At 37.3% G+C, this 72089-nt stretch overlaps 1 protein-coding gene and 1 non-coding gene across 2 annotated transcripts in view; both read left to right on the plus strand.

Annotated features, from left to right (window-relative positions):
- The first annotated feature begins 33367 nt into the window (after positions 1-33367).
- Positions 33368-33474, plus strand: LOC126015109 (U6 spliceosomal RNA). The gene has a single exon (XR_007498004.1). It is a non-coding gene; the product is annotated as a U6 spliceosomal RNA (small nuclear RNA).
- Positions 33475-71803: 38329 nt separating this feature from the next.
- The window catches only part of DNAH14 (dynein axonemal heavy chain 14), a 367193-nt gene continuing 366907 nt past the window's right edge, over positions 71804-72089 (plus strand). The window contains exon 1 of the mRNA XM_049777552.1: positions 71804-71996. Coding sequence (XP_049633509.1) covers positions 71804-71996 — 193 coding nt within the window. The remainder of the gene's footprint in view (positions 71997-72089) is intronic.

Consider the following 72089-nt stretch of genomic DNA (forward strand, 5'->3'; position numbering starts at 1 on the left):
GAATATATAATATAATAAAAATTACAGCATAGGGACCAGAGAGATAATACAGTGGATATGGTAATTTTCTTGCACTTGACTAGATTCAGTTCAGTCCCTTACATCACACATGGTCCCCTGAATACAACCAGAAGTTTCCTTGAGCTAGAAGCTATCCCTGAGAATCACCAGGTATGACCGAAAATAAACAAACAAAAAGTTACAGAAGAAATCACTAATATAGAAACAAAGCAAAAGAAAACAAAATGCAAAGAAACATACAAAATAGCAATGGAACAAAGATCTAGTTATTAAGAAGATACTAAATTTTTTTTTTATCAAACTCAGTGTATCAGAGATATCTATATGCCTAGGTTGATTGTTGAATAATTTTTAGTAGCCAGGATTTGAAAACAACTTATGAGTCTGTAGATAGGTAAATAAATAAATGTGAGATAGGTAAATGAATAAATGTAAGATAAATATATCACATAGACTTATAACATATCAAATATATTACATGTATATAAATAATATGAAATATTATTTAGCCTTATACATAACCTGCCATTTACAACATAAATAAACCTAAAAAAGTTATACTAAATAAAATAAACTGAAGAAAGACAAACATATAAACTCATCTATCTGTATAATTTGAAAACATTATAATTAGTAACAGAGTAGAACAGTGGTTAATCCCTAGATATAGGTTGAAAGGTTAAAATGACAAACTTTCAATTATAAGGTAAGCTATTTTTGAAGACATAGAGTGGCCTTGTCAGAAGAGTTAATAATATAGCATATTTTAAAACATTATTATTTTATTTGAGGCACTGTAATTTATAATATTATTCATGATAGAGTTTTTTTGTGTGCAACATTCCAACGTCACCCCCTTCCACAGAATGTCTGCTTCTTTCCCTGATTATCGAAGTGCCCTCCCACTCTACCTCGCATCCCCCACCATGGTAAACTCAGTTCTGTAGACCATATATCATATCTCATGTTCTATTGCCTCTAGCCAAAATTTGTTATTCCCTTACTACTTGTCTTTCTTTTATACTCCCTTCCTTTGTGAAAAGGTCATTCTGCATCTGTTCCTCTGCTCTGGCTAACACTGAAATGTTAACACTGAGAATGTTTATCTCATGTGTTTTCTGTATGCACAATAAGTTGTAGCATAGAAGTTGATAGAGATGTCTATCAGATCATGGTTATCATTTCACAAGATCATACAGTTCACATTAAATATAGAAACTATTTAGCTGGTCAGAAATAAATGCTTAAGTATTTTTAAAGTGCAATTAAATTTGGAATAAAATTTTCTGGTTTTGATTTTGTTACTTTTCTTTTTTTCCTTTTATTATTTCAACCAGTTGAATCATGAGCACTTTTTTCTTTAACTAGCAAATAATTAAACTAGCAAAGTCACTTCGATTGACCGCTGCACTGGGAAATAGATTTGCTTTATTATGAGACCAAGATTAGTAAGAGGAGGAAAGAAAGAACAAGTTCATACATTCTGTAGCCAAACACTAAATGCTTTGATTTAAACCTCAAAACTCTGACATAAATATTTCATCTTTATGTTTAGATGAGTGAACTGGAATATTTGAGAGTATGAATAATAGTTATAGTTATACTACTAGTAGAACTAAATCAGATATTAAATCCATTTTTCTCTCACTTAAAAATTTTATTTTACTGTTTCATGTTGCAGTAAGAGAAAGATAGTAAATAATGTGGAGGCGACAATAATATAGGCAATATTCAGGCCAGAAAATATTTACGACATCACCTAATATGCAGAAAACTTTAAATGTTTCCTCACTGCTCTAGCATGGCAGATGAGGTAATTTAATTCAGAGTTGCTTCAGGACCAGCAAACATTGCTTTTTAAAAAAAGCAATTAGGGTCAGAAATAAAAATAGCAAGGACAATGGTGATGTACTTGATGAAGTCTCAGTAGTTGAAATAAAATATCTATTTAAAGAAAGTAACTGAAAAAGTAGTAATCTCTGGGACAGAGAGATAGTACCAGGGTTTAGGCATTTGCCTTGCTTCCATGTAGCCCACCATGACTTGATCACTTTTGTGGCATATACCTGATGGCTCCGGGATCTCTATGCAAAGGTAGAAGCAAGCATTGAATCCACTAGATATGGCCTCCAAATACAAAAAGGTAGTAAACTCATTAATAAGTCAGGTCAAGGAAAATGACTGAGTTGTGTACAACTGGCTGCAGATACAAACTGAAAACTCACTGAGACGTCGATAAGGGACCAAAATTAGAGAGCTGGCTAGATTGAAGGAATGGCTGCAGACAGTGACAGAAGAACCACTCCAGTCCTCTTTAGGGATTTTACAAATGCCTTTGCTAAATTTATTTTACTAACTCTAAGAATATTACAAAAGTTATCTTATTTTTTTTTCTCAACTCATATTTTGTCCTCTTCAAGAATAGCTTTTAGGTTTTCTTGGAAAAAGGTATTGAATTGAGTCCAGTGAAAGTTAAAGTACAATGTCATCCTCACAGAACAGTGTTTTTCTTTCTATTTCAGTGAATTAACCTTTGCTTGAATACATGTTCTAGGCAATGTGACTTGAAAGGTCATGATTTATTGGAAATGTCTTTCCATACATTTCTTCAAACTGTTACCTTTCATCTGCAATTTCATCGCTCCATAAAATACCAATTTTTATATTTTATCTTTAAAATCTTGACCATCTTTTAAGACCCATGTGGTGACCTATCCCTTCAACTCTGACCACGGAGATTTCATTTTCCTTGAAATGACCTTTCTGCTCACCCAATGAGCTAATTAGGCACACTAAAGGTTTCTTCTGCCTTTCAATGCATATTAAAAATTAGACTTTCAGTTTCTCTGGAAAAAAATTCCAAGATATCCAACCCAAGAATGCCTGCCTCTTGAATTTGCTTTGTTTCTGAACGTAGGTAGGGCTTTGCTAATACTGAGTTTGGTTTAATGTAGATTGTAGAGAGAGTAGGAGTTCTTTTGGTAGAGAGTGTCTATTTATACCATTTTTTTTTCTTATTTGATGATGACAACCCCAAGTTGAAAGGGCACAGATAGAGCTTGGTCTTTGTTGACTATGAGGATCAGGAACGTTTAAGGAACCAGTATCAAGGCAGCTTTGGCCTACTTCTGCTTTTTATACCTCATGTCAGCTAAATTGTTGTATCCCTTAGTCTAACATTTTTGTCTCATCACCTCAAAGAAATGTTTTTTGCTATAATTTAAAATGATTTACAAGTAAAACCTACAACTTTTATTTAAGGCCTCTTCTAAATTTCCCCCCACCCCATGTCTTTCATCTCAGTAAAATTAGTTTGATTCATAACCTGTACCAGTTTAAAAAATTGCATTCCTCTGTTCATTAATTTTATATCCTTATATTGCACAACAAAGTTTTTATACCACACTTATTTTTTGTTGTTGTTTTAATTGATTTGTTTTATATTTTTGGATTTTGGGCCACATCTGCTGATGCTCAGAGATCACTCTTAACTCTGTGCTCAGGGATCACTCCTGGCAGGGATCATTTCTGGCAGAAGCATATGGGAGACTGGTGATCAAATTGGGTCTGCTGCACATAGTCTGCCCTACCAGCTGTACTTTTGCTCTGGCCCCTGCACTTATTTTTCTTTCTAACTTACCCACTCTTCTCCCTCTACTTAAGATTCTTCCATTTTGATAACAAGAAAAGTTTCATTTTATAGTTGAATATTATTTTATTTTATGAATATACTGTATCTTTACCCAATTACCTATTGATAGACTTTGAATGCTTCCATATGTTAGATATTGTACAATACACAGTGTGGTAGATATGATCTTATGTGTCAACATTTTTTCTAATCCCTGCATAGATACACAAAAGTGTGCCTATAGAATCATGGGATCATTCCAGTTTAACTTCTTGACATATTTCCTAATTTTTTCCATAATATTAGTACTAATTAGTATTCTTACCAGGGTTCTTTTTTTTTTGGTTTTTGGGCCACACCCTGTGACGCTCAGGGGTTACTCCTAGCTATGCGCTCAGAAGTTGCTCCTGGCTTCTTGGGGGACCATATGGGACGCCGGGGGATCGAACCGCGGTCCATCCTAGGCTAGCGCAGGCAAGGCAGGCACCTTACCTCCAGCGCCACCGCCCGGCCCCAGGGTTCTTTTTTTTTTTTTACCAGATTTTCTCCAACACCAGTTTCTGCTGATCATTTATTTGATTGATTGATTTTTGTTTCTATAGGTTCTTTTGATGCAAATTATTTTTGTAAATGTGAGGTATTATTTTACTATGGTTTTAATTTTTATTAATCTTTACCTATGTGATCATGGACACCTATATGTCACCTATGTGATTGATGTGTTCTCTGGAGAAATGTTTATTCAATTCTTCTGCCCTGTTAATTAATTGATTAATTAAATTTATTTTGGTTTTGGAACCACATCTGGCTTTGCTTAGAGCTTATTCTTGGCTTGTATTTAGGGATCACTAATGAAGGGATCAAGGAGACCATATTATGGTGCCAGAGATCAAACCTTGTTACATGCAAGGTCTTACCTACTGTACTATATCTCCATCCCTGCATATTTTTATTGCATTGTCATTGATGGCTCCTTTTTTGTGTATGAGTTCTTTATATAATTAGAATATTAATTTCATCTCAGATATGTGATGAATATATTATATATCAGTAAGCTGTCTTTTTCATTTTGACTATATTTTCTTTGGCTATACAAAAGATTTTCAATTTAAGAGAATCTTAAATGTTTACTTTCATTTTGTGTGTTGTTGTGGATGTCACTGAAACAAAGCAAGCAAGTGTGGTCACTATAAAATTTCCATTTGTTAAAGAGAGCATAGGATGTAGAAAATGGGGCTTCATTCAACCAAAAAACACACACATAAGGAAATTGAAATAAGCGGTCCACTCATAGGCCCTAAGAAAAGAAGTCTATCATTTACCGTAAGAGGTTGGCAGAGAGAGCATGGAAGGAATCAGAGAGTGAAGACACCAGGGCATGGGACAGAGACTTTCATCAGGATGGGGACAAAGAGAGCTGGAGTGCTTTGGAGAGGTGAGCCAAGGCAAGCACTTCAGTTAAAGAAGTACTGAGACCAACTGTTGTAAACATCCTAGACTGATAGGCAAATCCCAACTGCCCCTTAACTAAAAATGTGCAATCATCATTGCTAGGTGTGTGTGCAAGCCCCAGTCATTATAACAACATCAATAAAAACAACGAAGGAAATAAAAAACTGTTTAAAAATTATATAAAATTTAAAAATAGAACTACCATAGAATTTCCACCTAAGTGCCTATCCTAAGAACACAAAACACTAATTTGAAAAGATATGTGCACAATTGGGCTCACTATAGCCCCATGATAATAACCCAGATCTAAAAACAAGCCCAGTGCTTAGAAACAGATAAATGAACAATGATGGCATTGTATACATACATCATGGTTATCTCTCAGATGTAAAAATGAAATTTTGCCTCTTGTTACGACATGGAGGGAACTAGAGGAATTCATGCTAAGTGATATAAGTCAGAAGGAGAAAGGATGCTCTTATTCATATGTGATAGATACAGAAACAAAGTATGCAAATGACTTTCTTGAGACAATAAAAATATTAGACATGTTTATGAGACCTGAGAAAAACCCTTAGATTTATTACAGATTACCAAAAATAGTTTGGGGAGACTATGTGAGAGAGCCATTGAAATAGGTGGAGGGATAGTGATACTGTAGTGGTAGGTGTATTTCCCAACATACAAAAGCAATTAAACTTTAAGACAATGCCATCTCTAAAAAATTAAATTAGGAAACACATTAACACTGGATAAGATAGAGTAAGGAGTATTTATACCTTGCATGTGGATGACCACATAGTCAGTCCCCTGAGCTCTGCTAGAAGTGACCCCCAATCAACACTGGCTGACACACACACAAAAATATTGATCACAGTGAGTAACCAAAATAAGTAATTATAAAACATAATAATTATAATAATGTGATCGAATAAAAGTTGTGCAAATTCTCTCAGAATATTTGTGGCTGATCAAATAAAGGACAGTGGGTAGGGTGCTTGCCTTGCACATAGTTGACCCAGTTCAATGCGCAAGCACTGCCAGGAGTAATCCCTGAGCATCATTGGGTATGCCCCCCCCCAATAAAAAACTCTTATTATACATACAATTTTTCAGACTATGATGGTGGACAACTAGAATTGTGGAAAGAAAAACCATAGATAAGGTTTTTACCCCTATTATGGTAACACAGGTCCAAATAGTGATTTTTTTTAATTCTAAATTACTTTATTTAAAGAATTTGTTTTACATAGTTGCTCATAATACATCTGGTTCTGCTTCTCTATGTTCCAACACCAGTCCCACCACTGATGTAAAATTTCCTCCACTATTGTTCCTGAATTTTCAATATTAGCCAGCCTCTTGGCAGCCATAAAATAATATATTTTATATTGGTAATAAAATTATTTTTAAAACTACAGCAACAAGAAAATTGTGAAAATTATTGTATCTTGCAATGAGGTCACTAAGTGCTTGTTAGAATATTTATTAAACTGTTTGTTGTTAGTTGATCTTTTTGGGTTTTGTTTTGTTTCTGAGCATTAGGTGGCTTCAAATATGTGTTGACTTCTAAATTGGTGTGTTCCTATTGAGATGACAGTGTTGAAAATTTGGAGCTGTGGCCATCAGCTTAGGAATTAAAGCTCTGTGGCTGTGTGTTAGTGGGAGCAGATAGTGCTTTTTATTTTAGAATCAGATGAAAGGAAACCAAGATCAGTGTAGTCTTCTTTGGGCCTAGACATACCCAGCTCAGCCCAGTGCACACACAGCCAGCTCCTTTGCCCCAAACCTGAGCTCTAGATACTTAGGGAAGAGAGAAATCTTTGTTGTATTTGCTGTGAAGATATATTGTGATATGCATATTGTTGATGCAATGGAAGCTAACAACTACAGAAGTGGATCTCTAAGAATAAGTTACTTCCATAATGAAAACTAATAATATGGCTTTGGTTTTAAGAAATAGTGGGGCTATTAAGGTTCACAGAGCATTTTCCAAAAATATGCTTTACTGTAAGTATATTGACTCTGGGTGTAGAGATTTCCAGGTAGAATATTCAAGTATTGGTTGTTATTAACTGTATTTGATAAAGCACTGCCAGGGGTCCTCAAACTTTTTAAACAGGGGGCCAGTTCATTGTCCCTCAGACCATTGGAGGGTCTGACTATAGTAAAAACAAAACTTATGAACAAATTCTTATGCACACTGCATATATCTTATTTTGCAATGAAGAAACAAAACAGATACAAATACAATATGTGGCCCGCAGGTCATAGTTTGAGGACCACTGCGAGAGAGAGGTCAAAGATATAGCACAGCAAGTAAGGTGGTTGCCTAGCATACCGCCCACCCAGGTTTGGTTGCCAACATCACAGCATCCTACTAGAACTAATAATTTTAACACCCTTAGATACACACATACACAACTCACAAACACACATACTGTAGACTTCTTTCTCTAGAAAGTCATATTAAAGGATCAAGTGTATATAGCATTTGAGTCTACTTCTTTCACTTGGTCTATGAATTTAAAATATATCCAGGCTCTTACCTGTATCAGCAATTTAGTCCTTTCCATTTCTAAGTATTATTTCACTGCAGTTATAGAGTTATAGCACAGTTTATCTGATTACCTGTCAACATTTCTAATCTTGGACAGTTAAACCACTACAAGTTTATATATAAATATATAAAGACTGTTGGATTTTATAACAAATGTTTAACTTGTTAAGGAACTTCCAAAGTGTTTTTTAAAACGGTTGTACATTTTGTATTTCTATCACTAACAGGTGAGCTTCAGTTGTTCTATGTTCATTCCAGTATTGTATTTTTAATTTTAGGTATCTCATTAAGTAAGAAGTGGTATCACAATGTGATCTAAGTGTGTATTACTATAATAACTACATATGTTGAACATCTTTTATGTATTTATTTGCCAATCATGTATTTTTAGTGACATGTCAGTTAAAACATCTTAAGATATGCTGAAAAAGGTTAATGGAAAAGACAGAGAATCTCTCTCAGAGGGCAAACACACACACACACACACACACACACACATACACACACACACGAGACAGGCAGACAGACAGATACAGACACACAGACATACAGAAAAAGAGAGAGATTCACTTGGCAGAGGGGGCTAGAGGAGGCCAGTAGATCTGGGTTTGAGAAAGAAACATAGATGATAGATACAAAGCAGACAGCATCTAACTGATGCTTTTTCTCCAACCCAGCCTCCTCCACCTACAGACAGCAGGCTAAAAGGATACTTGATTTCTGCTTCTCTCTTCTCTCATCTCTCTTCCTTCTGGGCCACCTAGGTACCCGGTGGCTACAAATTGGCATCCCTGGGTGGGCATGAGTCCCCACCTGGCAGCTGGGCCCCACGGGTCCCTGTAGAGCCTTGCAGCACTTGGCCTTGGGGTGGGGTGGGGGCGTGGTGCAGATAAAGCATTGGCCAGATGCTGCCTGCTGTGTATCTATCCCTCTATTTCTCTTTCTTGAATATAGATCTATGGGCCTCCCCCTTAGGACCACCTCTGGCTTATGACTTTATCCCCCCCCCCAACTCTCTCCCTATCTCCCTTCCTCCCTGAAATCCCAGGGTGGCAGCAGCAGGCTAAAAGAATACTTGGTTTCTGCTTCTCTCCTTTCTGGATCACCCAGGCTACAGAATAACTTCTAGAAATCAGAATCAGGGCTCAATAAAGGGATATATGTTATCCTGATTAAAGCCTTTAAGATAAATAGTTAAAACTATGCATCTTGTGCATATATGAAATGAGTATGTGAGTATGTTTTAAATGTGTTATTGACCTCTTTACTAATAAAACAGTCAGACACATAATATAAAATATTCTCCAAGAAGCATCCAAAGAGCAGAAACATTTATAGATTGGGATTGTGAAAATGAAGGAAAACTTGCTTATACTAGTGGGAAAGAGGTCAGTAAATTTCTGTGTAACCCAAATTTCTGCATGTCAGTAGTAGACAGCATTATTTTTGCATTGCTGCACATTTCCTATAACTTAAACTAGGTCTAAAACAATGAAAAACATAGAAACCCCTATGGACTCAAAGTCTGATAATGTAGAACAATATGTTCTAAATTAATATTTTTTTGTTGAAGCACATTTCCCCCCCTACAGTTTCAAAGGTTTTCCCAGCACTATTTCAGAATTGCTATGGCCTAGTAACTAGGCTATTGTGTTCTCCTTTTCAACAGAGAGTACTTATTCTACCATTACAAAATAGATATATGGGGGTCAAATAAAATCTCTTTTTAGTTCATGGGTCTCCTTTGACTTAAGAGGAACTGCATCTGAACTTAATGTAGGTCATAAGGTTCTGACCTTCCAACCTGATGCCTGATTGTATATTGGGAAGAAAATGAACAGATTTTGTTTGTGGAGGCAAGTATTTATGTACAAAAGAATAGACTCCAGCAGACTCCATTATTTTATTTGTAACACATTTGAACAGATCATTTGAAGCAGTTTTAGTGGTTTAATTCTGTATCTCTATTTTCTATTCTGCATCACAGAATGATATGCTCCAAATAGTGATTAACTTCTCAATTTAGGTCACTAAATGGAAAGACACATGTAATCTATCTGAACTAACTAGATCTCAGTCAAGCAAGCCCAGTCAAGCAGCCTAGCAGAGCTAAATTGTAATAATAGATTAGCATAAATAAGAAATAAATATTTGACGTTGCAAGCCACTGAAATTTGGGGAGTTGTTTGCTACAGTGGGAAAAATATGTATTTGCTTATAATTGTACTTTATAGGTTTTAGGCATGTATCACATTAAATTTTATTAGATTGCAAAGCTATTCTATGAAATAGTTTCTGTATAAAATTTCCAAACTTGTCAATATTTGAAAATTCATATATTTATATTTTAGTGGTTTAATTCAACACTTTTATCATCTAAAACAAGCATCATTGAATTAAAAAATAATTTTGAACTTCAGATGGAGGGAAGCTAACTTTGATGTTAAGTCTAAGGAATAATCATAGTGTAAAGGTAGGAAATTGGAAACAGAGGGAGAATCTAGAATTTGTCAGAGGTGTGCATGTCTAGAGGCTGTATAGAAAGAGAAAGTACAGAAAATAAAAGCTAGTGGGGATAGGATGCTAAAGTCAAGATACATTTTATCCAAGGCTCTCTCCACTCTAATAGGACTCTGAATACCTATCAAATATAGAAGATAAACTGGCTTAGGAGTATGTTGCTTTAATCTAAATTTTTTGCTCAGTCTTCTACACTACCAGATTATTGTGGATGAATAGAATTCTCAACAAACGATTGTTTTCTGAAGCCATCGTTGAAGACAATGTTGAAGATAAATCCTTACTAACAAACTTTGGTCCTAAACTTATAAGTGATGTCTATAAAAACTAAAGTTGAGTTACTTGTCCTCCAAGCTTTTTCTCAACCATTAAGTATGGTTTCACAATTCAATTAATTAAGTCCTCTAGTCTATAATTTCAAGACCTTAGTGCAGTAATTTACACATATTCATAAGTAAAACATTTTTATCTTATTTACCTGCATTTCTTTTATCTTGCTTAATTACTTTGACTATGAAGAGAAGATTTTCTTGGCTTTCTTACAAAATTATTTTACAAATTTGACTTTCTTCTACTTTAATTTTTTAGTCTGTTTGATACTCAAATTTGTGAGCAAATTTTTTCCTAAAAAATCTATTGGTACAGATTTTAAATAGAAATGTTTATAATTAATTCACTCATGGTCTTGTTTGCCAAGTCCTTGTGGACTCACCCTATAATTATAGTTGTCGGAAGCTGAACTCAAAGGTACTGTGCATGTACACCCAGCATATAGAGTGCTTGCCTTGCACTAAGCTGAGCCGGTACTACTTGGAGTGAACCCTGAGCACAGGTCCAGTAGTAAGTACTGAGAAGAGCCAAGTGTGGCCTCAAAAACAAAAAAATGAGAAAGAAAAAGGAGGAAGAAAAGGAGGAGGAGAAAGAGGAAGAAGAAGAGGAGAAGGAGGAGGTTGTGGAGGAGGAGAGAAGAAAGAAGGGGTAGGGAAGGGAAAGAGGAAGGAGAAGGAGAAGCAGAAAAAGTAGAAGAAGGAGGAGAAGGTGGAGGTGAAGGAGAAGGAAAAGGAGAAGGAAAAAGAAAGGGAGAAAAGGAGAAAAGAAGGGCCAGAGATAGCACAGCAGTAGGGCATTTGCCTTGTATGCAGCTGATTTGAACAGACAGGAGTTCGAAGCCCGATATCCCATATGGTCCCCTGAGCCTGCCAGGAGTGACTTCTGAGCACAGAGCCAGGAGTAACCCTGAGCGCTGCTGGGTGTGACCCCCCAAAAAACCCAAACAAATAAAAACAAAAACAAAATAAACAAAAAGGAGGAGAGAAGAAAAGAAAAAGAAGGCAAAAAGAGGAATAAAAGAAAAAGAAGAAATAAATAGGAGTAACATGTATTAGTAGACTATTTTTTATTGGAAGTTTTCTACATAGTATTTATTATTACCGAATGTTCTTGTTTGTGAAGTCTTTAGATACTTTCTCATTATTCCAAGCACATAGCAATAAAATAAGACTGTATTTTTTCATATATAATGTTAAAAGATAAAATTGGATGCATTTTAACATTTTTCTATTGTGCTTTGATCCAAACACATTTTCTGAAATTAAATCATAATTTAAAGATTTTAGGGTCAGAGAGATGGTACTGTGAGTAAGGTGCTTATCTTGCATACACTGACCTGGGTTTGATCCCTGACATCCTATATTGCTCCCTGAATTCACTAGGAGTGATCCTTGCATACAAAACCAGGCTAAGCCCTGAGCACAGCCAAGTGTGAGCCAAAAACAATAAAACATGCTCATGAGTTGAAGTATGGACCCCACTCCCCACTGCCCAGCTCTTATATGAGTAGGGAACTTTCTCTAGCTTCCAGAGTGCTTTGAGGTTGTAGCACAAAGAAAGATGGATTAATTTTCCTTCTCCAGAGAAGAGACTAGAAGACCATGATGTTAGACACTCAGCTAATTTTAATTTCTACCCAGTTTTAGAGTCATTAGGTTTGGTGACTTTGTGTAAATCATTGTCTTTGCTCATCGACTTGCTTACGTCATTTATTCCTTCTTCCCTTACTCTTTCATTCATTCATTCATTCATTCATTTTTTCTATCCCTCTACTTCCTTATTGCCTCTTACCCATTCTCTACTTTTCCTTTGTCAATGATACCTTCCATTTTGGAAATGTGTGTGAATGTAGGGAGCAAGATCAGATGCCCAGACATAAGTTGGATCTTATGAAAATGCAAACTACTTTTCTTTAGCTAGATTTTTTTTCATATGATTTGCAGATGTGTTATTTTTTCTACTTACAGAGCATTCAATCCTTCCAAGTCTTTTGTGATGTATTTCCAAAATTCTCATTTTGCAATAAGAAAGCCTTATTGGACTTGATGTCTCTCTCAAAATCATACATTACTGTGGCATAACTACCATCTACCATTTCATAGTCCATAAAATTGCAGTACAAAAAAACCTCATCAATGAATTAACTGGTTATTGTTAATTAGTTTTAATTTTCACAGTACTCAGTTAATTTTAGGAGTAGCATGAAGGGGGCCGGAGAGATAGCATGAAGGTAATGTGTTTGCCTTGTATGCATAAGGTCAGTGTTTTGAATCCTGGCATTCTATATGGTCCCCCAAGCCTGCCAGGGGCGATTTCTGAGCATAGAGCCAGGAGTAACTCCTGAGCAATGCTGGATGTGACCCAAAAACCAGAAAAAAAAAAAGAAGTAGCATGTAGGATAGAGAAATAGTTCATTAGATTTGAGTACATGCTTTGCATGCAGGAGGCTCAGGTTTGATTTTGGCATCATATGGTCCCCAAGCACATATAACTATTAAGTATGAATATTTATGTTTTCATATTTAATGATTTTTTTCCCTGTAGCTATTTTTCCTTTGGCAGAAATGCTCTATTGTATTCACCTTTAAATTAAATAAATGGCCAGGTTTCCTTTCGATCTCCCAGGCTGGTGATTATAAGTGACATCATCAGTTAAAAAATCACACAATTGCCAAGTATGTATGTCTAGAGAAGGGCATGCTAGTCTCAAGGTTCCTGTTCACTGTTGAGAAAGGAACAACTATTTACTTAAAATGCTTGGTCCATGGCAGCAAGAAGCCAATTTTCTGCAATAAATTGGCCTGACTCCTAGGGTCAGTTAGAAAAGTAATCCTACATGGGGCTCGTAACAGGCACGGAGACTCATGCAAGTCCAGCAAGAAAGCAGAAACCCTGCACAACTGCCATTTAGAAGAGAATGCGATGTGAGCATTTGTTCGAGGTCTATAAAAAGGGTAATTACTTTGGCAAGTAGTCCATTTTATGTCCCATAAATGCAGCTGTACATGGGTTATAAATAAATGATGGCTCATAATTCATTAAAAACAAGGGGAAGGGAATTTTTTAAGGAAGGCTAGGTTTAAAGGAAAACCTTTAAAATTCAACATACATTACAGAGGATATAAAAACTCAAGTTCCTTCCCTTACATGGCATAAAAAAAAAACCAAAAGAATGCATTTCCTTCAAAGGGCACCTACACAGCAGTCAATGTACCTGTGGAACTCGTATTGCTAGGCACTCTCCTTACAAAGTCCTCCTGTCTTACTAAGGTGTAGAAATTTGGATAGAAATGCTGGATTAGAAATTTGAAGAAGGAAATTCAGGTTAGTCGCTGCAGCCTTGGGCAGATCATTTTGTTTCTTGAGACTCAGTTTCTTTTAGTGCAAAATGGGATAGCAGCACAATTTAAAAAAATCAGTGATATATGCTGCTTGTCTTATTTGCTCAAACAATCCTAGTCCTACGATTGAAGCAGAAAATCGGTCTGGTTCAGAATGATGGAACATGCTGAGTCTCCCTTATGTTTTTTAAAGGATAAGAAAACAGAAACCTTAATTAGAAATTTTTATTTTCAGACATTTTAGAAGTATTCTCTAGGAATCAGCTGCTGAACGAATTTAGCGATCATCCTGATGACCACCAACCAGTCTTCCCTAAAGTTTCCTTTTTATAAAAACAAAAACCTCTTGTGGGCTATTGTGATAGTACAGCAGGTAGGGCGCTTGCCTTGCTTATGGCCAACCTGGGTTCTATCTCTGGCACAACATATAGCCCCCCAATCCTCATCAGGATAATTCCTGATCATGGATCCAGAAATAAACCCTGATCACTGCTAGGTATGGCCCCAAAGCCAATCCAAACAAAAACTTCCTATGACCAGGCAGCCAACATGCTTGTTTTGAGGATCTAAGTTCACCTTGTTGCCAACTAAATTCTTTCTCAGTTACTGAATTTCTTCTTTGGCCCTCAGAGAAGTGTAACCACACCTTCACAGTTATTTGATTATAGATGAATAGAGTACAAAAGGCACTGGGGAATCTCTGGAGATTTAAATATTCTGATGGGGTTTCTCACACACTACGCCATAATAGGTCAACTACAATAAGTTGAAGGGATTTTTAAAATTAAATTTATTTAGCTATATTTTCTACATATATTCCTTTTATTCCAGTGATTTTGGTGGCTGAAAAACACATACACACAGTTGTGGTGCTGGCCTGGGTTCACATACTTTCAGCAATGATGCTCTCTCTAGAGTTGCATTCCTGGCTGTGGTGCTCAACCAACCTTTTAGCCTGTGAGAAGTTGTTTCTATTCTTTGTGTTGCTCCCATTCCTGGCTGAAATGCAGTGGCTGATCACTGGAGAGCTAGAAGCCACAGTAAGCAGAGCACAGTGTGTGCACCTGGCATCACATGTGTGGCTTCAAGCTTGCAAGGCAGATGCTTTAATCACTAAACTATTTCCCAAACTCAGAGCTTAAGAAAACGGGAAGGTGAAAGAAGCCACACCGACCTGTGTTTAGTATTTACTAGGATGCTGTGAATCAAACCTAAGCCGGCTGTGTGCAATGCAAGTGTTCTACCTGCTATACTATAATTCTGACCCTGAAAGAGAAGTTTTTAAAAAATAGGAAAAACAGGAAGGTGAACCTGGACTCTCCCAGTGTAGAGAGTAAAACTGTGAAATATATCCTCCCTGTCCAGGAAGTGAGAAAACATGCGTATTACTGAAGGCAGATGTGAGGCCTAGAAATCACTGTAAACTAACACACTGTATGTGTGGGAAAAGGCTTGCACTCCTAAATGCTTTTGGTGAAAGATTTGCTTGTTAGGAAGGGGTCTGAAGTTTCCTCTGCAAAGAGGAATGATGCAAAAAGATATGCCAACAGAAAGATCCATTTCTCCCTTGCAGTTTCAGTGAGACTTTTTTCCTTACTTCTATTCGAGGGGAAAAAAGACTAAAATTTCCTATTTTATAGGCCCTTTATTTAAATAGTGTGCCTTTCCTAACTACACAGCCCCAATTCCCACTTCTCAGCTGAGATTATTTAAGGTGGTGTTTGAAGCCATGTGGCTGAATTTCTCAGTCTTAGTCTCTTCCGTGGATACAGGAGATATTTTTGGTCTTTCTCTTGTCAATCTGCCTGATGCTTACTTGAATATTTCCCAGTCCAGGAGAACCCATAGGGGTTTAACTTGATGTGCTTGTGTGTATTTGTGTGTGTGTGAGTATGTGTACCTTGGTCCTTATTAAATAAAATATTACCTTTCTAGTTCATTATTTATGGCACCTAATTCAACCCTTTTGCCAGGTCAATTCTTCACCAATGTGTTTTTTTTTTCTCTAAAAGGTAAAAAAACTTCCTGCTCTGGTCCCTTCTTTAGATTTTATTCTTTTGTAAAAGATCTGAGTAATATAAAAAGTCAATATAAGCCAAGAGATAGCACAGTAGTTCAAGCACATATCTCACTTGCACCTGGTCAGGGTTCAACTCTCAGTGCCATATGGTTCTCAGAACACCACCCCATGCATCCCTAAAGTATTCACTAAGTATGGCCCAATTTCAGGAGGTATTTTGAGACCCTCTGTTCATACTCAGATGAAATTACAGTTTATTGATTGTTTTTCCAAAGCACTCTGCTCCAACACCAGGACTTGGATAATTTACTCCCCAGTTGTAACCAATATGGTCCATTCAACTTGAAAGCCAATCAATCACAAAACTCAAGTGATGAATTGAAAAAAAATATGGACTTCATATTCTTAAATCAGCCATTTTGTGTCTGTAAAAAGGCAACATTTGTGTGTATGTTTAAATTTGGGTTTGAACCACATCTAGTAGAATTAATACTAGTGAAGGTCTCTGGTTGACTTATGTGAAGGGAGGGAGAGTGTTGGCATCCTTAAGAAAGGAATATACTACTTTATCTCTCTTTACCTCTGCTACTGTAGGGGTAGCTGGGTAGATCTTGTGCTGATAAAAGTCCACAGTGAGCCCCTTCATGGCATGGACACCAAGTCCCATCAGTCCACTAGGCAGCCATCAAGCCATACCTGATGTCCAATTGTTTTACCTGGCACAGAACTTAATCCCCACTACTTGAAAATTTTTCTTGGGAAGCTGTGGACTCAGGATAAAGCAAGTAATTGTTTTTTTGCAGGAAAAGTAAAGTCAGCCCATACTTGCTAGGTCTTGGGTCCAAATTCTTCTCTCACAGAAAATAATTTCAGGAGATGACCAATGAATTAATAACAGTGAATGAATGAATTAAGAGCAGTGATGTAACAACAGTTTTATTTAAAAATACTAAGGAAGGAGAGGATAAAAAAGAGAAAGTAAAGCACTCAACAGAGATTTCAGGCTTTTCCAGAGTTGGAGACACAACCTTGCATGAAAGTAGGAAAGTGCACATCTCATGAGAAGAGATGTGGTGGCATGCATATGTGGCACTGTGTGTATGGACTCAGGGGCACATGTGTGCACCTTCTTCATTCTAAATTGACTTTTATAGGGTTTCTCCCTACCTACATCTTGTGGGGCTTTCAACCCAGGCAAGAGACCTGTTGTTAAAATGGTTGCCCGGAGGTAGTTGAAGGTCTTTGAGATTCATATCCTGGCCGTTGTTTCTGCTGGTGCTTCTCTGGGTAGAGATCCAGTTTTCTCTGGGCCTGCAGTGGTACTAGGTGAAAGTCTTGTAAAAAAAAAAAAGAAAAAGAAAAAGAAAGAAAGAAGAAAAGAAAAGAAAGAAAGAAAGAAGAAAGAAAGAAAGAAGAAAGAAAGAGATAAAGAAGAAAGAAAGAAGAAAGAAAGAAAAAGAAAGAAAGAAAGAAAGAAAGAAAGAAAGAAGAAAGAAGAAAGAAAGAAAGAAAGAAAGAAAGAAAGAAAAGAAAGAAAGAAAAGAAAGAAAGAAAGAAAAGAAAGAAAGAAAGAAAAGAAGAAAGAAAAAAGAAAGAAAAGAAAGAAAGAAAGAAAGAGAGAGGCGGAGAGATAGCATGGAGGTAAGGCGTTTGCCTTTCATGCAGGAGGTCATCGGTTCGAATCCGGCGCCCCATATGGTCCCTGTGCCTGCCAGGAGCAATTTCTGAGCCTGGAGCAGGAATAACCCTGAGCACTGCCAGGTGTGACCCAAAAACAAAAAAAAAAAAAGAAAGAAAGAGAGAGAGAGAGAGAGAGAGAGAAAAGAAAGAAAGAAAGAAAGAAAGGAAGGAAAGAAAGAAAGAAAGAAAGAAAGAAAGAAAGAAAGAAGATAAGAAGAAAGAAAGAAAGAAAGAAAGAAAGAAAGAAGAAAGAAAGAAGGAAGAAGAAGAAAGAAAGAAAGAAAGAAAGAAAGAAAGAAAGAGAAAGAAAAAAGAAAGAAAAAGAAAGAAAGAAAGAAAGAAAAGAAAGAAAGAAAGAAAGAAAGAAAGAAAGAAAGAAGAAAAGAAAGAAAGAAAGAAAGAAAGAAAGAAAAAGAGAAAGAAAAGAAAGAAAGAAAGAAAGAAAGAAAGAAAGAAAGAAAGTAGATCCTTCAAATCCCATCTCTTGGTTGGATTTTATCCCAGGAACTTTTATCATCCCAAGAATTCATTGCCGCATAGGTCCCTTCCCTACTTGCCTTCTTCAGTATTCAAGGCTATTCCCGACCCTGTATTCAAGGATTACTCCTGACAGTTCTTGAATGTCTAGCAGTAGCAGGGCTTGAATCTGGAATCCACGTGTGAGGCACTTGCTCCATCTCATTGAGCCATTTCTCTAGCCTCTTTTTCTTTCCCTCCCTACCTACCCAATGCAAGGGACTGTGAAAGACGCAGCTTAATGATGATGGTGAATAGAATTTTGGAACTGTGCTCAGATATTTCTCTTGGCAGGCTCAGGGGACCATAGGGAGGGTACAGGGGATCAAACCTGGGTCAGCAGTGTGCAAGATAAAACACCCTACCCACTATACTATTGCCCTAGCCCAGAAGAAGCAACTTTATATGTTTCTAGAAAAGGTGGATTGCAGATAGTGAGAACCAGAATGAACAAAAAAAGGACACTTGTAGGCTGTTCTTTGAGCTATACTCTGTTTATCAGTAAACCTAAATTATATAAGGGTTAGCTTTGGAGATAAATGTAAGCTGAGACCTTATTTCAAGGGGAATATTTCTTGGGGGAAACAAGGACAAATGTCTTTGTCTAGAGGAATTTATTTTCCCTAATTTCTTCAGCCTGGTTTCACAGTGATTGCCTGGGCATAGTCCAGGTTGAGGACTAAGCTTGTCCACAAAAGGGGATGGACATGCTTTTCCCTCACCACTTAGACAAACACCACTCCATGTCCCTACAATGCCCATCTCACTTTCTCTACCTCAAACAGGCCTGAGAGTCCAGGGCACATTTAGATGGAAGATTGTAAAAGCTCTGTTTCTGATGGGTCACTTAGAAACTAGGCTACCTTTAGACAATTTTTTAGCCTCTTTGAATTAATTTTAATCAAAAAATTTCTATCAAAAACAATTTCTTTTTTTGGGGGGGCCACACCCGTTTTGACGCTCAGGGGTTACTCCTGGCTATGCGCTCAGAAATCGCCCCTGGCTTGGGGGGACCATATGGGACGCCGGGGGATTGAACTGTGGTCCGTCCTACGTTAGCGCTTGCAAGGCAGACACCTTACCTCTAGCGCCACCTTCCCGGCCCCAAAAACAATTTCTTTTATTTGTTTTTATTTGGGGGCCAACACCTGATGATGCTCAGGAATCACAACTGGCCAGGCTCAGGGAATCATATGTGTGGTTTTATGTATGGAACCTTGGTTGGCCATGTGCAAAGCAAACACTATACCCACTGTACTATCACTTGGATCCCAAAACAATTTCTTAACTTGCACATGGCTCACACAGCATATGCTTCCCCCCAAATATGCCACAAATGATCGCTGAGCTTAGAACCAAGAGTAGGTCTTGAGCACAGATGGGTGTGGCTGCAATCCCTCCCCTGTAAAACAAACAAACATTTTCTTTCTGGTAATAGTGTGGTTATGATCAAATGAGCTGCTGGTTTCAAACACTTAATTAGGTTTGATAGAAGCAGCTGGTACTGGGTATGCTATTATCATTTTCCAAATCCTAACTCTTGGGCCCTTTCATTTGTAACCTTTATCAACACCCTGGTGAATACCCAGCTGTGATTTTCTACCATTTATGTTGCAATTATGTTCTACAAACTTATCTCTGGGGACTGAGGTTTACTCTACAGCAAGGTTGTTTTTTTTCATGGCTTAGATTAGGTGATCCCTGTAGGTTTGTTATATGAATTTGACTAAGTTTTATTAATTTAACAAAGGAAAAAAACACTCAAACAAGATAGTTATAACACTAAGCCACCTTATTATTATGTTTTAAAGGTTGAAAATGATATTTTATGTGTTAAAAAGACTTTACAAATAAGTTTCCATTACTTTTATTTGTTTTTTTTTTATTTGCTTTTAGAAGTTTTTGGCCTTGGCTGGGAATATAGCATAATAGTTGAGAATATGACCGACAGAATGGGATCCTGGGTTTTACCCCTGACACCAAAATTTAAAACTAGACAAAATAAACTTTGATCTTCTTTGTAGCATTTTCTTTATGCAAATTCTATAAAATTACAGTTTAATCTTTAGAAACTTCCACTTGGAAATATAAGACATACTTTATTTACTCACTTTTTCTTGTTCATAGTAATATAGCAGTATTATTTCTGATTAGGAACTGAATTTGAGGAACAATGATGATACAGAAATAGACTAATAGAGTCTGGAGTGATAGTATGATGGCTACAGCCCCAGGTTCAATCCCTGGCATTCTATTTGGTGGCTATAACCCAATATAAGTAATTCCTGCATGCAGAACAAGGAGTTAGCCCTGAATTTCACCAGATATAATACAAGAAACAAAGGAAGAAGAAATAGAAAAAGAAAGAAGAGGAATAAGAAGAAAAAAGGAGGAAGAGAAGAAGAAAAAAGGAAGAGGTGGAAGAGAAGAAGAAAAAGGAAGAGGACGAGAAGAAAAGAAGAAGAAGGAAGAAGAAGGAGGAGGAGGAGGAGGAGGTAGAGGAGGAGGAAGAAGAGGAGGAGGAAGAAAAGAAGGAGGAAGGAATGGAGGAGAAGGAAGAGGAGGAGGTGGAAGGAGAAGAAAGGAGGAGAAGGGAGAGGGAGAGGAAGTGGTAGGAGGAGGAGAAGTACATCAGGTGGGGTGTGACAGCTGCCTCATGAAGCTGGGGGCATGCGAGCATCCATATGGAGGATTTGATAGCAGGATTTATAAATCCTAATCCACACCAAGCATTTCTGTGAGTGGCCAATGAACTAAAGTTAAAAGTGAAGCATTACTTTCTTGAGGTTACTTCCTTGCTTCCACTTCAATATTACCTGCAACTTTTGGCAAGAGAGATGGGAGTCTGGTTGTAACCAGGCTCAGCACAAACCATAGTTTTAGAATAACAGGATGAGACCAAACTGGCCAGACTGCCCAAAGCCTTGAAGTGAGGCAGCAGGTGTCATGACTGATAAAACATGAAGTCTTGATCAACAGAAAAAAATGTATATCACAATCTGGCCAAAAAAATTTGCTTCTGTATATTTGCTTTTGCTTTGTTTTAGGTAATTACTGGTATTGAAGATGGGGGTCTGAAAATGCCCATGTAAAAGGCTTCTCTCTTTGTTTGGGGCTCTAATTCTCTGACTTGTAAGCTCACAATGCTGAGCTAAATTTAATAAACCTATTCTGTGTCTTCTATTCTGCCATGGTGGTGATGGCCAACTAATATGGTGTCAGACTCATACAATTTATAAATCATCCAGGGAACCACAACTTCTTTTTGTTTGTTTGTTCTTGTTTGGGGGGCATACCTTATTGATGTTCAAGGGGTTACCTCCTAGTTCTGTGTTCAGAACTCTGTACTCCTGGAAGGCTCTGGGACCCATGTGGGAAGCTGGGGATTGAACCCATGTTGACCAAATGCTAGGGAAATGCCCTACCGACTGGACTACTGATCTTGGCCCCCAAGGGAACTCAACTCATAAGGGGTAAACTTCTCCCCATTAGCAACAGATGCCTCATTCTATTGCAGATATATTTGTCCCATTTTTCCTCACTGACTATGGAATGCACGTACTCTCTTAGATTTAATAAAAAGTACATTAAGCTACTATTTATTCTCCTACTAATCTTTCTGATATTAATTTAAAAACTTAACTAGTCAGAGCCCAGAGGGGTAAGAGGAAAAATTCCACTGTTTTCCAACAATATCTCATCTGGTCTCTAGAATTTCTTCAAAAGACAAAACAAACACATAAACAGACAAGCAAGCAAGCAAATAAAGAAAAGTCAGAAGAAAATTTAAAATTTACTGCTGACAAATCCCCCTTCTCATCCCATCTACCTTAGCAGAGTTTGAGAATGCAAAATGTGCTGCCAAGTTTTTCATATTCTTAAAACATTGGCATTACGGTTTTTAATGCCCTTCAATTTATAATTACTCTAGAATGCAAACACAAGACTTATAGTTCCAGCAGATTAGTATTTACTTACAGAACAGAACTTACAGTAATGACTGCATCAATCTCACATATCTCAATTTGTCTTTCTTCTAAGGGGATATAATAAAAGTCAGATTTGGGGTCTGTGTACAAAAAGTTTCTTGCACCATAGAGGGACTTCAAAATTATTAACTTGGCACTTTGCAGAGTACAACAAGCAGCACAGCCCAATTTTCTTTCAGAGAGTTGGAGAGGAATTTAATTTCCCTATATCTACAAACAATATGTCCTTGGGAGGGAAAGAAAAGAAGATCCTTGGGAATGTAAATAAAAGTCTCCAGGCCTCTTAAGTCCTGAGCAATAGCAGAGCAGGTAGGTAGGGCTTTTGCCAGGTTCAGTTCCTGGCATCCCTTATGGTCCCCTGAGTCTGCCAGGAGCAATTTCTGAGTGCAGGTAGGAGTAACCCCTGATCACAGCTGGGTATAGCACAAACAAACAAACAAACAAACAAACAAAAAGTCTCCAGGTCTCTGAATTTTCTCTAGGCCTGAGTTTATCCCCCTTTGAAATGAAAATGAATATCTCTACCAACTAGCATCTGATTTAATTTTCAAGATTTGTCCTTTAATCCAGATACCAGTTCAATTCCTTCAGAAATCCCTACCTGCAGAAATAGGAAAAACATTTAAATCTGATGTGACTTTGATTAGAGTTGAGATTAAGATCATACAAATGAAGCAGACAGGTAGGCTAACAGGGAAAGGGGTCCCACCATGGCAATGAGTTTTTGGAAAGTAATAAAAATCAACTAGCCCCTAACACTGCCAGGATCCATCTGTGGACACAGGAACTGAATAGATCTTTACCTGTCACCACTGCAGGCCCAGAGAAAGCTGGAGCCCCCTTCAGAGAGAAATACCAGTAGGGAAAAAAAGGCAGAAAAAGACTCTTTAAAGAACACCATCAATTGCTCTTCTCCCTAGCAATCATAATGTATACTTCTGGGCTCCCTCCACCCTAAGAAGTGAAACCCATGTTCTTCTCTATTAACTAAATATCTTAGCTCACCTCTCTCCTTACCTCTCTTTATTTCCTAATAAACTTGTTATAGTTCATCTTCTCCTGAAATTCTTTTCAGTGAGGGAGAGGTAGACCCAAAAGACCTGTGTAAGGTCTTGGAATGGCTTTCCCTTCCTGCAAAGAGCAAGCTTACAGCAACTCATGTCAGTCCTTGATCTCTCCAACAGTTCCCTAGGTGGCAGAGGTGGATAGAAGGAGTAGATTTTCTTCTCACAGCTGCTATTTTTCTCTCTTCTCCATTTCACATAAGTCACCTGAGATCCCAACCAGCATCACAAAGACCATAAAGTGCAAATAGAAAAATAATTATTTATTTAGGGAGTCAACCACCATCACTTATATTTGGAAAAGACTTGAAGGGAGTCCAGGGGAAGCTTTATAATGAGTGCAGAAAGGAAATCCATGTGTCCCTAACTGGAGGCTATTGGCATTATAGACATGCCAATATAGGCAGACTAGGGCTAGATATAAGGTATCAAATATGAGGGAAAATAATATTATAAAAACAATTACAGTCCCCAGATGGAGACACTTGCTATGTCCACCAAGACTTAATACCTAACTGAACCAAAATTGTAAACTTATTCAAGAGTGTATCATTATTGGATCAGTGTGGAAATCTCTTGGTTACTCCTGGTTGCCAGTGGGAAGTATGGGGAGACAGAGCAAGAAAATAGTGACCACAAAATATATAATGTAGTTTTCCTTTTGGTTGGCCTACCTCTACCTCACAAGTTATGTCACCAGTGAGGATTAGTACAAGTTAAAGTCTGCCATGATTGTCTGCAGTGTGGATGCTAAGATCCTGTCAGACCTATGAAGCAGCAATAGAACTCTACTTGAGACCCAATAGATCTGTGCGCATGGAAATATTCCCCTCTCATCTGATTTCTTTACAAGGCATGTCCTCAGCAGCAGTGAGGGTTTCCTTGGAGGAAAATAAAGGGCAGTCCTGATCTCAACCCAGGTTTTCTAAGTTCATTGTCTACTCTTACAAAAGACAACTTCAGGAGAAGCAAACAGTGGAGAAATCTAATCAAAAGGAGAGAGAAGAAAGGAAATGTATAAAGAGAAGATGGACTTCAATAGAGAGTGGAAAGAACTTCATGAATCTATTATATTACCCAAGCTGGTATGTGCAGGCAAGACCAGAGTGGAATGCAAGTACAAAGATGATTTTATAGGGGTTATTGGTTTATTTGTTTGCTTGTTTGGGGGACACATCCAGTGGTACTCAGGTATTACTCCTGACTCTGTGCTCAAGGATCACTCTTTTTTTTTTTAAATTTATTTAAACACCTTAATTACATACATGATTGTGTTTGGGTTTCAGTCATGTAAAGAACACCACCCATCACCAGTGCAACATTCCCATCACCAATGTCCCAATTCTCCCTTAAAAGTGGGGGAATATCAGGTTACCATATGGCGTTCAAATCCAAGTCAGTCGCATGCATCTTACCTGCTGTTTTATCTCCCTAATTCTGGTTTTATAGGGTTTTTGCAAACTGCTCTAGCATGGAGACTTTTTTTTTTATTAATGAGTTAAGGGAAAAGACCTTTCAGAGGTCTTCTTTCATGTTTTATTTTAGATCTTTGTTTTCCTGCTGAAATCTCTCTCCTCCTGAGGGACTTTGGACTTCTTTGTTCTGGTGCTGTCATCATTCAGTTCAATTGGGCCTCAATTCCTGCATCACCTGAGGAAATCCAGCCTGGAGAAATAGTTGGTGGCAGAGAAATTTCTTTTTCTTCATCATCTCTTTGTATTATTACTTTCCAACATTCTTTTTCTAAGTATCTCTTATTGACCAGTCTGCTTCACCACCAATAAGATAATCTTTTTCATTTCCCAAAGAAAAATGAGGTTATCTGCTACAAGATCTTTCCCCATTCTCCAGGTGGCTTATCTGAACCTAAAATAATTCCCTCTTCTCTTATCTTGATCTTTTCTGCTTAAAAATTTTTTTTACATTTGTTGAAGGTAGGAGAAGAGGCTTCCCCAAAGAAGTAAATGACTATGAATTCTGCAATTGTTCTGATTTCTGAGTATGTGGCCTAAAGATGACTTGGATGAAAAAAAGTGAAAGAGGAAGCTCCATTTTCCCCATGACAGTTGCTATAAACAGCTCCAGTTTAACTGTCCCTATCATACATTTTTAACATTTCTGCAAATTCCTGGGCTCTTTATGAGAACTGAAAGTTAACAATTTATGCTTTGAAGCAACAAGATCATAGATTCTATTCCATATTTCTCATTCACAAGGAAATAAGTGATAGTGAGTGAGCAATACCTACACAAATGGTCAAATGGTTAACTAAAAAGGCCCTCTCCTAGCCAGACCCACTCTCTGAAATCCTCACACTGTCTGTAACATTTTTATCATTCTAAAAGTAACGCAAAGAACCATTTTGCCTACAAAATTCCCACAGAATAAGCCATATAGAATTAATTTAATACTAAGTTTCTCCCCAATTAAGAGTGTTTTTTCTTACTTTTCAATAAACTTTTTCACCTTTCCAACTGACTCTGTGTATCTTTGTTATTCTTGAATATATTCATGGATGAACTCAGACTGTCTATCATGGCACCTGCACCAGTAACAACCTTGAGAGAAGAAGAGTGCTACTTCTTCCTGTAGACTCACCCTCATCAACAGGGTAAGTGCCCAGGGGAATTTGGATTGGTAAAGCCTGCCATGAGTTCCCCCCTGAATCCTGACATTCCTCCCCATGAGCAGTCATCAAGTCATCAAGAACCTGATTTCTTATTCATCTTCATTGAAGAAAGCTGGTTCCCACTATCCAATTCTAGGAGGAAACATGATTCAAGCTGGAGTAAGAATTTGCTCTTTGTAGGAAAAGAAAAGTTAGTCTTGACCCTGGCAAGGTTCCCAGGTTTCTCATTTACCTTCCAAGAAAATAATTTTAGAAAGTACATAAATAGGAAAGTAAAATATGAGGAGATAGACTCCATATGGTCAGATAGCGACAGTCCAATCCCGAACCCCAGACCCCAAATGTAGAACTGCTACAGCACCAGGAACCAATCTGGCCCTTAAGAATTCCTAATACCACTCTGGAATTAACTTGAGCCAATTGATACAAAATCTTGATGATGAGGAAACAGCAACAACTTGATCCAAGAATGGTAAGATTAAATCAGAAGGTATGTCATCCTTTGATCTGTGCAAAAACCAAGATCACTAATTACAGAAGACTGAGTTTGACAACTGCGACTGGACAGAATTTTTTTTGAGACCAATAAGAAAGATCCTAGCCTAGGCTTTGGCCTAGGATTTGTACAAAAACCAAGATCTCTAATTACAGAGATATGACTTTGACAATCGCAACTAAGTAGAACTTCTGGAACCATAAGGATTCTATCTGAGGCTTTGTCCTAGGATCTGTGCAAAACCAAGATCACTAATTACAGAAGACTGATTACAACAGATGTAACAGAGCAGACCTTCTAGAACCATAAAGAAATACTCTATCCTAGAGTTCGTCTTATGACCTGTGAAAATACCAAGATCTCTAGCTACAGAGGACAGATTTTGTCATTCACAACTAAGCAAAACCTTTACTGGCACCATTAAAAGACCTTGGGGTTTGATAATGAGAATGTACGGAGCATGTAGTTGTTCCCATGACTGTATGCTTCAAGGATGGAGAAACCCTGTATTTCTTAGGCCAAGGGAATTTGCTTTCTAATTTTCCCAATACTTATTGTGCCTATGCCAAAACAAAAAAAAAAATCCTAAAAAACAAAAGCCTTGACACACCAGCCCTACTTTCTTTTTTCTTTTTCCTTTTTTCTTTTTTTTTCTTGTGGTTGTTGTTTTGTTGTTGATGTTTTGTTGCTGTGTTTTTGTCATTGCTTGCTTTTTGTTTTTGTTTTTCTTCTTTTTCCCTTTCTTCTTTTAAATTGATATTTATAACCTCTAGATGGACTCCTCCCAGCTTTTTTTTTTCTTTTCTTTTTCCCAACAGAACCACAGCATTTGAATCATTCTTTTATCCCTCATAAATTGAGGAGGGGAAATGGATGGTACCAGAATCAATGTTCAGTCATATGAACATTGAGTGAAAATAAAAAATGATCAGACTTAAACACCAAACTCAAAGTCAATGACAACAGAATTGATACCCAATCTACAACAAGTTATGCACAAAGGGGACCTGTTACACTAGCAGTCCAGGAAGCAAAGTGGGGAGGTATGGGATGTATGCTGGGAACAGGGGTGTAAGGAGGACAACACTGGTGGTGGGAATGGCCCTAATTCATTCTCACTATGTATCTTAAATATTACTGTGAAAGATTTGTAATTCACTTTGATCACAATAAAAAATATTTTAAAAATATGAGGCAATAGAAAGCAGGTTTAAGAGGGAATATAAGCTGTTTCAGAGTAGACATATATTATCAAGATTTATAGCTAAGCTGTAGCCCTCCTAAATGGAGAATGCATCCTCCCAAGTTGCGAAGTGGGCAACCCCCCAAAATGACAGATGTCTGCTGCTTGCCTCTGAAAAGTTAGTTTTGTAGATTTTTTTCAAGCAGCCCCCCACTTGGGATTTTCTATCAATAAGAGTCTGTTGCTAAGGTATTGTCAAGGGGAAGAGCTTGGAACTTTTAGCGATCTTCTTTTATGTTCTTATCATAGCTTCTTGTTTCTGCCCAAGTTTCTCCTCCCCTGGGGGATCCAGCTTGTTAAGGCACCAGTTAAAATTTTTTGTTCTTTGTTTCTGCATCTCAGTGAGTTCTTGGCATACATTCTTTGGGTTGGAGACAAGGTGACATTTTTCAACCCACATCTTGGTTTTATTACTTCCTGAAAAAACTCAAATGTTAGCACTCCCAGTCAACTCCCCTGCATCAATTTTGTACAGCCTTTCAAAACATCATACTGCTTCCCAGATGGGCTGCTGCCAAATTAATTAATTGTTTAATAAAGCCAATTAAATCTTTAAAATTAATTCCGTTGGAGCCTTAGTATTTAACAGAGGTCTATATTTGACTTTTTATTTCTAGTGGCCCTAAGTTAAACATGAAGATAAAAATTAGGGAATTTGTTAGTGAGACAGAATAGGGAGACTTCAGAATACTAGTCTTGACTTAACCTTGGAGGCCATTGCTCTATATTTATCACCTTAAAAGAAAGGCTTTGAGAGAATCAATTATTACTTAAATAGTTATGAATGTGGAAACTGTGCATTCTATGGTTATCAGAAAAGGGAATTAAATGGATGACATCCAGAATAAAAAAGCTCAGCCAAAGTGAGACACTATACTGACCCCTTACTGACCCACCTTTCCTCTCATCTCTTAAATTATTTTTTGTAACTAAAGAGTTGTGATTTGCGGAGCCGTGGAGGTGGCGCTAGAGGTAAGGTGTCTGCCTTGCAAGCGCTAGCCAAGGAAGGACTGCGATTCGATCCCCCACGTCCCATATGGTCCCCCCAAGCCAGGGGCAATTTCTGAGCACTTAGCCAGGAGTAACCCCTGAGCATCAAACGGGCATGGCCTGAAAAACAAAACAAAATAAAACAAAACAAAAGAATCAGAAGAGTTGTGATTTGCAAAGATGTTCATAGTTAAGTTTTAAACACACAATATTTTAGTCCCAATCCTACCACCAATGTTACCAGAGTCTATCCATACCACCAACACCCTGGCCTGGTCTGCCATCATAACAGGTGCCTTTTTAAGTTTGGTTGTTAAGGTTTGGGTTTCATTATTTCATTCTTAATTTCATGGTTTGGATATTCTGTCCTTAACACCGCCAATGCACTCAAGTCCCCTTGAGTCCTGTTCCCCATTATTTCACATCCGTTTTACTCCTTTTTCTACTGTATTTCTCTCCATCTCCTCAGTAGACTCTAGGGTCAAGAGTGTTCTGGACAACTTCCATTTAAACCATTGCATTCCTTCATGCAGTTAAAATAAACACCACTTATAAGTTATATAATTTTGTGTTTATCCTTCTTCTGACTCACTTCATTTAGCTTGTCATCTTCCAGTTCCATCTATATTGTAGTGAATTGCATGATTGCATCATTACTTATAGCTTTGTAGTATTCCATTGTATGCATGTATCATATCTTCATGATCCACTCACCTTTTGTTGGACATCTAGGCTGATTCAAACTCTTAGCTATTATACTGAGTTCAGTAATTAATAGTGGTGTGCAAAAATTCTTTTGACTGAATATTTTACTATCCTGGGGAGAGATGCTCAAAAGTGGAATTGCTGGGTCATATGGTAGCTCTCCATACTGTTTTCCATAGGAGTTAAACCAGACAACATTCCTACCAATATTGGATGAGAGTTCTTTTTTCACTATATCTCTAACTAAACAGTTTGTTCTTAGTAATTTTGATATGTGCATCCTCACTGGCATAAGATGATATCTTATTGTCATCTTGATTAGTATGACTCTAATGATAAGTAATGATGATCATTTTTCATGTGCCTGTTGGCCACCTAGTGGTCTTCCTCAGAAAGACATCTGTTCATTTCCTCTCCTTATTTTTTGGTGAAGTTTTTAGATTTGTGGGAGTAACCTTTGCATATCTTAGATATCAACCCTTTATCTGATGCTGAGTGAAAATATCTTCTCCCACTTGGTTAAATGTCTTTTAGTTTTAGCCCAGGTTTTTTCTTTTTTTGCTTTCTCCTCATTTTAAGGCTAAATATTCACCCCAAAGATGGAGATCTGGCTTTCAAATGAAGTGTACAAAAAGCAAACGCATGCTCTGTTCACTGACTACATACCCATCTGTTGAAATTTCCCCATCCTTACATTGTCAGTAACATTCTTTCCCCTTGGTCCTTTTGAAAACTTCCTATAGCATGTGTTCAGAAAACCACTACATAGATGTTTTCCTTTTGTGTTGTCTCCTTTTATTTCCAGCATAAGCCCCCTTCCCCAATAAACGAAAAAAAAAAAAAAAGACTTTTGACCTCATTTGAATTTGTTTCATAAAAGTCAAGAGAGTCTAGATATGAATTAGTTTGAATCAACATTAGGTATGAATCAAGTCCTGACCGTGTGTGTGTGTGTGTGTGTGTGTGTGTGTGTGTGTGTGTGTGTGTGTGTGTGGTGAGGGCAGGGGCATGTCATATCTAGTGGTGTTCAGGGGGAAATTCCTAGCTCTGTATTCAGGAGTCACTCTCAGCAGTGCTTGGGGATCATATGTAGTGCTGGGAACCAAGCAGGAGTTGGCTGCATGCAAGCCAAGTGCTTTAACCCCTACATTATCTCTCTGGCCTTTTGGGGGCATTTGGACTTATTTCCAAGTCTTTTTATAGAGATAGTGGTCTGTCAAGTAAGTCAAACTTGTAGACAATAGGCTAGACCCTGGTCTAATGAATAGTCTCCTGGGCAGACTGCTGAAGACTGGGGTCAGTTATAGGAGATGTGGTCATTGTGCATTTGATACTGAGCTCTTGTGGTTTTGAGAAAATAGAAAAAATAATGCAAAGATTTCTAAGAATAGAGATCTTTGGTCAAATACCAACATCATGCTTCCTAATACATGACTGATGAAAAATCTATAATGAAAATTCCAGACATTGCTTGGATAAGAGTAACTGAAAAGTAAAGTTTTACTTAAGAAAGTAACATAATATTGCTTTTATATAGACAGCACTGAGAGAAATTGATAGGCAGCTTGGTTTTCAGTTAAGAATAGAGGAGAAAGGAAAAAATACTCAGATTCATCTAGACATAGATGTTCCTCAATTTTAGTTCAGTTCCCACTCTCCTCTGCCCTGTATAGTGCTATTTTGAAATATAGGAATTTTATTACTTTGTGGGAAGAGATTCTGAATTTAATATGTCTCATTAGGGTCATGTTTAAAAACATTAAAGGCAGAATTTAAACTCATTTTTGAAAAGTCTCATTTCATTGGCATATAAGAGTAAGTACACATAATATATATAACTATATTATGTTTTTTAAAAAAAAGAAATGTGACAGTGTAGTTTATAGAGGGATCCTAAATAAGTGCTTCAAAAATAATTTTTATTCTAGTATTTTTAGGAGTGAGCCTAGTATTTAAATTATAGTAACATTTCATTTTAAATTATCCTCTATACTAACATCATTGGTAGTATAGTGGTGAGCATAGTTGCTTTCAATTATTCTCTGAACTCTTTCAACATCAGAGATGTATTTGGAGACTCAACTCCATTGGCAACACATACCAGAGCAAGAAGAAATAAATGTGACTATGTCAAAGTAAAATGCTTCTAGAAAAGCAAATGAGCTACCACAAAGGATACTCAAAAGAGGAAAATTACACAGCTCAACAACTTCAGATAACCTGCCCAATCAAAAACAAAGGGGAAAAGAACTGAATTTACACTTTATACACATGACAAAGAATGAGGAGATAATGGAGGAAGTGGAGGAGAAGATGAAGAAGATGATGATGATGATGATGTAAAAGAAGAAGGAGGAGGACAATGACAGGTAGGAAGAGAAGAAGATGCTGCTGCTACTGCTGATGGTAACAGAGAAGGAAGAGGAGGAAGAAAAGAAGAAGGATGAGGAAGAGGAGAAGGAGAAGAATGAGAAGGATAAAGAGAAGATTATTATGATGAATGAGGAGGATAAGAGAATGGGAGGGAAGAGGAGAATATGACTATGATGAAGACTGAAGAATAATGAGAAGGAGAAAGATAATGAAAGGTAGGACCAATAGAAAGAGAAGGAGAAAGGAGGAGAAAAAGATGATGAAGAATAAGGAGAAAGAGAAGGAGGAAAATGTGAGGGAGGAGGAGGAGAATAAAAAGAGGAGGAGGAAGAAGAAAAAGAAGGAAGAGGAGGAGGAGTATCAGGAGAATGAGAAGGAGGAATAGGAGGAGGAGAAGATTATGAAGAAGAAGAAGAAGAAGAAGAAGGAAGAAGAAGAAGAAGAAGAAGAAGAAGAAGAAGAAGAAGAAGAAGAAGAAGAAGAAGAAGAAGAAGAAGAAGAAGAAGAAGAAAATGAGGAGGAAGTGGTGGAAGAGAGATTAACAACAGAGGATCTATAGACATAAAAAAGTAATCAAAATAATTGTATTATTAGAAAATTCAAATAAAAATCACAGCAGTTTATCACCTCACACCTGTGAGAATGGCCTAAATGAAAGGACTAGAAAGAAATTGTTAGAGAAAGGAAGTTGGTGCTCTGTTGGTGGCAACGTTCATTTGTGCAGCTACTATGGAAAATAGTGTAGAAATTTCTTCTCGAATATGGAAATTCTGTAAGATCTACCAAACGCACTCTTAGAATTTGTCTGAAGTATACAAAAATACTAATTTTAAAGGACATTCAAGGCAACACTATAGTCATAGTAAAATTTTCCCATGAGCGCAAACACATGATTAACCTGAATTCCTCTCAGTGGATGAGTGGATAAGACTCTATGTCCTACATACACAATGGAATGCTACTTTGCCATTGAAGAAAATAAACTGTGCCCATTGAAATAAAATAGATGCAATTTGGGCTGATTGTGATAAGCAAAGAGAAACTCATTCTTAGATGTTTTCATTCATATATAAAATGGAAATTACTAAAGTCATTGAACAGACAAGAAATAACAAATCCCTAAATTTAATGACAATTATGAAACTATCGTAGTTACCACAGGGAAAGGGAATAGGGATGGGAGAAATAAGAAGAGAGTTTTTGTGTATGCATGTGTGTGTGTATGTGTGTGTGTGCGTGTGTGTGTGTTGTGTAGTGTTTGTGGGATGGCACTGGGGCTTGGTGGTGGAAGTGGCAGCAATTATGCATACTAAACAGTATGAAGCTAAACCATGAAATTCCATAGTATTATAAATTGATGAAAATTCAATATCTCCGTACTGATAGAATACTCTTTTAGCTACTGAATTATAATAGTACTTTTATCCTTAATAGAAGAAAATTTTATTTCTACTTTGGTGGGGAGAGTGGTCTGTTAAAAATAATTGGCAAAATAAAGTCAGTGTCATAATTAAATGCATTCTTGGAATCATTTCAGATTTTGCAAGTGCTATGCAGTTTTTAAGAAATAAAACTGGCTGTTCCTAGATTTACAGTCCTCACAGTTTGTTGTTGTATACTGCTGGCATTTTTACTGAGTTGGCACACTCTGTGGAGAACATCATTTTATCTTTTAAAAACAATTACAATTAAAATTAGTATTGTTATTACTTTTTCATCCCAGCAGGGAGGCAATAATCCAGACTCCTGTTCATCAAGACGAAAAGCTGGGAGCCCAGCAGTATTGGGCCTCAAGAAGATGCTTCCTGTGCTCGCTTCGGTAGCACATATACTAAAATTGGAACGATACAGAGAAGATTAGCATGGCCCCTGTGCAAGGATGACACACAAATTCGTGAAGCGTTCCATATTAAAAAAAAAAAAAAAAAAAGAAGATGCTTTCTGTGGCCTTCATCTGAGGTTGGTTTAAAAAAACTATGGGTAAGAAAATCTTCATGAAAAATAGTAGAAGCTACCTGAAGAAATAAAGACACATGCAGAAAAGACTAAGTCAGACTGACTGATACTAATGACAGGTAGAGAAACAAAGAATTGCCAACACAAAACTTGTCTCTGGCAAAAAAAGAGGGCTAGTTGATTATGTGTTTCTGGGGCACATTTTTCTTGCATGTGCTAAGAAAAAGGTCCCTTTACAAGGTCATCTCCCCCCTGTACAGTGTAGACCTAAATGCTTTAATTTATCAGTGACGAAAAATCACTTCAGTCTACACAACTCTTCTATTTTTACTTGCTGTGTCTTTTCTTATAAACTCTCTTAACTGATATGATTGTATAGGAGACTCACCAAGGGAATATTTCTCCAGAGTTCACACTTGTAATGTTCTACTCTTCTTCGTGAGGAGAGATATTGGAGAAGAATAATACTTCCCCTTACCTTTCTAGATTAGCTATTAAATTAATATCAGGCAAATTAGTAAAAGAGAAATACAAAATTAATTTGACATGTATGAAAACTAATATTCCCATGGACTAGAAGAAATCCATACATAAGACTTTTTTTTATAAAGGATATGGCCCAAGAATGCTCCCTGCAAGTCATACTGTTAGTGGAAATAAGAAATGGTTTAGCTGCTTTGGAAAGGAGTCCAGAAGTTCTTCAAAAGTTAAATATGGATGTTATATGAGTACTAAAAGCATACATCCACATACATATAATATTTTATATATCAATGTCCATGGTAACATTATCTGTAATAGTACAGAAGGAGAAACAACCCAAATGTCAACAGATAAACATGAAATGCTTTGTAATTCAGGCATATTAACATATTAAACACCATGTATGAACCTAGAAATAATTAAACTAAAAGAAAAGATTCATTTACCAAAGATACATGGTGCTTAGTTTCATTGATAGGAAATGTTCAGAACAGAAAGGTATAGAGTGAAGGTTAGTGGTTGCCTCTGACTAAATGCATAGGAACTGGGCAGTGGCTGACAAAGTGTAGAGGGAGGCTTTTTTGATGTGTGATGAAATGTTCTAATAGTGATTGCGGTGATGGGTGTACAAATGGCTAGCCCCACTCCAAACAACTGAACTCTTTAAATGTGCAAATTGCATCTCAATAAAGATGAGAGGTCAGCATCTCATTAAAACATCTCATTAAATACCACCTCATATGACTGTTGAGAAAACCATCTAGTTAAGAAATAATACATAAAGCTTTCTGGCTTTAAGGAGAACCTATGTCTTGATTCATCATCATAGTCATATGTATTAAGGAGATTAATATTAACATATTTTGTCAGAGGGAGATATTCAGGGAATTCAGTATTACTGAACACAGGCTAGAATAATACTACGGCATGTTTGCCATGTATACAACTGACCCAGGTTCAACATTCAGCATCCCGTATGGTCCCCTGAACATTGCCAGGAATAATTCCTGAATGCAAGTCCAGGAGTAAGGCCTGAATAAGACCAGGTATGGTCCCAAAACAAAACAAAGTGAACAAAATAATATACATTTACTTAAGATTTTATAACCTACATCTATTATTTTTTATTTATGACATCAGAATTCTTTTAGATTTGGGGGAATAAATAATGACTAAATATATGCATACACTTCAGCAGTCATTCTGCCCAGATCGTTACCTTATTAGACTTATTCAGTGAGGACTATACAGGTCTATTATACTGCTCATGGTTTTTATTTTTCAGAAATACTCAGAATAACTTAGAATAATAATATGTAAATCTTGAGTCATATTTGGGAGGGGGGTCACACCTGAAAGTGCTCTGGCATAACTCCTAAAATTACACTCAGAAATCACTCCTGGCAGGTTTAAGGGACCATATGGGATTCAGGGAATTGAACCCAGTATGGCCACATGTAAGACAACTGCCCTACCCAATATGCTATGGCATCAGCCCCTTGAATCAAATTGTTTTTCTTTAATCAGATCTGAGCCACAGAGATAGTACAGGATTAAGGCACTTGCTTTGCATGGAACTAACCATCATTCACTCATTAGCATTAAATGGTCCCCTGAGCACTGAGCACTGCCAGGATGGCACCAAAACTGAACAAACTATTTCTATTATCAAAATAAGGTCCTGCCTTTATGGTCAATTCAAATGGGTGGGTATATATGAGCTGAGTTATAAAATATATCAACTAGTTATAGTATTTTAATAACAAAAGACTTTTAGTTTATAAGAAAAATTGTAAAGATATTAAACTCATAAATTATCCACAGATCTAATTAGGAGAAAATGTTACTGATATAAGATCAAAATGGAATATCACAGTCAGAGCTATAATACAGCAGGTATGGCACTTGCCTTGCATGTGACCAACCCAGATTTGATACTAGGCATCTCTTACGGTGCTCTAAGTCCTGCAGAAGTGATTCCTGAGAGCTGAGCCAGGAATAAGCCCTAAGTACCACTGGGTTTGATCCCCAAACAAAACAAAACAACAAAATTTGATTATCCTAAGGATCAAAGACAGAGAGAATACAGGGGTAAAGGCATATATCTTGTGTCATCAACCCCAGATTGATCCCTTACACTACATAGTATAAATATAGCAAGGGGCAGCCCTACATGCCCTAATGCACCTCAGAATGTACTTGGTAATACCTGGTATACCAGACCCCAGTTACACACACTCTCAGATCTTCCTACTGAACTACCAACCCAATTGACTGAGAATTACCTTGGCTCCCTGAGCACCACTTACAAGTTCCTTTCAAACAAAGGAAAAAATACATTAAAATAAATAAATAAAGTGTATCTTTTACCTGAGTTTTCCTCTGAGTAATATTAAAATTGCTCTACTGAAGAAACAATGTTTGGTAAAATTGTATATGAAACTACCTCAAAGTTTTTTATTTTTCTTTCCAGTGTGTTAAGAAATATTAGATTTATTTAACTAGTTTCACAGCTGAATATTTATTTTATAAAAATGTTGCATATTATACAGTTTTTAATATAGCTCAAACTACTCAATGTAAACAGGGCTCACTGATGCAAAGTGCTGGAAAGGGGGTCAGTTCTACATATACACTTAAAAATGCAAAAATAATGTAGCTGTCTAATTTAAATCATAATTCTATATTCACTTGAGTAGAGGCTTTTTTTGCACTTACAGTATTTCTATTATCAATTAATATTTAGGAAGGTTTGGAAGGTAATTCTGAATCACTTACAAGTTGATTAAACATTCCAAAGGTTCTTGTTCTTGCCCCTTTATTAACTGATTCATTACATCTCACCAGAGCATTATTTTTCATAGAATGTAAAAGTTATGCTACATAAACAAAGTTTTAAAAAAAGGCTAAAAAAACATTTAAATAAGCCTATGATGGTGCTGGAGATACAATACAGTAGGCTAATCATTAGCCTTGCATGCACTGACATGGGTTCAATCTCAGCAATCCATATAATTTCCCAAACCCACCAGAAGTTATCTTTGAGAGTAGAGCCAGGAGTAAGTCTTGAGCATCACTAGCCATAGCCCCTAAACCATAAATAAATAAGCTGGTGAGTATAAAAACAAGGATTTCCTTAAGAACCTTTTATTCCTACTGAACTAAAATCTTTTTTTGGGGGGGGGGGGGGCCCACACCCGGCGGTGCTCAGGGGTTACTTCTGGCTGTCTGCTCAGAAATAGCTCCTGGCAGGCACGGGGGACCATATGGGACACCGGGATTCGAACCAACCACCTTAGGTCCTGGATCGGCTGCTTGCAAGGCAAACACCGCTGTGCTATCTCTCCGGGCCCTAAAATCTTAATGAAATGGTCAAGAATAAGGGGAATTCATTTTTCCTACATAGAGCATTAGAGGCCAGCATGAAACTTATTGAGAGCAAACACATTTTTCATGTTGTTTGGCTACCTGAGCTGGTAGGCTCACCACTATCCTCTTATTTTCTCAAATACAGTTTATGACCTTCTATTCCTCAACTTACTCAGTACATTTGCTTTATTCCTGGCCAAGCCTGACTCCTACAGCAGCCTCTGGAATTCATGATGTGGTTTTCTGGAGGAGTTAGTTCAATGCTGTCATTCTTTTCTCTTTCCCAGGGCCCTGGCAGTCAGAGTTCAGACTTGCTTGAAGACTATTTTCTCCACTTCCTTTCTGTCAGGGCTGGCCCAGACTTGAATTAGCTGTCCTTCCTATCCTAGAACTTCTCATATGCTTACTTCTCAGCAGCGCCAGTCCCCAAATGAATAAAAATGAACAGGCTCTGCTAAGTCCAAATGCAACTGAAGGAAAGAACATTCCTCTCTACTCTCTGGATTTTTGTCCTGATAAGCTAATCAATTAATTTCTAATAGCTAAGTGGGACACAATAAAACAAAGCACATTTAGAGGACCTACACAAGATAAGGAGCGGAATGGCCAAAGGTACACTGGCACAATGGAGGAATGTATCTTGAGCAAAGGAATGGGACAAGGGTCTTGGGACATCCTGGAGCAAGAGGGAACTCAAATGGCAAAGAACAGATGCCCATCCTGTACTTACTTAGGAGGCAGCTGTCATATAGCTGTTATTCAGATGGAAAGGTTTTTTTTCTTGTCAGAACCCTAATTCTGAGTAAGATTTCCTCAGTTTGTATTCTTCTAAATCTAGGTGATGTTAATGTGAAATTGGACTCCTGAATGGGTCCTGAGATATTGTATGTAAAACTAGCCTTTATATCTCCTGATGGTGATGATATTAAAGTCTTTTTTGGGGGGAGGCAACTGAAATAGGTAATTCTAGGTCCAAAACTCTCTCTTGTAGCTTCCCAAAGTCACATTTCCTGTCTTTTTGCTATCTCCTTTTCAGACTATGACTGCTGCTTTATGATTTAATCACTGGGACTCCTTATCCACTGTTCTGCAGCCTTTAGTCTATCTGTCTTTCCTTTATTCTATAATCATGTGCTTATGATTGAAAACTTTGTTTCCTGTCCAGGCACAGGTAAGGAGTCAAAGAAGTTCTCTGACTTGTCCCTTTAAGTATTTATTTTTCTGCCTCTTAGCCATTTCCATTATTCATCTGGTCAACTACCCCTCATGTAGGTGAGATTTAAAATGACCACTAGATCATTTGGCATTGCAGGCAAGTGGAGTAATTAAGTGGACCAAAAGTACCAGGACAGTGAAGAAGAGTTTTAGGTGCTTTGATGATATTACACATAGTGCGTAGTAACCATGTAAATCAAAACCATAAACATTAGCACCAATTTATAAGTGACCTAAACTGTAATAATTAAAGTGATTATTTACTTTGTTCAGGGATCACTTGAGGCAGTGCTCTGGGAACCATATATGGTAAAGGGGACTGAACCTAGATTGGGTGTGTGCAAGGCAAACAAACACTTTACCTTCAGTACTACTCTCTGGCCCTAAATTGTTTGTGGGCTTCCAGAAGTTTGTCACATTCATTCTGACCCTGGAACTGACAGGTCAGCAGCAAGAATATCACATTAAAAAAAATAAAACAAAAACAAAAACAAAAAAACAGACGAATTCACAGGAGAAAGAGCATAGGACAAAGGGGTTGAAAAGCCTCTCTGATCCGAGGAGCCAGCCAGCTCCCCAGGTACCTCCCTCCCATTTTCCTTAGCCAAAGTTAACAGAACAAAGGTAATTCACCTGAGGGACTGGTTGACCTAACTACGGATACTTATCCTAAGGGTCACTTATCAAGCCTGGGTGAATTCTTAAAACTTAAAAATTTGAGAGGAGGGGCTGGAGTGGTGGCACTAGAGGTAAGACATCTGCCTTGCAAATCCTGACCTAGGACGGACCCCAGTTCGATACCCTGGCGTCCCATATGGTCCCTCCCCCCACCCCCCCAAGCCAGGAGTGATTTCTGAGCACATAGCCAGGAGTAACCCTGAGCATCACCGGGTGTGGCCCCAAAATAAAACAAAACAAAACAAAAAAAGTGAGAGGAGGAAAGGAAAACTAGGGAGTGGTGATCTAAGAATCAGGTGTCTACAGTTGATTTTTTTTGATAAGGTGGAAATTAGCACTTTTCCCTTCTTTCAGTAGTTATTGAATAAAATCTATTTTCACCACCGTAATTATTGTCTGCCTGTGCATATCTCTGATACAGCAAATGTTGCTCAATCACTATTTAATAAGTATATTATGGTAAGTAAAGATCAATGCTGAAAATGTCAATTAGTAATATCAGTGTGAGAGTCTGTGCACTATACATATATTCATTTGCTTATGACTGGCACGTGGATAAACTAATGTGTAGGGGTCCTAAAGAGTCATGACCTAGAGAAGTTGCACAAAGAAAAGGTAGCTACTCCAAGAACTGTTTTCACCTTTGTACCTTGTTTACACCAGGCTGAGTATGGAGGGATTGATGAAAACACTGCTGCCTGACATTTAATTGAAAAGGTATTTTATTGCATTAGGAAAATTTGTACTCTTTAAAGTTTGATGAAGAGCTGTAAAAATCTCACTTCTAGTGATTTCATGAAGCAGATACCAAGTGAAAAGAGATTTTTTTTCTGTACCTACTTTTATGAGAACTACAGTTTCATTAGATATTTTTATTATTGGTTAATAGCTGCTATTTAATGTGTTGGAAATAGACTTTAGGGGAATCTCACCTTAACTTTTCAGAGTGAATTGTGGCATTTCCTCCTTTCTTTATGACAATATCAACTTAAGCGAATCTGTCATAATTAGTAGTCAATACTGTATGAGATGTTGATTATCTGCATTTGATTCACTAATTATACAGCCTCTTTTCCTTTCACACCTAAAGGTTGCATTAACATAAAGTATACTCAAGGCTAACACTCTGTCACTAATGTAGCTTGTTCTCATGCTATTTAAATTACAAACTAATAGAAAAACACTAATCCGAGAGATGGTTCAGTGACTTTTGGTGCAGCCTTTAGACACTATCACAAAATCACTTTCATTAAAAAGCTGTGAAATTCTTATTTCTCAGTTACCACATATTTTAGACCTCCACTCCCATTGTCTGTCTTTTTGTCTTTACCTTATATTTTGAAATTCCCTTCCCAAGTAAGGGCATCAAGGAAAAAGTAGACTAAATTTAAGTGCAGTTCTCAACTGAACTGATCATTTGAATCATCAGAGAGATTTTATTTGCATGCACAGACACTCTCGTACATATTCTTTCTCTTTCATACACATGTGTATATCTAGAAGAAAATATTTCTTTTGGTACCATGATTGAAAAAGTTAGCATTGAGGAAACTAAAGCTCAATCTTAAAGGTGCTCTAAAGAGCAGGGTGGATGATGTTGAGATTATTCCATCCAAAAGACAAGAAAGCTGGACTATTTAACACTAGCACAATTCCAGGCTGAGGACTATTCCTTTAGGATGGGCCTCCCCATTATACAGATCTTGCCAAGGCATGTCACTTTGGCATGTGGGTTATTTTAAGCTGAGGCCAACTGAGGGACTGCAGACTCAGGAGATATATTTTCACTATTTGACAGCATCAACATAGATAAGCAGAAAGATGGTCTTGAACTTCATAGTGTACACAAAAACTGTCCATTACTGAGGCTGGATAACTGAGGGATTATGAAGCAAGGTACCCAACATCTGTAACAATAGAGCCTGAATTTCTTCTTTGCAGCTAGATGTACTTTAGACTTAATCTCAATGCACACATCATAATGATATAGTCGTACTTCTATAGACTTGATTTAGTTAGTAGAAAAAGACAGAAAAGACGATGGTAGAGATATTTCCTTTTTGAAAACCATGAAAAGATTATTTTTCTTCTCGTAGGGACTCTTAGATGGCCACTAGTCCCGAACACTCTGTTCCCACATTCTCTTATCTCTGTGCACTTGGACAGGAAGTTATATTTTTTCAGACTCTAATGCCCTCTGGCTTTCTGTAGAAGTATGGCATTGCCAAAAATGGATAGATAGGAGCATCAAGTTGTGAAGTGTTTGCTGCTTGCTTGCTCCCTGCCTTGTCTTCAGCAGTGCACATGTCTGCGATTCTAGCTTCCAGTGGACACTGCTCTTCCCTGCTTTATGTCATTTCCCACTAGGAAGTCACTGCTCCTTGGAGTGTCAAGGGTTCTGGAGTCTGAAATTCTATCTTCTACCTTCTTTTATAGTTTTATTAGTTGGAGTCTAGTATGATCTCATTGAAATAAAATCAAGAGTCACTAAGGGATCTACAGGAGAATTTGTTTTCTTGTTTTGTTCACCACTTAGAGTTTGACTGTTGTAAGTTTAGATTGTTAAAGTTTGGACCTTTTGATTTCATTGTTGTTCCCTTTGGCTTGGATATTTAGTTCTGTCTTTTTATTTATTTTTTTAAATTTATTGACTGGGGCTGGATGGATAGCACAGCGGTAAGGCGTTGTCCTTGCATGCAGCCAACAGAGGATGGATGGTGGTTCGAATCCTGGCATCCCATATGGTTTCCCAAACCTGCTGGTGTGATTTCTGAGTGCTCAAAGCCAGGAGTAATTCCTAGATATAAACCTTTATCTGATGTGTTGAGTGCAAAATTTCTCTCCCATTCAGTTAGCTGTCTTCTAATTTTAGCCTGTGTTTCTTTTGATATACAGAAACTTTTTAGTTCTATGTAGTTCTATTTATTCAGATTTGATGCTGTAGCCCTTACCATTGACATCCTATCATCGAAGACTTCTTTGAGGTTTAAGTCTTGGAGTCTATATTTTCCTCAGTGAATATAATGGATTCAAATTTAATCTCAAGGTCTTTGATCCACTTTAAATTGACTTTTATGTAAAGCATGAGATATGAATCAATCTTTGATTTCTTACACATGGTTATTCATTTGTTCTGAAACCATTTGCTGAAGAGACTATCTTTATTCCATTTTAAATTCTTGGCTCTTTTGTCAAAGATTAGTTGCCCTTATATTTGGGTGTTTGTCACTGGATATTTTATTCTGGCAGATTGGTCTGAAAGTCTGTCTTTGTTCCAAAACCATACTGTTTTGATCACTATGGCTTTGTAGTAGAGCTTCAAAATTAGGTAATGAGATGACTCTCAGTTTCTTGTTTTTCAGTATGGATTTGCCTATCCCTTTACAAATCTGGTAAAGATAAGCTCCAAATAGAAAGGGGTCTCTGCCCCCCACGCCAGGCGGGTCTTCATGGTCGGCCCTGGCAACTCAGGCCCTGGGGCTGTGAAAAATAAAAGGAAGGGGTCTTTGTTTAAGCCAGAGGCTTTCCTAAAATCAAAGGGGCAAATTTTAACATCTCAAAATTTTTACTTCCAGGCCAGACCCTGGGTGTCAAAACTGATGTAAATTAAAGAATTAGCAAATTGCCAGGTGTTCCTATCAAGATTTCTTTCACTTGAGGGAACAGGTGGTTTAAAGATACAGAACATCCTCTTAATAAATATCTTCACTATGAGTTATTACAAAATTATTTTTATGTTTCTGGCAACATAAGGTTGTCCCCCAGATGACTGTTGTCCAGGATAAGTTCCTCCAGACTCCAGTACCTGCTCAGTCCTTCCAGGGACATGAGTAAGAAGCTGTCATGGGGGATAGTCCAGAAGTAAGAAGCTTGCTTTACACATGGCTGACTCAGGTTTGATCCTCAGCACCCCATTTCTGTCAGGAAATTTTAAGTTTTTAAAAGATTTCTTCCTAAGATCCAAAGGTAAAGGTCAGTTCTGTCTTTCAACTTTCTGTAGAGCATTGTGTTGCAGCCCTTTAAACCTGAGGACTAGTACTGAAGTGTCATGTTCTCTAGGAGATCGGTTAAGGTATGATTATAGCCAAGCTCCCAGACAGGAAAGGCAGTTCCCATTCCCCTGTCCAATTAGGTCAGGGGGAACAGTTTCAGTTGTAGTGATCCACAGAAAATAATTCACACAATGAAAAGGTTCAAGAATGGGTTCAGGAAATCCAGTGCTCAAGTAAGGAATTCAAACCACAAAAGCTTTCTGCTCCTAAGATGGAGTGCAGCTCAGTGGAAGAAGACCAAAGAATGACTTCTTCAGACCCTTGCATTTGTTGACAAGAATCAGGTATCACCCTAGGGTGGGAGCAGAATACCAAGTAAGGAATAACCCAATATACTATCACCAGGTCAGATCATAGGGTGGGGTACAATTATTGATTAGGGTAGAATCAGTAACCCAACAGTACCTGTCTATATACCCATCTTAGGACCATCAGTTTATTTTTTTTGCTTGTCTGGGCTGAACTTGGCTGTACTCAGAGCTTACTCCTGGTTCTGTATTTAGGAACCACTATGCAGGAGTTCAGGAAAACATATGGAGTTCTGGGATTTAATTTACCTGCAATATTATTTGTCAGTCTCTCCCATCCCCAAGGACCAGCAGTTTAAACCACTGCTATGGACAATAAGTTTTTAACCTTCCTTTACTTATGCCAGTCAATTGAGGATCACTGCAATAGAGCAACAGAGAGGATTGCTATTTTGATCTTTGGAGATGGGGAAGGTACTCCAAGTACTGCTGAGGCCCAGTAGTTCTGAGGATCAAACTTGAGGCCTCACATATTATGCCAGGTATAATGAATGCTCTACCACTCAAGCCATATCCCTGATCCAGTGTTTTGTTTTAATGATCTTAAACACATTAAAGTGGATTTGATAATTTAAAAATGAAGTTCCTTTACTGTTGTTGTTTGGCTCATAAATAGCCAGGGGGCTGGCAGGAGACTCCTTTCCTTGATGATATGAGATAATTGCTACCAGTTCATATTGAAATTTACTGTAATTTCTAAGTGCTAAACTTAGGCAACCCTTTAAGGTGGCTATACAGGATAGCACTTGTTAGGATAAATAGATAATTCCAAATCTTTTAGGTAAGGTAAAATTGGACTTCCAGTTTCTCTCTGTCTATATTTTCTTATATGTCTCTTTCTATATTTTCATTTCCTTTGATATTCTAGGCCCAAATAACTGCTTTCCCAAAGCAGTGACCCAAGTCACAAGATCACATTTCTTAATTTTCCACAATCTCTGCCCACACAAACCCAAACCCATAATCAAAATCACTTAGCAACTAGGGAAGATGCAATCAGATAAACTAATGCATAATTCAAGTTTAATCATGAATGTCCTTTGAAAAACCACTTATGTTCTATTTACAAGGAAAGAGAGTCAAAGTAAGAATTCATAGTTATAGACCGGGATGAGCTTGTGAAAATTATCAAAAGCAAGGTTAATCTGCTATTTTAAGTGATTTAATATAAATTAGTAGCACTGACTTGAAGAGCAGGAAAGTATTCAGCACATATAAATAAGCTGGAGAAGAAACCATCTCTAATTGGGAACAAGCTACTGTAGAATGTTTTTGTTTCAGAAACTCAAATCCTATTCATTCCTAACAGTCTTTTTCTAATGGGGTGGTAAGCTGGTTATTTTTAACTAGAGTATAAACCATAGGTAAAAGAGCTGAAACCACCAAACCCAGCAATTTTCTAAGATGAGGTCAGTGAAATTAATTTAGGAGAAGGGAGTTTTCAAATTCTATACTTCTTTGTTTTTCAAATTCAAATATACTTTTTATTTGCCTACTCCAAAGAAGGATTTACGCTTCCATAAAGACTAATGTGAATGGATTGTGAATGAGAATACTACTCTAGGTAAATTTGAGCATGCAAAAAGTTAAGTATGGAATTAACAATTAAACAATGCAGAAGTTGAAGAACTGGAAAAAGAGAGATGGGCTCTCGTGTATACCAAAAAATACAAATTTCAGAATGATTATAGGACTTAGTTGGCTACAACGCTCTTATGGACTTCATCTCCAAGTTCTTAAGATTTCTGGTAGAACAAATTAAGTGAATATATTCATGATGTCATCAAAAACTCGAATAAGTCCAATCAATGAACAAAAATTGTATGGCAGGTAAAATTTTCCTAGTATTTAAAGTAGATAGTATGTCTATACGTGTGTGTATATTAATTCAAACTTTAGTGACATTCTAGACTTGGGTAATTCTCTGAGGGTGATCTCTGAGCACCAGTAGCATGTTATCAGCTAGATAAGAGTCTGAGAAAGTTCTTAATTTCCACAATAAAATTTTAAGATACAGTTTCTACCTTTTATTTCCAAAACTGGCCTGGAGAAAGTCATTACATATATAGATAGATTCATATGATGATTTATGATACACATTAGTTTTTAGAACCAGATTTACATTTATGAATGTAATACATATTTGTGAATCCAAAAGTATTGCATATTTCTTCCATCTATACTAGTAATTTATATGCTTAGAAATTATTGCTTTGGATGGTTCTGTTAATTACTATAATTTTCTTCTGTCATTTTTTGTGAAAACAAACTGTTACAAATCACCACTTTCTATTACATTGGAGCAGTAAATGACAGTACATAAAATTAAATGTTTCATTTGTTACAGAGAATGGAGATTATCAAAATTTACTGTCCAATCTAAAATGATTTCATGTTTATTATCTCTTATAAACACTAACATTAAAGCAGCCAGCAATAATAAGTGAACTTTCATTGTTGCTAACAAAAACAATAGTATTCAATTATACTTTACCCATCTACACGGAGCACTTTTTCCAATAGTGACATTTGAACTGATTAGTATATTATTACCCTGGTCTTTGTTTTAAGTAAAATATTAATAAGAGCAGTCCTCAAAAATGTAGTATCATTCAACATAAACCTAGGTGTGTTTAAGCTTTTTGTTCCATCAATATTATAATAAAAATACAGTGGACAAAGAGATGTTATTCAAGGACTATTGTATTACTTTGGGAATACAGTTGGTGGAATTGTTTTCACTTCCTATATCTGCATTTTTATCAGTGTTTCATTATTTTCACATTTTTTCCTCTACATTTTTGGAGAATTGCTTTGGTCACACTCACTCAATTTTTCGCAGCATTAATTTCGCTCTTTACTGCTAGTGCAGATGGCTTGGTTCTTATGCCTCATTGTATTTCTAAAAGGCTATGTTTGGGGTTTTTATTTCTTGAGAAAATAACGTCAATTTCTTTTTTATTCTGTATCCTGCATAAACTATGTTTCTAGATCCTGTTTTTCAATTTAAAAAATCAAAAATTAAAGCCTATTATTGCATCTGAAAAATAAGATTCATAATAGTCTCCATTAATAGGGTTGTTATGAAAGTTAGTGAGTAAATAAAAGTAACATATTTGTAGAAGTCTGGATAAACCAGAACATGTAAATCATCTGCTGCTGAGCCAGAGATATACTGTGAAACTTTATCAGTGGTTCAGGGATAGAGTTGGTAAGACTAAAAGGATAATATAGGAGATAAAGTAATTTGCACCCAACATGGTCTGCCCAAACACTACCAAGAGTCACTCCTGGGCACAGAGTCAAGAATAGATGCTGATGGGCCAGAGAGATAGCATGGAGGTAGAGCATTCACCTTGCATACAGAAGGACAGTGGTTCGAATCCCGGCATCCCATATAATCCCCCCAGCCTGCCAGGAGAATTTGTGAGCAAAGAGCCAGGAGTAATCCCTGAGTGCTGCCAGATGTGACCCTAAAACCAAAAACCAAAAAATAAATAAATAAATAAATAAAAGAAAAAGAAAAAAAGAATAGACTCTGAACACCCTTAGGTGTGGCTCAAAATCTTTCCTTCTCCCCCTCAAAAGTTCATGCTTGGCATGCACAAGATTCCAGGTTTGATCTCTGGCACCACACAGGCTTTCAAGCCCTGGTGGTCCCTACCACACAAAAACATAAACAAAAATGAATTAAAATTTATTGAGCTGGGGCCGGGCGGTGGTGCTGGAGGTAAGGTGCCTGCCTTGCCTGCGCTAGCCTAGGACGGACCGCGGTTCGATCCCCCGGTGTCCCATATGGTCCCCCAAGAAGCCAGGAGCAACTTCTGAGCGCATAGCCAGGAGTAACCCCTGAGCGGCACAGGGTGTGGCCCAAAAACCAAAAAAAAAAAAATTTATTGAGCTTAAAAGATAGTATATTGGGTAGGAAATGGGTAGGAAATGAAAGTTTGCCTTTCATGAAGGCGACCTATATTCAATTCATGGCACTGATACATTCGAAATCCTGAGCACAGGCAATAGGGAACCGAGAGCACAGAGCCAGGAAAAAGCACTGTTGAGTGTGGCTCCCAACAAAAACCAAAAACGTACTAAACTTTAGTAATAAAATAAAAGGGTCATCTTAAGATATAAAGAAATCCCATGATTTTGTAGTTGCAATTTGCAGGAATTGCAGTCTCTGAATGTGAACATGGAGAAATCCAATCTGCAGTAGAAAATCAACCTCAATGGTCTAGTCAGCGCAGTGATGGGCATTGAGTGTTTCTTGATCTTCTTTGAAACATTATAGTTGCTTTACCATTTTTTCCTAGGAGTGTGTGTGAATGCAGTCCACCACTACCACAAATTATGCAGAATTTCCAACACTTGGGGAAATTGCAAGAGTTAGTACATGCAGAGTACAATGGTTAAGTCTAGCCTTGGGAAAATCACCTTCACGATTATGGTTTCTCTCCTGCCATGCTGTACCATTTTAGAAGGCCAAATGTACAGATTTCAGGATTGCATTTCTCAGACAGTTGCCATATAGCCCACTGTTAGAACATCCAATAGATGCCTTCATTTCCAGAGTTGCAGTTTATTTAGTTGTCTTATATCTGGTATCATTTTGCTACCAGAGAATAGATTTGGGGAGTGCTCAGAGGTAAGGGAGGACCCAGGTAAGCACTTATTCACTCCTGAACCTCTAAGAAGGGAGGACCTGGGTAAGTACCTGCTTAGTATAGGCAATTAGCCAGCCAGTCCCACAGGGTAGCAATCAAGCCATGTCAAGGTGCACTTGATTTACTTGCCCTGAGAATGAACCCCTCCCACCCAAAATAGGAGAGTGAGAGAGAAAAAAAAGCGAGAGAAGGAAAGCAAGAGAGAAAGAGTAAGAGAAAGGGAAAAAGAAGTGATTTGCTGCCCTAGATAGAACAAGGCATGGGTAGGGGCTAGGGGGAAATGGTGGGAGAAAAATGGGAGACATCAGTGATGGGAAGAGTGCCCTGGTGAAGGATGGTGTACATTGTATGACTGAAACCCAACAATGAACAATTTTGTAATCATGGTGCTTAAATAAAGCAATTAAAAAATGAATAGCCAAACAGTACTGCTAGCATCAGATTCTGCATATGGGGATTGCTAAAGAGTCAACCGTTAGCCTCATGCCTGCTAGGAGCTATTACTCTCCAGTGTGAATGCATTTTGAAAATGAACACTCAATGCAAGTAAAACAATCCATTATAGAAACATAAAATTCCGTAGCAAGCTAGGAGTAAATAGAATTTTTATAGTCTAGTGGAGGGCTGCATAAACTCCATGATTGAATCCATACACCGTCCAGTGAGATTAAACAATGTAAGTAAAATTTATTCACTTTTATAATAAGAACGAACCTATATAGCACTTCTCACTACTTAAATGTGATAATGAAACATGTTGCTAAAAATCTAAAATATTAAAAAATATCTAAATTATTTATGAGGGTTTGATTAAAATCATGGCATTTCTTTGGTAAATCTGGAAGTGTACTGATCATCTATTAACTTTTTCTACCAAGTCAGAATCATAAAGATTCCTTTAGTGTTGTGCTTGTTGCCATAAAATATTTATATTATGGATTTTGTAGAGACAGGTATGTTAATCTGAATGTAATCTATTTGGTTCAATATTTGGGAAGTGTTTTTGAAGAACAGAAAATATTACACACTTTATGGGATGAAATAAGATGATAGTTGATTGTAACTGGATTATGTAATTCTTGAACTAGCTAAAGGCCATAATCCCCAGCACCACACATGATCCCTTGAGCATAGTCAGAAATGACTCCGGAGCACAGATTCAGGACTTAGCTTTGAGAACAGCCAAATGTAATCCTAAAACCAAAAAAAGAACAACAATAACCAAAAAAGTATATTTTAGTGTATTATATAACAGAAAGAATTTAAAAGAAATCATATAATGCTTCCTTCTTCAGATTTTATGCATGTGCTTTAGAGAGCAATAACTTTACAAACATTCTAGTATACATTAAAAAATGAGTGTCCTAATCTTTACCTTTTTAAGGTTTTTAAATTTCTAGCTAATGAAATCTGTTGAAATGAACAATGAACATTTGAAAAATATTGCTTAGATCTTAGTATGTCAATAAAAAGTCTATTTAGTGGTCGCTATTTTTTAAATCTGTTTTGCACTTAATGCTTCCTATTCAGCAAGAATTCGTTGACACTCATTGTTTATGGAAGAGAACAGTTCACTAAAGTCTTTATCAACTCACTGCCCACATTCTACAATAACTAGATTGCAGGACATCTCAACAGCTCCTATTCTAGCACCACTTTCTACTCTATATAAAGACAAAATGAGACCAGAAACACAATGTGACATTGTGAGTCTTCACACTTGGGCATTACCAGCATGGGTTTGTAAATGGGAGAGCTTGTCTTCCTCTTTAAAGTGGGTGATTGGAGATTTTGAGAGAGAGATTAATTAGGAAATGCAAATCTTTGTCATGAATCTTTAGTATTCTCACAGCTCCGAAAGTCTATGCTCTCTGCACAGTACAGATCCTGATTGAAATATTTTAGTCCCTAACTAACACAATAAAGATAGAATGAAGTGACATATAAGAGTTTATGGCTAGAATCCACAGAATTTGAGAAAAAGTTAAATTGAGGAAGGGAAGAGGGGATTGGAGGATTTCTCACCCACCGCCAAGGTATTATTTACTGGGACCAGAAATTATAGAGAACAAGTTGGTCTAAAAGTCTGTTTAATTTGTTTATGTCATTTATTAGTCAACTGCTATTTTATTTAGTTACCACTAAACTTTTAGGCAAATTTGACCAGAGATTATTGTTGGCAAGGTTTTATGATTTCTAAAATAATTTTCCCTTTCACAGTGATAATTTTCTTGTCTCAACATTTAAAACAAAACTGTTTCACTAGAAAGCCTGTCTAGAGTACAGGCGGGGGTTGGGTGGGGAGGAGGGAGATTTGGGACATTGGTGATGGGAATGTTGCACTGATGACGGGTGGTGTTCTTTACATGATTGAAACCCAAACACAATCATGTATGTAATAAATTTGTTTAAATAAAATAAACTGTTTCTCAAAACTCAAATGGCATGTTCAGGTTTTGTTTTGACATCTGAATGATTCTAAAGTCACACTTATTAATATCAAAAGGGGCCAATGTATTCCTTTAAAGCTATCCTTTTAAACCATTGTGTTAGATATAGCAGATATAGTAGACAAATCGCTATATTGTCTTTTCAGACCCTCCCTCCAAACAATAAGTAGCAAGAAGGGATCTATGCCTGACTGTTTCTGGGCATAATAAGTGATCAATGAGCAGTTACTGAGCCAGTAAAATACAGTACATTCACTTAGCAAAATTTTATAAGACATTAAGAAAGGTGGTATTTTCACAGAGGCACATAATTATTTCTAAGAATTCCTGTCTCTTAGACTCATTTTATTCCACCTTCACACATAACCTTTTACTTAATAGCAGAGACTTTTAAAATATGATAATTGGTGCCTTCTTAAGCCCTTTAATTCAGTCATTCCTGCCAAAGATCCCAGTCACCAGTTTTTCCAAGTCTCCACCCACCGTGCAGGTCCGTAGAGTCAATCGACCTGGGTCTTTAACTCGCATTAAATCCTACAAAGCTTGCCACCTTTCTTGACAACCATGTGAGCCCTTCATCAAAAACAATGTTTGGATAACAGGGTGGATCCTGGAAGTGTGGGACTGTCCTCTGCTGGTCTAGCTCCAGATCCCATATCCCGGATTTTGTGGATATCCAGGGAGGCGCCCCCTGCAGCTTTGGGCTGGCTTGTGGGTTCAGACACCTACCCCACCTCCAGCAAGTCATGGTCTGACCTGTGGGCTCGAGGCTGGTAGGAGTTGGAGGCGGTTACTGGTTTCCTGAGGGGTAAGAAGGTTAAGGACCAATGGGAGTGTGGAGCCCGCCAACCCTCTCAGGTGCGGTCCAGGGACCCCTAGGGCTGAGGCGTAGGTCCTTTATCTGCTGGACCTGAAGGGCGGATGAGGGTCAGCCTTGTGAGGCTCTCTGTCTTTCTCCTTTACTCTCACTTTCTTCCTCTTTCTCATTTTCAAAAGTAAATAAGCAATGGACCCTGCAAATAGTAGCACCTTTTATTAATTACATTACATACACACACCATCAATATACATAATTATAATTATATAAGAACCACAGTTTAATGTAGATTTCTGTAACTTCTATAGCAGATTCAACTGCAATGGCATTAAGACATTCTACAGTTGACACTCGCTCACTAGGATGTCAATAGGGCAGTAGAAACTGACTTTAAGCCAAAGGTAAAACCAAGAACAAAAAAAACCCCAAAAGATTCTGGGATGGAATACATAGTTTAATTTAATGTTGACTGCTACTTCTTTTTTGGGGGGTTTTGGAGGGCATACTCTGCATTGCTTTGGACTTACTCTTGGATAAGCTCTTATTAGAACAATCCTAGCAGGAGGAAAGAGGGAGGGCTCTGGAGACCTTAGGGGATGCTGGGGATTGAACCCACTCAATCCATATGCAAGATAAGCTCCCTACCTGCCACATTATCTCTCCAACCATTGGACTTATTTCTTTACATTTTTCATAACAGCCAAGGGAAGTTGAAGGAAAGAATATTATTGGAGGACTTTATTTCAAGTCCTCCTCTAAGAAACACACAGTTACACATATATAGGTCTGTATACACACACAGGGAGCTTTTGCTTTTCTTGATCTTGATTATTTTCTGATTTTTTATATTAACATAATTTTTATTTTGATCATAGTGGCTTACATATTGTTGACAATAATATTTTAGGTACATATTTACATAAAATCAGGGGGGATTCCCATCACCGGTTTGTCCTCCCTACTCCTCCATTTTTGTCCTACCTCCCATATCCTCTTCCCTCACCCCCAGGGCTGCTAGAATATGTGGTCCCCTCTGTACCTATCCTATTACTTCGTAGTTGGGAGGCAGAAGTAGGTAGTTCAAGTTATGTGGTTTTGTTTGAAGAGGAGAAAAGTAATAAACTGGGGTAAAAGTCTAATACGCTGATTTTCTGATTTTTTTTATTGTATTTACTTCTTTTCAAGCTGTTTCTCAACAAAGCTCTTTGGGTCTCACTAAACTATTTTTGATCTTTAAAATATCAAAGGCATCTAATAATCTTATGGATAGATTTGACTTCTAAGAACTAATAAACCATAGCCATCACGTTTGAGCAATTATTATTTTAAATAAAGGTAATTCCCATTTTAATTTTCTCCTTAATCCTGATTTACTCAGAAGTGCTATTTCAAATTACCAAACACAGAAGGACAATTTTGAGGGACAGAAGAAATACCGTATTTTCCAGTGTATAAGATGACTTTTGAAACAAAAAAAAAGTCAACCGAAAATCCGGGGTCGTCTTATACACTGAGTATATCCCGAAAAATGGTTCAATATGCCGCTAAACGAAAATTGTTTGAATATTGCCACGAAACAAATTTTCCAACTCGACCCTGCACCAATCACTGCAAGGCTGCTTGGACTGCCTCTCTAAGCCAATACAAGCAGGCTTTTTATGCACGCAAATTAGACAATTTTCTGGACCCAAATCCACACTGTAAAAAGCCTGCTCAGATTGGTCAGAGTCAGAGAGGAAGTCTATTTCAGTACAACCTATGAACCTTGCTTGTTGTGATTGGCTCATTGTGGTACATGAGCACAGGAACACATGCAGCACAGGAACGTTCTGTCTGATACAGCGAATATAGGCCTAAACCTATGTTTTAACTGCAAAATTAGGGGGTCGTCTTATACGCCCAGTCGTCTTATATGCTGGCAAATATGGTATTAGGGGCCACAATTGGTGATATGTGGTAGCTACTCTTGGCTCTATATTTGGGATTCATCCCTGTGGTGCATGAGGACCATGTGGTTCAGGGATTGAACCCAAGCTGGCAGCAAGGCAACTGCTTTAACCCCTTTACTATTTCTCTGGCACAGGTACAAGACTTTTAAAAGTGCATTTTTAGTGATTTAATTACAATATATTTGTATTATATAAAAATGTACTTTACATAATACTGGTGATTTAAAATTTTTATAATTTTTTGTTACCTGCTGTGTGGTTACTTTTTTTGTTAATGTTCCAGGTGATTTGAAAAGAAATCAATTTCTCGTACTTACAGGGTTCCCTATGGTTCTATTATATAAGCATATTAAGTGAGTAACAATTGTTTATATGCTACCTTTTTATCACTTGATCCACAAATATGTGAAGTATATGTTTTAAATATATATCACTATGACTTTTTTTGTGAAATGGCAAACTTTTCTGTAATTTTGTTAGGCTTTGATTTCTATATTTTGAGGCAATTTTAGATGCCAAATGTTACATTTGTTATAGTTTCTTGATGAGTTGCTTCACCTATTATCATGTGGAATTGTTTCTTTTCTTTTTTGGGGAAGGGTCACACCCGGCAGCGCTCAGGGGTTACTCCTGGCTCTACGCTCAGAAATCGCTTCTGGCAGGCACAGGGGACCATATGGGATGCCGGAATTCGAACCACCGTCCTGCATGCAAGGCAAAACCTTACCTTCATGCCATCTCTCCAGCCCCAATTGTTCCTTTTCTTAATGATTTTTCCCTTAACTGTTTTGTCTGATAGAATATCATATACTATGTTTTATTGTTGTTGTTTGTGTTGCCTAACTTTGGCACCGTATATTCCTTTTCTTTTTGTGTGTGGCATAAGATGCCTAACATAAAATGACTGCTTGAATCATTTTAAATACTCAGTTTAATGGTATCATGTTTATCCATACTGCTGTATAATCATCTTTATCTTTCTCTTCTAGAACTTCTTCCCCCCTTTTCTCTTCACTTTTGTTGTGATGACTAGAGGTCACCCACTTGATCATAGACAAGGTACCTGTACATTTCAGTTGCCATCTACATCAGGGATCACACTTTAGTTATGGTACCAGCACACACTGATTGTGATTCTTGGACTATGGGGGTATATATTTGGTTACCACTTTCAGCATGTAGCTAATCTCTTTGAAGCAGAATTTGATAAATAAATCTTGATGGTTTTAACAAAATTCAGCTTTTAGGGTTTTGTTTTATTATCTTACTTATACATCTTTTATCACATCTAAGTAAGAAAAATATTGAACCAAATTTTGAAATTTGCTCCTCAAATTTAAGTATTTACTTTGGAGTTAAAAATTGTTTTGTCTGGTCAGTGCAGTCCAAATCTAAATTCAAATGACATTCTCCAAGAAAAGTCAATAAAAGAAAAGTTGGAAAATTTTGTATGGGTTAAGAAAAAACCTGGAATTGTCAAAGTCATGCTGAAATATAAGAAATCAGAGGCATCTCATTTACTTAGTTTGTAACTCTACTATAAGGATATAGTGATTAAAAATGCATGGTGCTGGAATAAAGCTAGGATCTCTGATAAATAGGACAGAATCGAATACTGAAGGACAAAAATCTCATATTTATTAACAGTTAATTTTTGATAAAGGAGCTGAGAATATGCAATAAATTAAAGGTGGCCTATTCAAGAAAAGGTGCTGGTAAACTGGATAATCATGTTCAAAAATTATTATTGGATCCATATCTTACATTCTAAATAAAAATCTGTTTAAAATAGATGAAAGATATTGAGGTCCTATTCGAAATTATAAAGTTCATTATGGAAAGTATAGGCAGAACATTTAAAGATTTTGACCTTAAAGGCATCTTCAAAAATCCAGTACCACTGGCAAAGGCAACAGGATCAAAAATAAACAAATGGGACTCTATAAAATTAATTTCTGCATGGTGAAAGAAACATGAGATAAAACTAAAAGACAGACACCTGATCAAAAAATATTCACAATCAACACATCAGATAAACAGTTGATATCTAGATCACAATGATCAACAAAAAAATTCAAAAATTCTATTAAAAATTTGGAAGAAGAAGTGTACACATACCTCTCAGAGGAAGACAGACAGATGGCCAGTAGGCACATGAAAAAGTGCTCAGTATTATCATTAGGAAAATCATAATCAAAACAACAATAAGATACCATCTCATCTCAGTAAAAATTCCGCTTATCAAAAATAGTAGGAACAATCTATGTTGGTGGGAATGTGAACTTTAATTCACTGCTGGTGAGATATTGTTTGGTTCAAAGCAATAAGGAGAGTTCTTAGCAAACTAAGAATTGAGCTACCATTGACCCAACAATTTCATCTTTCGGCATCTACCCCCAAGACACAAAACAACACCAACAAAACAACACCAACAAACTATTCAAAAAGATATAAGTTCGCCATTATTCATTGCTGCATTTAGTACCATAACTACAATATAAAATCAACTTAACCTAGGTATATAACCACAGATGAATGAGTATGATGATTTTCTTTTCTCTTTCTGCTTTCAAAATGTTTTCTGCCTTTGTTTGCCCCTCCCTAATTTTTATTGTAACACCACGATTTATCAAATTGTTTATAATAAAGTCATTTCAGGCATTAAATATTCAAATACCAACCCCTCCACCAATGTGACCTTCCCACTACCATTGTCTTTTGTTTTGTTTTGTTTTGTTTTGTTTTGTTTTTTTGGGCCACACCCGGCAGTGCTCAGGGGTTACTCCTGGCTGTCTGCTCAGAAATAGCTCCTGGCAGGCACGGGGGACCATATGGGACACCAGGATTCAAACCAACCACCTTAGGTCCTGGATTGGCTGCTTGCAAGGCAAATGCCGCTGTGCTATTTCTCCGGGCCCTACCATTGTCTTTTACCCACTACCATAGTCTGACTCTGTGCATGTACTACAAATTTACTTCATATTGTTTGTTACAACACAGAGGCAAATGAAATTAATAAAACTTAAATCAGCAAGGGCCAATTTGAAAATGATAGTTATATCTTTCCATGGTGTTACTAAAGTCAGTGTCTGGGGATTTTCTGGGTTGCAGTTGGTGCTAGTTACAGTTTAGGCTCACTGAACTTGGTAGATTTCTATGTAACTTTTCCATAAGATTTTCTGTGATACTACTTTATTTAGAAGATTTAACAATAAATGTCAGTGAAGTTTTATTTGAATATATGAGTATCTATGAGTTGCATGTACAAGAATGTCCATATCCTTTACCCAGATATTGGAAGCTTTTCACCACTATTCCTTTAAGCTTCTAAACTTCTTCTTCTTTGAGATGACCATACGCTAATACTCTCTTGTTTAATGATATTCAATAATTTATGTCTTTTACATTTTTTTCATTCCTTTTCCTATTTTTTTAACCATCATACATGCTTTAATTCTACTACCAATGTCTTTGCTAATATATCACATACTTTAATACATCCAGAGACAGAATCTTAATTTAAAAAAGTGAAATTATTTTTCAGATTTTAATTTCCTGAAGTAGTATTATAGGTAAATGGCTGCAATTTATTCTGCAAAAAAAAGTGTCAAGTGAAACACATAATTTCTTGCATCTAAAGTAATTAATAATAAAAAAAAATGTGCCAAAGATGCCCCATTTGATAAATTCTGTATAAAGAATGTTCTCATTTTATGTGACAGTTTTTCAGCTACTTTCTTTTTTTTTATTTTTTTTTATTTTTTTTTTAATTTTTATTTTTAATTATGAGAACAAGGGTGCAAAGAAAGAGGACAAGGTAAAGTTACAGTGGAAGGACAATCACCCATAACATAATTCTCAGAAGTCCCCTTGCTGATATCTTAACTTTGAAATTTCAGCCAAAGAACATTAAGATAAATAAGACAGAATCCATGTACAATTACTTTGTTCCTCAAGTCCCCAGATTGTAACCCATTATAATATTTCTTAACAGTACACAAGGCAATCTAAAGCCATAAAACTTACGTAACTCCTTAAACATTACAGGCATAGTATTTTCTTACATTTCCATATACATGCATATTAGCTTAAGTTAACCTCAAATTTTAAGTGAGTTCTTTTTAAGGATTAGAGTCAAAGGAGCACAGTAAAAATGGTGTTAGAGTGGCAATTGTTGTTTGCATAGGCCCACCAAAATATGAGGGACATGGAAAGAAATAACGTTGGCCTAAGTACAAAGAGACCAGACCCCTGAAGTTTCTTGGCACAAGACGAAGTCTAGGCTCCAGGCAAGCTAGATCATCCAATCCAATACATTGTCTGTAGTGCCAACACACTTTTATTTTTCACACAGTCTCTGTTGTTGGTATCATGTTTCTGTATTAAAGATCCTGGAATCTGCATATCTTACATTGAAGTCAGGATGTGGAGCATCCTCTCCTTTCACCTCACAATCAAAGGGCAATGCAGGGAGCCCTGTCCTGTAAGCAGGTCGTTGTTGTTGTTAAGTCTTCTCAGTGTTAAGGGAAGTCTCTTTTGAACAGGTCGAAGTCTGAGCAGTGTAGGTCTTCCGTGGTAGAGGATTGCTTCCAGGTGATGTTATAGACCAGCCTGGATGTTTCGTGGATGGCTTTCCTGGTTCAGGGGAGAATGGAATATGCCCTTTCTTCTGAGGTCTGTGCCAGGTCGTTATGTCAATGTTCAGGGTGTAAGGTCCCTTTGCACTACAAGATTTGTGTGTTCCAATCTCTATTAGATAGGATCTTATTTGTATTTATACTATTTTCCCATTTTAATGTGCCTATGCAAATAAGAAGCAATGCCACATGGTGTTATTGGCGCATATGGGGGCCATAAGAACAATTACAATGATTCCCAAGACATGGTTCAATCATAAGCATTAAACTGGGGGACTCTTCCACCAAAATTCCTTGTTAAACAGCTCAAAAAGAGAAGATAAAAAGTGGTTAGAATCATCACTGTATAAGACAACATTTAGTAAGAATTATAGCTATCAGAGAAAAAACACAAAATATTCTAAAGAAATACGTGTCCATTTTATGTATCTTGAAACAGTTTGGGGTTGTCACACACAATGCACAGCTTTGGACTGTGATTAGGATTGTACACTACTGAAGTTAAAAAGAGTAAACTAGGTTAGTGATGTTTGAGAGGGGGTTAGAGAGTTAATCCTTTTCCTATTTTTCATCCTCTGATTGGACAGCTTCAAATGATTGTCTTTGAATTCAGAGGTTTTTCACCTTCCCGTTAGATTATGGTAGATTCTGTGTATTCTTTTCATGTATTGTATTTTTTCTATTTCAGAATCTGGCACTTTTATCTTATTAAATTTTTGTTGGCTTCTTCACTTTGTTCTGCTTTGTTTTCTTTATTGCATGTAATTGTCAGTATTCTCTGTAGTTCATTGATCTCTCAACAATTATTTTTAATTCCTCATCTAAGAGCAGGTATCTATTTCTTTGCTTCTACTATTAGAAAATTATTGTGTTCATTTGGTATTGTTAACTTTTTAAACTTGATTGCATGCGTGTGTGCATACGTGCGTGTGTGCGTGTGTGTGTGTGTGTATCAATAATGTCTGCAATTGATGAAGCAGCACTTCATCCAGATATTTTGTTTAGGTTTGGCTTGGCTTTTGAGTTACACCTAGGTGGTGCTCAGGCGATACTCCTAACTGTGCTCAGAGCTTACTCCTGGAAGGCTACAGGGACCATATGGAATGCCTGGGATCAAACCCCGGTTGGCAGCATGCATGACAAAGGTCCTACCTGTTGTTAGTTGTAATATTGCTCTGATCCCTCAGCCAGATGTTTTGGACTGGTTTTAGTCAGGAAAGACCACCTGTGTTTTGTACAATGACACTTGCTGTGTGGATGTGGTGATTATGCCTGTAGGAAGGTCCTGCATGCATAGTCTACATATATAACCATCAGTGAGGTATCAGAGATATGAGGTTCTCAGAGGTAAGGGTTAGGGAAGTGGTAGTAATGCTTCTCCGGCAGTACATCAGCAGATCTTTCTGGGAATGAGGAGTACACTCATATCTCCCTTTCTGGAGGTTTTATGACAGCGATGGCTGTCAGTTAGCTCAGGGCTGATGTCCCCTGTGGAGTAGATCACTGGATTCCACTCAAAAAAAAAAAAAAAAACTCTACAGGATACTCCACTATAAAAGCTGAGGCTCTAAAGTTACAGCTGTTTCGGGGCTATTGGGGTTCTTTGTAGAGTAGGCCATGTGTATGTGGTTGTCAGGGAGAAGGAGGCAAGAGAACCAAGGAAAGGAACTATGATGGGATATGCTGTATGACTGAGAATTAAGGCCCATTCCCCACCCCAACCCACCCTATCTCCACCCCTCTCCCTCCACACATACTGTTTTGCTATAGGTTTGTAATTGGCCTTTTGAACTTCCCCAGTGATATTTTTCACTCATGGATGCCAATTTGTTACTTTTGTGCATAGATAAAAGCAGATGCTTCCTGTTCTAACATTTTGTTGATACACAGAGTCTCTGCTTGAAATTTCATTTCCTTCATTCTATTTTATCTGGAATTTTAGACTTCGGTTTCTTTAACTTTGTTGCGTGGGTGGGTCACACATAGCAGTGTCCAGGGATTACTACTGGATCTGCACTCAGAAACTACTTCTGACAGGCTTTAGGAATCATATGGGATCCCAGGGATAAACCCAGGTCCTCTGTGTGCAAGGCAAGTGCCCTACCCGCTGTGCCATCACATTGGCTCCAATTTTCTCTTAAGTATTAGCTCCAGATACAACCCACAAAGACTGCTTGGAGATGAGTTAGTAATGCAAAAGCCTGAGATTTTATTATCAGCATTCTGGGGCCACACCTCTCAGGAGTAGTGACCCTGAGGTAGGCTTACAAGTCATTTTCTAGGGTTACTGAGGCTTCAAGCTAGGGGTAAAACTATAGGCTTTTAGTATGTGTTGCATCAGCCAGGTTAAAACTAGTTGGCTGAAGTAGTTGAGGAGGGGCTCAGGCAACCACTGGGTGCCCACAACCTTGGTGTGCAACTGCATAAGGTTCACTGCCTGAAGGCCTCCAGGTGTTGCTAGTTTATCTAACTGTCCTGGTATAAGCCCTTGAAGTTCCTGGAACTGGCTGTTCTGGGTTCTGCCACATGTCTGAGTCCTGTCATGGCTGCAGTTATGTTTATAGCAAAGCTAGGTTACAGAAGCAGAACAAACAGTTAATTCTAAACCAAACTTAGTTCTAAACGTATATTCTAATATAAGTTCTTAATTTAGACATTTAATTTAAAGTCTGTTTTCTAATGTTAACATTTAAGATTTTATATTTCTCAATTTAGATGATTCTCAGACATTTTAACATTTTGTATCTTAGCATTTAACCTTCAATATTTTGAAATTTTTAGTATAATTTCTTTCTTTGAACTATGACTCATTTAGTCAGTTATTTCTTAATTTATCAATTTCTGAGATTTCAATTTTTTATCTTTCTTTTTACTTTAATTGCACTTTGGCTATAAAGTTTGATGCTAAATAATTTGAATTCATTGAGCCTTTTGTTATGAGTACCCTTAGTAGTTCGTCTCAAATTGTTATGTGTGCTTAAAATATATAAATTCTTTGTCACTTAAATTGTATATATTACATATGTACACATATTTATATATAAACAAGTGAAACTTTTCTTTCTTTTTTTGGAGTAAATTGAGTTTTATTTGGAAATTCTGAGGAAGGAAAGAGAAAGAGAGATGTGTGTTCAAGAGTGTATGTTGGCTTCTCCAAAGCAAAGGAAACACCATAATCTATATCCCAGCATGGAAGTAGGAAAGTTGGAAAGTACACATCTCAGGAGTAGAGATCAGGTGACATGTACATTTGTGCACCATGTACAAGGCCAGCAACATACAGGAGCCATATATAACTTTTCAAATAAATTGTCAAGTTCTGTCTAGATAGCATAGGAGTTGATCCAATTAACTGAAATACATTTGATAGACTTCATTTACCCCACACTATTTTGTCTCTCTGAGTAAGTTATTTTTTGAATTTTGTATTTTGCATTGCATATTTGCATGATATTTAACTATGCCGTTAGGTCAAAGGCCAGAACTGTCGTATTTTGTTTTTCTAGTAAAATTATAGTTTTTTGGTATTTTTTGTTTTTGTTTTTGGACTACATTTAAAGATGCTCACAGATTTTTCTTGGTTCTGTGATCACTCCTAACAGTACTTTGAGTACTTTGAGGAGCATGATCTTCTGTATTCCTGCTCTATCAGATGTAAATATTTACCTTTTTACCTCTAAATCTTATAATTAGTACTTTCTCTATTACAGAACCAGTTCTTGTTCTTATTGACATTTGGAATCATCTTTTGAGTCTCATTTAATTTAGTTTTTATCAATATTTTTTTCTTTTTGCCAGTGAATTTTTATTTGTTTTGTTTTTGTTTTGTTTTGTTTTGGGTTTTGGGCTACACCTGTGAATTTCAGGAGTTACTTCTGGCTATGTGCTCAGATTTTGCTCCTGGCTTGGGGGACCATATGGGACGCTGGGGACCAAACCAGGTCCATCCTGGGTCAGTCACATCAAGGCAAACGCCCTGCCACTGTGCTATCAATTCCAGCCCTGTTTGTTTTTTTAGTAATTTAAGATATAAAGTTGGATTGTTAATTTTGTCAGACTTTTTGTTGTTGTTGTTGTTGTTGTTGTTATGCCACACCCATTTACCTGTGAATTTTAGGGGTTACTCCTGGCTCTGCCTCAGAACTCATTCCTGGAAGGCTCGGGGGACCATATGGGATGCAGGGAATTGAACCAGAGTCCATTGGAAGTTGACTGTGCACTAGGCAAAGGCCTTACCACTGTGATATCTCTCCAGCCTCCAGACTTATTTATTTATGTTGGCCTGTATTGTTATGAATTTCCCTTATTAGTGTATTTTTGCATTTCAAAGTCTCTGAAACTTCATCTCTTTGTATTGATTATGTTCTAGGTATTTATTTTCCTTGTTTGGGGGCTATACCAGATGGTACTCAGGGGTTGCTCCTGATTCTGTGCTCAGAAATAACTCCTAGCAGGTTCTGGGGATTATAGGGGATGCCAGGGATCGAACCTGGATCAGCTGCATTTTAGGCAAATGTCCTACCCTCTGTGCTATCACTCTGGCCCAGTTCTAAGTAATTTTTAATTTTTTCTTTTATTTCTTAATTACCCAAGATTTATTCAAAAGCATGTTGTTTTTACTCATAGGTTTGAATCCATTTTGTTTTCTTTTTATTCTAGTCTCATTCCTTTGCTATCAGAAAAGTGTTTGATTTTGATCTTCAGAATTGTAAGACTTCTTCTGTTTCTCAATATATATAAAACTTATCCTAGAGAATGTTAAATATGCACTTGGGAAGAATATACTAGAACCAGAGCGATATTAGAGTGTTTGCCTTGCATGCGGCTGACCCAGGAGGGACCTGGGTTTGATCCCTGAGGTCCCATATGGTCTCCCAATCCAGAAACTTTCTGAGCACATAGCCAGGAGTAATCCCTGAGCATCACTGGATCTGGACTCAAAACAAAACAAAACAAAACAAAAATGTATTAATGTCTTTTGAGGTAGAAACATCTGCAAACATTAAGTATGTCTATCTCATCATTACTTGATTATTTATTATGAGTAATAAATGATTACTTGATTCCATTATTGTAAGTAGTGTGTTAATCCTGTTAATCATTGTGTTTTTGTCATGGCATTCCTTGATATTGTTAGTGATTACTTTGCTTGAATTTCCTTATTTGGTGCATAAATATTGATAACTATTATTGATAACCTTATCAGATAATCTATTTTTAGCTTTTAGTTGACTTTTTAGTTAGTTATTTTATCAGATATGACAAAGTACAGACTGCATTTATTTCTGAAGTTCTGACATAGAGTACTTTGCTCTAACTCTAAGCATGGATTTATTTTCATAGCTTGTACAAAGATATGAGACTGTTGAAATACATAATATTGATAGATTTATTTTTAGACAATTCAACAATTCACTCTTTAACTTGATAAGTACTGACCATTTATATTTTGATATACATCGAACTTATTCCCACTGTTTTCCTCAGATTTTTAATATTTATTTTATTCTATTTGCCTTTTCGTTTGAGATGATTAGGTTGGTGAATCTCTCCACTTCATTATTATTTTGAAGAGTAACCTCCAATTTTTTCACTTTGTTATCTCCGTGAGGAGTTTGTTAGTCTCAATGTATCACAGATAGTCTTTTCATATTATGGTTTTAATTGACCATCTTGAAGTAAAAAAATTCATATCTATATTTCCTCTGCTTTGATTTTTTTATGTTGACTCATTTTATTACTATTTATGCTTTATATTCTGTTTCACTATGTCCATGTGTGACATAGACATCTGTGAGAAGTCTTTATTTATGTTTATTTATTTGTTTATTTATTTATTTATGTTGACTCATTTTATTACTATTTATGCTTTATATTCTGTTTCACTATGTCCATGTGTGACATAGACATCTGTGAGAAGTCTTTATTTCTCCACCATATCTGAATGACAGTTTTTCAGGGTAGTAGCATATTGTAGACTGGGACATTTTTTTGTTTTTGTTTTTTTTTGTTTTGTTTTGTTTTATTTTGGGGCCACATCCAGTGACGATCAGGGTTTATTACTGACTGTTTGCTCAGAAATCACTCCTGGCTCGGGTCTGTCCTGGGTCAGCCATGTTCAAGGTAAATGCCCTACCACTGTACTACCACTCCAGCCCCGTGACTGGGACTTTTTATCTTTTAGAATTTTCAAAACCATTCCATTTTCTTCATGCTAATAATGTTTCTGCTTAAAAAAAATGATAATAGCTTTTCTGTATATGCTAGTTTTTTCTTTAGAAACCTTTATTATTTGGGGATTTTTTTGTTTGTTTTGTTTTTATGGCCACACCCGTTTGATGCTCAGGGATTACTCCTGGCTATGTGCTCAGAAATCGCCCCTGGCTTGTGGGGTCCATTCTAGGCTAGCGCTTGCAAGGCAGACAGACGCTGTACCTCAAGCGCTACCTCTTTGGCTCTAAAAACAATTTTTTTTATTTATCAATTGTTGCAGGTCAGCTCTTGATGGGGCTGGATGATGATGGGATGGAGGATGAGATCTTTCTCCTCCAGCTCGGACCACTCATCTGCCACCCTGTTCAGCCGGCGGGTATCAGGGTTCAGGAGAACCACCTGAACCACCGCTCTCCTGAACCCTGATACCCGACGGCTGAACAGGATGGCAGACGAAAGACATTCTTGCAATAATAATTTTCAGGCACAAAAGAGAAAAAAGCTGGAAGTTACAACTCACCTCATGAAGCTCACCGCAAACAGGGATGAGTTTAGTTAGAGAAATAACTACGTTTTGAACTATCCTAATAATGAGAATGTACGAGGGAAATAGAAAGCCTGTCTAGAGTACAGGCGGGGGTTGGGTGGGGAGGAGGGAGATTTGGGACATTGGTGATGGGAATGTTGCACTGGTGATGGGTGGTGTTCTTTACATGACTGAAACCCAAATACAATCATGTATGTAATAAAGTTGGTTAAATAAAAAAATAAAATAATGATAAAAAAAAAGAAAGAAAACCCACAGGCAGTCAGACTTCAGGAGATATCAGCTTTATTCAGTGGATAAGGCTGAAGAAAAAGCCCCAGAATAAGCCCCAGCAAAAGCCCTAGCTTTCCATAGACCCTCGCTTTTATACACAAGAATCAGGTATCACCCTAGGGTGGGAACAGAATGCCAAGTAAGGAATAATCCAGTAAACTATCACCAGGTCACACCCTAGAGTAGGGCACAATTACTGATTAGGGTAGGATCAGTAACCCAACAATCACTGATGCATTTATCATTTTGTGTTTAGAAATTTTGCTGTTAAAAATTTCTTTTCTTAGATTTTTAAGTTTTCCCTAATTATTTTCTCAAATAGGCTTTGTATGTCTTACATTTCTCTACCTTTTGGTACCTCAGTATCCTAATATTACCTTTTCTAATGCAGTTGAATAGTTCTCAAGCATTGTTTTTCTTTTTATGCAATTTTATTTTTCTTTACATTTCCTCAGTCCTTATATGGCATATGCTTTGATGCTGCAATATCTCTATGGCCACTGTCTTGATACTGTAGTCAATTCATATCATCAGAGTTCTAGATCTAGACATCTAGAGTAGAGATTTATATTCCAATAAAAACTATTTCTTTTCATATATTTCAGTCTTATTTGATTTATCTGAAGCTTATTTACTTGCCAAGTTCAAACCTTTCCTATTCTGTGGGAGAAACTATTCACTCAATACCCATAAGATAAGAGGATAATATCTAAGATACACAAGGAATTGACAGAACCTAACAAGGAAAAAAAAAACATCTAACCCATTAAAAAATGGATATTAGTTGGGGCCGGAGAGGTGGCACTAGAGGTAAGGTGTCTGCCTTGCAAGCGCTAGCCAAGGAAGGACCGAGATCCCCCGGCGTCCCATATGGTCCCCCCAAGCCAGGGGCGATTTCTGAGCACTTAGCCAGGAGTAACCCCTGAGCATCAAATGGGTGTGGCCCAAAAAAACAAAAACAAAAACAAAAAAATGGGTATTAGAAATGAACAGACAATTTCTCAAAGAAGAAATACAAATGTCCAAAAAGACACATGAAAAATTGCTCTACATCAGTAATCATTAGGGAGATGCAAATCAAAACAACAGTGAGGTACCATCTCACTCAACAGAGACTGACAAACATCACAAAGAATAAAAGCAATCAGTGCTGGCAGAGATGTGGGGGGAAAGGAACTCTCATTCACTGCTGGTGGGAATGCCGTCTAGTCCAGCCCTTATGGAAAACAATATGGAGATTCCTCAAAAGACTGGAAACTGAGCTCCCAAATGATCCAACAATACCACTCCTAGTGATATACCTTAGGAACACAAAAATACAATACAAAAATGCCTTCTGCACACCTATATTCACTGTAGCACTATTTACAATAGCCAGAATATAGAAACAACACATATGCCCAACAACAATTGAGTGGATAAAGAAACTGTGGTACATATACACATGGAATACTATGCACCCGTCAAGGAGAGATGAAGTTATGAAATTTTTCTATACATGAATGGACATGAAAACTATTATGCTGAGTGAAATAAACCAGAGAGAGCGATAGATACAGAATAATCTCGCTCATCTATGAGTTTTAAGGAAAATAAAATATTATTGTAATAATGCTCAGAGACAATAGAGCTGAGGGCTGGAAGGACTGGCCCACAGTCTGAAGCTTATTACAAAGAGTGGTGAGTTCAGTTAGAGAAATAACTACACTGATAACTATCATGACAATGGTAGTGAGTGAGAGAACTAGAATGCCTGTCTCAAATACAGGCAGGGGGTGGAGGCATTTATTTTTCCAAATGAATATCATGAATGTTTAACCCACTTCCTTGAAGAATAGTTATCCTTAGAGGGATTGCATTATCTGTACAATGCTTTGGGGAGTATTGCCATGTTAGTTATATTGATACTCTCTATCTGTGCACAGGGTATATTTCTCTATTTTCTTGTGTCCTCTTTTAATATTCTAAAATTCTGTGCCTTTCTTGGGATTTGCCCCAAATAAATTATGCTAAAATTTGCTCTTATCTTTAGTATGGAAGCAATGTTAAATTAAAATAAGATGTGCATTTGTCTATCCATGTAAAAGAGGAAATATTGTTTTAAAGGGGAAGTTAAGCAATGTAATAAGGAGTTCACTGAGGAGAATAAGTAGAGTAGGGAGATTCTAAATGCTATATAAAAGGAATGCTGAAATTAATTAAGGCTAGTGGGAAATTGAGAACTCTACAGTTTTACATTATAACAGTTATACCAATAAGTCATTTGTACTAAATATATATGGATATATTTTTACAGTTTATTAATTATGGAGTCAAAAATTCCCTTTGATTCAACCAAAATAAATGAAGAAAATATCACAAGACCAAGGTAAAATAACATATAGTACAATAAAAGTTACAACATGGATAATGTCAAATCATTATGAAAATATAGAGTGTTATATGAGAATTGAAGGATTATGGTGTTTGCAAAATTACAGTTGCTTAAGAAGTGACTCTTGACAAAACAGCAAATTAATGCTTCAATCTTCAATAGTAATTAGGGCTTATTCTTGACTCTGTGTTCAGGCTTCACTCTGGGAGTGGTCAAAAGACCAAAGGTGGTACAAATGTTGAACCAGGGCAGACTATATGCAGGGCAAGCACCATAACCCCTATATTATCTCTTCAGAATTATATTATTTCTTCAGCCCACTCTTTTTCTTTAACTGCAGATCTCTTAATTATAGGGGCATTGAATAACACTACTCCCCCATCAGTATTGTGTATTAGAGACTTTAAATGATGCTTAAAGTAAATTGTTAGCTTACTAATTTTTCAAACATTTTGTTTTTATGGCTGCAAACATTTTCTAAAGGAAAAAAAGTTTTGACCTATAGTTATCAAAATATAGTAATTCATAAAGTTCATTCTTAGACTGGGAAAAATATGGTGGTTACCATAGGTCAGGAAGAATGGGCAGAGGGAGTCGCTATTTAGCTAGATGGTATTTAAATGTTAAGGTGGGTGCAGTAAACACTTACCCCCCCAAATGTTATAAAACCTAAGATATATGAAATTTGATTTAATACTATAATAACTAAAATGAAGACTACTATAAGAAATGAAATTCATAAGTATTCTAACATCACCCTAACCTCAAAAGTAATCGCATTATATTTTTATATTAAAAGTTGAGAATGAGGGCCCGGAGAGATAGCACAGTGACGTTTGCCTTGCAAGCAGCCGATCCAGGACCAAAGGTAGTTGGTTCGAATCCCGGTGTCCCATATGGTCCCCCGTGCCTGCCAGGAGCTATTTCTGAGCAGACAGCCAGGAGTAACCCGTGGGCACTGCCGGGTGTGGCCCAAAATCCAAAAAAAAAAAAAAAAAAAAAAGTTGAGAATGATGGGCCTGGAGAGATAGTTCAGCGGCGTTTGCCTTGCAAGCTGCCGATCCAGGACCAAAGGTGGTTGGTTCGAATCCTGGTGTCCCATATGGTCCCTTGTGCCTGCCAGGAGCTATTTCTGAGCAGACAGCCAGGAGTAACCCCTGAGCATCACCAGGTGTGGCCCCAAAACCAAAAAAAAAAAAAAAAAAGTTGAGAATGAGAGGGCTGGAGAGATAAGCATAGAGGTAAGGCGTTTGCCTTTCATGCAGGACAGTGGTTCGAATCCCGGCATCCCATATGGTCCCCTGAGCCTGCCAGAACGATTTCTGAGTGTAGAGCCAGGAGTAACCCCTGAGATGCCGGGTGTGGCCCCCCAAAAAAAAAAAAGTTGAGGATGAGGATTCTTATGAGCCTTACAGTGTTAATATTTTAATGATGAAACTATTCTATATAGCATTTAACTAGAATTGCTGTATAAAATGTTTAAATCTGCTTCTTAAAGTTTGTAAAATATAGAATAGAGATTTAAACTTTGTTACAGATAATGTTAACTATAGTATTTTATTGTGTTCGCCATATTAGGATTTTCATACCTGGAGAGAGAAAGTATTCTGATGTCCCATCACCATCAAAATATCAGCCAACTAAAGCAGCAGAAAAAAAGGAAATATTAAAACATGATAAATTTGAAAGGAAGTCAGAGGAAACAGAAGAAAGTGTGGAAGATTATTATCCAGGCATGTAGATTTATATTTTCTTTAATGGAAATGAAATCTTTCAGAGCACTGAATCAAGAAAGCAAGTGGCATATTGAATTTTAGAGTCTACTTTCAAAGTATAAGATTTGGTACTCCACTTATTTGATAGTTATAGCCATTAGCAGCATTTTCAAATGCTTATTTTTAATTCTCACTCAGCTCCACAAAACTAGCTTTTTAAAATGAACCACAAAATTTATCTTTTTAAGACAATAATCTCAATACATGTCATATTAAATATAACACTGTTGGGACCAGAGTGGTAGGGCTTTTGCCTTACACGTGGCTGACCCAGGACGGATCTCTCTGTTTGATCCCCAGCGTCCAATATGGCTCCCCAAGCCAGAAACAATTTCTGAGCACATAGCCAGGAGTAACCCCTGAGCATCACCAGTGTGGCCCAAAAACCAAAATAAAATAAAATAAAATAAAATAAATAAAAATAAAAATAACACTATTGGGGCTGGAAAGAGTGTAACGGGCAGGGCGCTTGCCTAGCACTCAGCCAACCTGGTTTGATTCCTGCCATCTGATATGGTCCTATGAGCACCACCAAGACTAATTCATGAGGGCAGAGCCAGGAATAACCCATGAGCCACACTGGGTGTGGCCCCAAACTAAAATGAATAACACTGCTGTCAACATTATTATATTGCTTATATAACTGATATTACCACTTAGCAGTATTACTAACACCACCAAGAAAACCTTATATTCCTATAGGAAATTCACATCTTTTTCTTGTGAAAATTTTTGTGTGTGTGTGTCAGGCAAAGATCCTAAAGATGCAGTGCCTTGTGGCTGTTGCAATGGCTTTTTTTACGTTATTATTTGTTTTATTTTTTTAATGTCTTTATTTAAGCACCATGGTTACCATTACCATGCAATGGCTGTTGTAATGTATTACATTGTATTGCTTCTCTTTTTACCATTTTAACCATATCTGATACCATTTTGTTCACATCTGACTTTATCAGATGTATCTCTATTTTTATTTTCACTTCTTCCTGAACCAGTCTTTTTGTTACCAACAGCTTCTACTCTTTTTTTTTTTTTTTTTTTTTTTTGGTTTTTGGGCCACACCCGGCGGTGCTCGGGTGTTACTCCTGGCTGTCTGCTCAGAAATAGCTCCTGGCAGGCACGGGGGACCAGATGGGACACAGGTATTCGAACCAACCACCTTAGGTCCTGGATCAGCTGCTTGCAAGGCAAATGCCGCTGTGCTATTTCTCCGGGCCCTCTACTCTTTTTTGTTGTTGTTGTTTTCTTTGTCTCCTTTCTTTGCTTTGCACCTGAATTGGTAAAACTTCCATTCTTATCTCTGCTACATTTGAAAGGCACTGCATTTCTCTTTATAGTTTTCTCTGTAATAACGTTGCTGGATGGACCATCTCAAAGAGGCTGTAGAAATTAAAGAGGACTCCAAGTGAGTTGCCATACAGCTCTGACATTTTGCAAAGGTAGTTGTCATATTGTTATGACATATTTGCAAAGGCAAAATTCATGTTGTTGCATGTGACCATGCGAAGTGGACAGAGATGTAGTTATCTTGAGAGGAGTATGCCCACTTCAGTTGCCCAGAAAGTGTATAGGAAGGTATGAGGACTGATAAAGTAGACTGTGAGTCATCATGGTGCAACACTTATGATCCAACTATTCCAGGTAGTGGTCAAACTAGCTTGAGTCTTGAGTCCCATCTTCACAGCAAGAGAGTTAATCTCTTCCACCTGAATTCTCAGGGAACCACTGCCTCAGGCTGAAAGAACTGTCTTTTTTCAAGAAAAGAAAAAATATCTGCCCTATTATTGTCAATAACCCCATCCTTCTCTCCCCTCCCCCTCGCCCCCCCGCAACTCATGTGGCGGATGGCCTGCTAAGGAAAAAATTTCAAGAAGGAAACAAGTCAAATAAGATTAATTTACTTGGCAATATAAAGGGTAAGAAAAACAGTTATGCCCTCTGGTTTCTCCAGAGTGAAAAGAGCTTAGCAAATATATATGCACATACTAAGCAAATTCAAATGGTGGAGAATGAGCACCATTATGCAAAATAAAGAAATTAAATGTCTCAGGTAGAGATGCTGCTAATCTCCAGAACAAAGAAATGCATTTGTCAAGTTAGGTTTTTAAAGGTTTTCTTAAAATGTTTCCCAAAGTCTATTACAAGGTTTCTTGTCAAAGGGGAGAATATGGAACTATTGATGGCTTTCTTTTATAATTTTTAGCAAGGTCTTTGTTCCAGCACTTAAAAAAAAATAGTTTGGGGGCCATTTCCAGCAGTGTTCTGAGCTTACTCCTGAGTCTGAGGCCCTGGAAGGCTTAGGGGACTAAATGTATTGTTTCCCCCATTGCGGTTTTTACTGCTTCTTGTGATGGGGTTCATGGGCTAGATCCTGCGGCCATGGTGCTCCTCTGTCTCCTCCCTGCTTGGGCGTTTCTGGCTTACCTCAGTTTACATAGCTTTCAGTAAGGGCTTCTGGGCAGGGCTTGGTCTCAACACCTACAGCGATGGTCTGCTGCATCCCCTTGGAATGGCATTCGCCAGAGGCAAGCAGGCTCCACCCTGCTTGGGCATTTCTGGCTTACCTCCTCTTACATAGCTTCAGCAAGGGATTCTGGGCAGGGATTGGTCTCAGCACCCACAGCGATAGTCTGCTGCAACCCCGTGAAATGGCGTTTGGTGGTGGTCTCTTCACAGCTGGTTAGGACAGTTCTGTCCCTCTCTTTGACTAATTTTACTCAGCATAATACTCTCCAGCTTCATCCACCTGGCACTGTGAACAGAACTTTTTTA

The sequence above is a fragment of the Suncus etruscus genome, chromosome 7 (genome assembly GCF_024139225.1).
Source record: "Suncus etruscus isolate mSunEtr1 chromosome 7, mSunEtr1.pri.cur, whole genome shotgun sequence".
NCBI lineage: Eukaryota > Metazoa > Chordata > Mammalia > Eulipotyphla > Soricidae > Suncus > Suncus etruscus.